The sequence below is a fragment of the Vidua macroura genome, chromosome 4, assembly GCF_024509145.1.
Source record: "Vidua macroura isolate BioBank_ID:100142 chromosome 4, ASM2450914v1, whole genome shotgun sequence".
Lineage (NCBI taxonomy): Eukaryota > Metazoa > Chordata > Aves > Passeriformes > Viduidae > Vidua > Vidua macroura.
This window is the reverse complement of record NC_071574.1, coordinates 810441-862012: the sequence shown is the minus strand read 5'-3', so window position 1 is coordinate 862012 and position 51572 is coordinate 810441. Positions and strand designations below refer to the sequence as shown.

The following is a 51572-nucleotide window of genomic DNA, read 5'->3' as shown; positions in this document are numbered from 1 at the left end:
TGGAGTGCACATATCAAATACCTGGGACACCTCTCCTTTATTTACTACAGTTTTATGCTGCATTGACTTGAACCAGCAGCAATCAGTGTATTCTTGGTGCACTTCATCCTCACACTGCCCTGTGCACAGCATCTATGGGAGAGCGTAAGTGAGGGCATTTCCTCACCCTCACCTTACAGGTGGAGAAACTGCAAAGTGAGCTGAGCACTTATGAATTGTTTGGCTCATGTGAAAGAGGTTTCAGGACTGGGTCTAGCTTCAGCTAAGATACATCAATGTCGTGTGGGCGGCTTAAAAATATGTAATGTCCTTAACTATTTACCTCTGTGCACTGCAGGCTTTGGGAGGGAATAAAAACTGTCACAGAAAGTGCACAGTGAGGAGTTAATAAACAAAAGTAAACAGAATCTCTCATGTTTCATTGTGAGTGCATCTTGCAAAGGGCAGTCCCCAACCTGTTCCTGTGAGCAAACTGGCTGATGAATTTGGTTAATGCACAGACAAATAACAAAGCTAATACAATGACTGAAATGGCACCTACCCTGCATCATAGAATTGCTGATGAAGGATGAGTGACACTCTCGGAAAGGTCAGACTATTAATAGTGTTGCCTTAATTTGCTCTGGAGCACTGGGAGAGTGCTGATTTCCCTGTATGCGCCCATCTGCTCCTCAGGATAACATCACACAGATTTGCACTGTTCTTGTCTCAAACTCAAATAACTCCTGAAACCACAAACCAGACAATTCTGGGGTGCATTTACATGAGCTTGACCAAGAGGCATGAAAAATGTACACTCAAGCCAGTGCATGGTGGCTGCTCAGTTTGTGCTGGTGCCATTTCCAGCTCTGCTGCTACAAGCCTCACCTTCAGCATCACTTAACCCATTTCCTTTACATTCTGACAAATAAATCTCTAAACCTCTTTAGGTCTAAATAAATCTCTTTCAGGTCTGTGTCTAACCAAAACAGAATCAAATTAAAAACAAAAAAAAAAAAAACAAAACCTGACATTTAGTGTTGAAAGCAAAAAGTCCACAAAACTAAGACTCTGCAAATATTAACCAATAACTGAGACATTCTGAAAGTCTTTGTGGCAATTCCATCCAGAAAGAGAATCACAGGACCAATGCCAAACACCAAAACCACATCAGCGCCATCACAAGAGGAAAGGACAGGAAAAGCCTTTTTGCACTATGAAGTGGGTACTTCAGGGCCATGCCAGAAAATCTTCAGGCCATTTAACAACTAAATTATGGTCACTGAAGGGCTGTAACTCTTCAACTGAACAAAAAGCACAGCTCTCCAGATGTATTTATTACACATTAAAAAAAGAAAAGGCTACAGAGATAGAAGTCCTTTTGAAAAAAGGTCTCATCTGAAATTTCATAAAGACATGTGAGTTACAGAAATGTGGCAAAAGGACAGTAGGAGCCTTCATGCATCCCAAGACAGCAGCAATGGTGATGCATGCTTTGAGTATCTCAATTTCTGTCCATACTTCAAAAAGCAGTTGAAGAGATGTGAGCTGGCGATACAGCAAAACAAATCAAGCTTATGACAAAATATATTTTTCCCATACTGAACTGCCTGAAAAGTTCTGGCATCTCTAGAACTGAAATGCAATTCCCTCCTGAAGAGCTTAAAAAGATACTCTTACTCAAAATTCATCAAGTCCACTGAGTTCCTGGCCTCCAAGGAGAACACAGCGAATGTCAGCACATAATTCACTCGATCAGACCCTCAAAAACTGCCCTGTGCCATGAGCCCCCAGTTTCCAGAAACAACCTTTGCCAGCTGGACTTAGCTACTGAAGTGCAACTCAAGTGTCCAGACAGCCAGGGCTGCTCCTGTGAGCAACCACTGCAGACGAACACTCCCTCACCACACTCAGTGATGAGAGGGGGCACAGCGTGGCAGAACATGGTCTCTAATAACTCAGCTGAAAGGAAGGCATCGGTACTTTCTGCTTCACAATAAAGTGAAGTATCAATTGAAGTGGCAGCTGGAATCCAGATCTCTCCCTTGTCTCAGCAGATCTCTTTGGCTGCAGGCATTCATTCCCACTGTCCTAATAAATATTCACATATTTACATAATCTGGGTGCACTCACTGCAAACAGAGCCAAACAACCCTTTGAAAGCCTATCTACCCATTTCTGACAGGGTTTCCCATCTCCAAAGGTGTTAGGAGCAACAGGCTGAGGACAAAAGACACAACTGTGCACCCACAGCCTGACAGAGAGCTCCAACTGTAACCTTTTGAGTTCCAAATATGCCATCGTTACCTGCAGGCAGCAATGTGTCAGCAAAGGCTTGCTTGATTTTCCGTAAGAAAACCCCCAGGCGTTAAAAAAGCTGATTTATGTTCTGGGGCTTGTGACTGTGCAATATTCAGGGTGATTTCACCAACCGATAATCAAACCAGCCCTGGAGGGTCAGTACTTACTGATGATCTCCCAGCTTGCAAATTAATTCCTGAGACAACACAGAGCTGTGAAGAGCAACGGGGCCCTAATGTGGTAGGAGAGGACAGAAAAGATGGGACCAAATCAAACTGATATTGCTTGTATGACACAGAGTGCCTGAAATCCTGCTGCCCAAAGAAATGAACCAGCAAATTCGTAAGTAGAGGAGCTCAGTTAACCAGCCATTTAAAAAGAAATCCAGCTTGATGGACTTAGTGTTGACTTTTCAAGCCAGAGCCCTTTTGTTACTATTATGATTGTAATGATTAATGCAACTCTACCCAGGTTTCCCAGGCCATTTATTACCACGGGGCAGGGATAAAACTGAGCAAGGGGAATGCAAATTACAGAGCTAAGAAAGAACCCTTTACAGCACAAAGCTCTGCAGACAGAGGTCAACTCCCCACCCTTCATGCCACATCTAACAGCAGTGGCAATACACCAGCTCCACTCCCAGCAGCAGCTGAAAAATACAGACACCCCAAAAAATTCCACTGCCTTGAGCTGAGCTACGTGAAACCCAGTTCAAACACCCAGGAGACAAGAAGATCTGAAACTCCAATAGTTTCACTTTGGGATTTAACTCAGCCTGGAAAGATCTGCAGGAATGCCTTGTCACCATCTGCCCCCAGTGATGTGGTACCAGGACACAGCACAAGGACTGGACTGCATTTTCTGCTCTCTTCACGTGGTGCAGGTGCCCAAATGCACAGACTGGATGCACCTTTCCTTCTCTTTAGACACAGGCTTCTTCGCTCACTTTCTTCTCTTCGCTGTTTTCTCCTTTTGCCACCTTTAAGCATTTGAAGACTCAGAGTTTAAACTATAAAATATCTATTATGTGCACATTCAGAATGAAGATGCTTTGGGGCTAGAGAGGCTGGTAACTCTTGAGTAATTCAAGCCATGTTTTTAAGGGGAACACGTCAGGTATGGCAGCAGCCACCAATACCCAGGTGCTCTGCTCCTGCGGGTGTTTTAGCTCCTTCTCATCTCCAGTTACCCTAAACAGGCTTAATTTACCTTACATTCCCTCTCACCTGCTTCATTTGCAGAAGTGTTTCAGAGGAATAAATAATACAGAGGAGGAGGTAAATGCACACAGGCAAAGTTGACAGCTGTCAAGCTTCCACCAGCACCACACATCAATGTTCTACATCTCTTCATCCACCTTTCTAACGTGTTATTGACATTTGCACTGAATGTGTTGAGCACAGATGTGAAAAGGCCAACTCAAGGAAGGCAAAGAAATATTCAAATGCCAGACAACGATGTCAAACCTGCGCATTCTATGTTCTATGTTCAACCTGGGCTTCCAATTCAAAAGAAAAAGAGGAAAAAAATTAAAACTGAGAATCCAAAAACACACTAGCATTTCCTGCTAAGCCCTTAGTTGAAACACTGGCCCAATGCTGTCATTAACAAAAGGAGTGATATTTGTTCAAATAGTGATAAAGCCATTAAACTGCTAAGGAGAGCTTTGGAAACATGTGAGCTGCCTTGAAAAGATCTGGCATTGGATGACAGGGGCTCTCACCACAGGGCTGGAGACGCAGCTGGACACTTTAGAAATCCAGATTTGGATCTGGAGATCACCAATCACACTTTAAACTTATTTAACAAAATAAGAAATAGTCAGAGAGATAGATTAGGCTATTTTAAAAATAGATTTCACACTTCCAGGACTTTGTGTGTGTGCAGATGGACTGTAAGCAATATATTGAGTTTTCTCTGCCTCTCTGCCCATCACAAACACTCCTGTGTGTGTCACACACATCTAAAGGAAACAGCTGAGAGGAACAATTTTGAACGCACCAAGGATCGGGCACACAGGGTACACAGGTACCTTGCAAACACACAGCTCACTGAGGCAGAACTCACAATCATTCTCCTCTCTGGTTTCCCACACCTTCACTGTGCCAAAGTGGCACTGGCACCGCTGGGACAGCTGCTGCTGCCGGAGGCTCAGACCCTGCTGCAGAACTGCATCTGCCAGTGCATTCTACCTCTCTTTCCACTGCCCTTTGAGGAAGAAAAAGAGGAAAATATTGAGGCAAGTGGGTGACTTGCAAAGAGAAATCTAAAATATAGCTGGACAGTCCCACAGGAAGATTTCCTGAACATCTCTCTGTGCACACTACCACACATCAGGCATCATCCTTCCTCAAGGCCCAGGGGAAGCTTTTGCCAATGAAGCTCTTCCTGTTCCGATTGTTCCCAATGTTTATGGCACTCCCACGTGCACTGGACATGACATGATGCCAAGGGAGTTTTGAGAGACCTTTTCCCATGGCTCCAGTCAATTCCCCTGTCCCCTCATGTGGCTTCCCACCCTATGAGTGGGGTGACATCCTGGACGATATCCTAGGTGATATCCCAGACAAAGGGGAGGGAAATCTGGGATTTGTGGTGGCTCCACAGATCCCTGACAGAAGAGGAAACAGGAGGAAACGTGGCAGGAATGAGCAGTGAGCGATATCCACGTTCTGGCACGGCCAGGAAGGGGGAAAGGGCACGTCCACGGGAATCCTGGAGCTGAGCAAACATGAAAGCACAGAGAGCTTTAAACATGGATGAGAGGAGACAACCCGAGAGGAGAAAAAGCAACAGCTCAGACACAGCCCCGAGCAGCCCTGGCTCCAGCAGCACCAGGGTGTGCTCCTGGGGATCAGGGACACGCAACTGCCCTGTCCCACGGCTCAGTGTCACTGAGGCTGTGACAGCACCAGGCACCACTCAAGAGGCCTGCAAAGCTCTGCTCTGGGCCCCTCAGCACAGCAGAGTTCTCTCACGGCAAATACAAACATTTTACCCACTCCCACCAGTTTGCCAAGTGTCTTACAAAATGAGTAAGCCCTGTCTCCCTCTCCAAATTCAGCTTTCAGAAAGTTGAACATCATGTGCCGCGTCAGTGGGGTCCCCATTTCTTAATTTAAAAAACAGAATAAGAAGTATGGGTAGCCAGCATGAGCCTTGGAGGTACTCCTGAGGTTTTCCTGCCATGGCTACCATGCTGAAAGTAGCTACAATTGATGCTTGTTGTTTCCTTATTTAACCTGAGAACTAATTAGCTATCATGTGTCCTTCCATGGACACATCCAGAAGGGAGTCATAATGTAGTCCATAAATAAACACAGCAATAGTTCACCAGCGTGATAGTCTGACATTCCACAAATGAACAAAAAAGGACAAACAACCTAAAAAGGTTGTGTGATTATTTTTAACCTATAATTAATTACATGTATAAATAGATTAGCAACAGCAACAGCTCTGGACAAGCAATTAGACAGTTAATTACAGGGAAAATGCAAATGAAGATTCCAACAGATGGCCACCCCTCTGCTCCCCAGCCCAGGTGCTCAAGAACTCTCAGGTTTGTTTGTTCAGCTTTAAAAAAATCTGTTCATGTAGCTCGGACACAGCCACCAAGTGCAATGCACAGAAGTAAAAGACAAGCTCAGGTCTCCCACAAACAGTTCCCTGTCCTTTGTCCCACCACTGCTGTCAGCCCAAGGAACGGTCCTTGCACCCACCCAAGCAGAGAAACTTACACATGAGTTCTGCTACCCTTCTCCCACTATAAAACAACTTTCCTGTTGGGAAAAAAAACGGCATGACCCCTTACAGGGAACATGCCCGTTTTTCCTGGATTACTGCAGTTCGAGATCTGCTGGTTTTCCTCACTAAGAGGCGGGGATTCCAGGGAAGGGCTGGGAACAGCTGAGGATGAGCAGTGGAGCAGCAGGAAACCTTCAACACAGGCACAGAACCCGAAATGGCCACCTGGCAGCGGTGGGACCGTGCTCTCCCAGCCTCACAGCCCAGAGAGAGCCCAGCGACCATCGCCGTGTGGCTGGCAAAGCCCCGCGCGGTGAGCACCAGACGCCGCCACCCCCCGGCCGCATTTCGCCCCGCGGGCCTCAGAGCTGCAGGCACAGCGACAGCGCCGCCAGGGACAGGTGACAAACCCCGCAGCGACAGCGGCGGAGGCTCGCGCAGCTCCCTCCCGCTGCCCTCGGACACACCCGGCTCCGCGGCAGGCTCGGCACTGAGGAACAGCCTGGCGCCAGCCTGGCTCCAGAGCAGCTCCAGGGAGCTTTCCAAGGCACCCTCGGCTGGCCTGGAGTCAGCCGGGAGGGAATAGCACGGCCGGGATGGTCGGAAGAAGCAGCCCCTGCACGGGTGCAGCATGGCAAAGCTGATAAAAGCCTTTCCAGAATGACCAGGAGTACTCTTCCCTGCCTCTGCTGTGCCAGCTCAGTGCCTCTGCCCAGGGCCCTCCGCCCTCCCTCAGGTTTAGGAACCTTCCCAGCTGCTCCAGGGCCGGGAAACGCCTCACGGAGCCCCTGAGGAACTCCTCGCTCCCCATCCCTTTCTCCCAGCAGCTCCTGCCAGCCCGGGGTCGGAGCAATGCCAGAGCCCAGGACACCGGGGCTCCTGCAGACACTTCCAAACCCGGCTGTGTCCCACGGCTCTGGTAGCAGCACCCAGAACCACGGCCCGAATTTCTCCTTTGCTTTCCTTTTCAGAAAACGCCACAAAGTTCTCTGATCAACAAGTGAAACTGGAATCCTGTAACTAAGAAATCCCATCTCTGCTACTTCACCTTTGTCACAGCTTTACAGACAAACAGAAAAGCATCACTTAGCTGAATACCCCCAAATATCTCTTTTGTAAAGATATGTAATACAAAGTCAAGAAATGCAGCAGCAAAGGAAAATAAAAATGCATTTTTGTTGGTTATTTTCCTTTCAACTGTATTAAAAATCCCACAAAGGTGCTCCTAAGGACACAAAAACACTGACTTTCTCACCTAAAAGATGTGCAGAGTCAGGAATCAGGTGCCTTCCTCCTTTTCAAAGTCCTCCTTGATACTTGGATTCTTTGGCAGGTTTCCAGTTAATTTCAAATGTAACTACTTACCTGTGTTCACCTCTTTTTGCCAACTATTAGCTGGCACTAATACCCTATACACAACCACTGTATATAACCTTAAATCCCAAAGGGTAAGAGTGCACTCTGCGAGTATAAGTTCTTTAGGGAAAAATGATCTCTCCTTTTTTCTACCTTCTGATCATGTTCTCACCTAAATACCAGTCATTTTTGTAAGTGAATAAACTATTTTTCCAGCCTGTGACTCTCGGCTTTGCCAGGAGAGATGGTGGCTCACAGCAGGGACCACTGTTTGCAAAACAGTGACATACTAAGGGCAGAGCAAGAATTTACACAACAAAGCTCAATTTGAAGTCTTCCCTTCTCAAAATAGAAATATTATATGGAAACAGTTGGTTTAAAGATTAACATCAATTCTAGAGGTAATAATAGATCTCCTGATATTTTCAAAAGGAGAACGTTATTTCTTCGTCAGCCTTGTTTAAATTGCATTTTACACTGGCTGTTTGTTGGAAATTTAGGGATGGGACACAATTTGGCAATTAAAGCCTGAGCCGTTTTCTAGCTACCTGAAGTTCACATTCCATGAATTAGAAACAAACCTGGCACTTAGAGGAAGAGTTGCTGAGAGCACCTGACGGCTGCAAGTTACCATCAGCTTCAGCCCCCCTCCAACCCTCCCACACCGAATGGAGACATAATACTGAAACACTTCCATAAAAGCTTTTCTCCTACTGCAAAACAGTCATCTTATAGACCACACAAAAACATCAGAATTATTACAGACCTGAAAAATTCCAACGAACTTTTCAAGTTTGTGCATATTTACAATTGCTTCCTTTCTCAGTTGTTGCCCATCCATAATTACCAGCTATAAAAACAAAGTATCTTTTAAAAACGTAGCACATACCCGGTCGTGCTGTCGCAGTCGCGGCTTCAGCAGAAGGCAGAGGCGGCGGATGAGGAAGGCTGGTGTGGGATGTCATCGGTCCTTCTCACCTTCACCCCTTGTGTCTATCCAAAGCATTTTTATCAGTTTTCCAGTCACGTTTCAGTGACAAATACAAATAAAATAACAAAAACTACAACGTCAGTGGGATTTCAGGAACAGTCCTCGGCCGGGGCTCCTGCCTTCCCCTCACACACACATCGTGTGTCTTTAATGCTTGCTGATAATTCAGGCAGAAATCATTGAGTCCACCCACACTTAATGACTTCTTCAATGGTAGTTTTACCACTTTTCGAGCTATAAACTCAGTTAAACATTTTTTTTCTCCACACGTCACGAGGAAATTCCCGCTCTGGAGCGGGACGGTAACATTCACCGCAGCTGAGGAGGCTGCGGAAATGGCGGCAGTCCTGAGGCACGGGCTCATTGCCGTTTGAACGGCAGCCGGGGTTTTCACAGGATCCTGGCATTCCCCGCATCCACAGAGATAAGGTTTCCAGGGAGGCAGCCCGGAGCAGAGCTGCCAGGGACGGCAGCTCCCACACCTCGATCCCGTTTTCATACGGACACCGGGAGGGGCTCTTGCCCTCGAGGCTGAGGCGGCTCCGGCCCGGCCCCAGGGCTCGGCTCTTTCCAGGCACACCAGCTCCCACTGCCTCAGAATCCAAGCTTTCAGCAACCAGCATTAAAACATGGTGGGGTTTGTAAACTTCCTCCACAGAGACTCCCAAGTTTTAAGTGGAAAACACGAGATTCTGAGCAGTGTCACAGAGCCACCTCTCTGCCTCCTGGGCTGAGCCCTCAGCGCTGCCAATCAGGCCTCAGAGCCACCCAGCCCCTCACACGGCAGGAACTGCTCTTTCTGTGTCCCTGGAACAAGTTTTTATAAGTTGTTTTTCTCCAAAACTTGGCAATTTATGTTCCTGATCATCCTAGAGTCTGAAGTAGAAGGCAGTATGGGTAGGCCTCTCAAATACCAGCATTTGCTCACTGGGTTTGGACTGACACTTTCAGTGTTTTGGTTTGTTTTTTTTTTTCCCTTAAAAAAAAAATCCTAATTGAAAGTCCCACAGAGAAGCTGCCAAGTTAAATTTATGACAAAGGCAGCTGTTTCTGTTGGTCGGATTTCAAATCCATGCCTTGAAATGTAACTGACAGAGTGACACACGGTGACAAGAAAAGAGCTCCTTTGGAAGAACTTTTGAAAATCAGAGTGTTTGTAATTGATCTGAAGTTGAGGAAATGGGAAGACAAAGACGCTTTGCTGGTTTTCCATGCATTTAGAGAAATGCAGAAAATTCGTTCCTCAGGAAAATGTCTTTAAGGGCAGCATTTAAGGATTTGTTTAAGTCACACAGAGATTTCAGTGACACTGAAGGCTGAGTACAGATGTAAATGCTGCTAAAAGGGTTGATTTTTCTAACAGGGTTTCAGAATCACTGTGAAGGGAATATGCTTTTAAAAAGCATAAGCTGTGCCAATGTTGCCAGCAATAATAAAGTGCTGAACCACAGGCATTTCTGAACCACAAAGTTCCAAAATTTCTTCTTAGCTGAGATTTGTTCTTTTTTTTGGTCTGAAATCTTCTTTCCAATACTCACTTTAACTGAAGTTAGTAGATTAGCATATTTTATCAACTGCTGGAGTTCCACCTTTGACTGTAATTAAGTTTAGGTCAGGTCCTGGAAAAAAAGGACAAGCTACTTCAAAATAGGAATTCAAAAAGTCTTAATGTCTTAACAGTAATATGTAACAGCAATTTAAATGTATATTCAAACACCTTTTCATATAATTATTCTAAACAGAAAGTCTGGGTTTCCTTATTTTCAAAAGAAATCACTAAGTGTGAAGAATTTCCTTAAAGAAATAAAAATTGCCTTTAAAACAATATCTTTGTATTTTGGGATTGTTTTATTGTCTTTTTTTTCTTCTGCATTTCTTTAAACACTGATCAAAAACCCACTTCTACTTTCAAAACTTTTATTTTCAAGAGTTTCCTTAACTTTAATTAACACGTATGTTTTCTCCAGAGCCTTTCAGAAAACTCCGTAACAATCAGAACTTAACATCAAAATGAAGAAAACCCAAAACAGGTAGGTAGAAAAGGGAAGGGCAGCCAGAGGAAGAAATAAGCCCTGACAAAATGCAGGTTCTTTCAGCTGTTCCTTTAACATGGCAAACAAGTTTTTCTTTTCCCAGTACCCAGGAAAGGTTTCAGGACTGCTGGATCCTCAAGCACAGCCTGGTGCTGCTGGAGAATTGTTTTTACATCCCAGTCTGTTGCTGGAGGGTCACAGCAGGACCACAGCCTTGCTGAAAGTGTTCAACCCATGTGGCTGTTCCAGATGCAGCAGAGGTGCACACTGCACTCTCTGATGGAGCACCAGAGGGGAAATCCACAGGAATGGTGGCTACAGCAGGCTACATCATTGTACCTGGCACCAGGAGTGTGTCTGAGCCCATGGATCACTGACTGTGGTGACCACCTTGGCCCTGGGGGCAAGAGGACGTGCTCATTTGGGAGCTTTCCCAGTATAAATAATTGCCTCTTTTCTCCAAGACAAAATGCCTTGTTTCATCGACTGGAATGGTGAAAAATTCCAGGTACCTGGACAAGTGTGAAAGAGAAACACAGATTAAGAAGTAGAGCTATTCTAATCCCCAACTATTAACTGTAAACATTTCTGTTTATTATACATAGGATGTATCTCCAGGATATATTTATGGGCCTGTAAATGGTGAACATAACTGAAATCAACAGAGAAATCAATTTATTTATCAGAGCAAAAAACACCTGAAATGTTCCTGTTTCCTTCCTACTGACCCCTGCTCACTGATGAGCTTTATGGGGCCCTGATTTACATCCCACTCAGTTAATGGTACCAGTTCATTGATGGCCCACACCCCGAGGAGCTCATGACTTCACACATGGATGGTGACAGAAGCACTGATAAAATGAGGTGTTCATGGAGCTCAGGTACTAATTATTGGAGACTGGGCTGCCTGAAAGGTGCTTTTGTCTGCACAGTATTGCACACAGACAAGTCTCATCTGTTAAGCTTCAAAACTCGAGCCAGTCTGCTTTTCCCAGACCAAAAAAAAAAGGAAAAAAGGAATACAGGTGGATGAAGGCCTGTTGTTCCTAAGCAGTAAGAAGCACCTTTGGATGCTGCAATGGGCTGCTTTGTTTATTTAAGAATTCCTCCTTCCTGCATGACTTCTGCCAAGAAACTGTTGTTGAGGCAGTTCCTTTGGTTGGAATGCTCAAGCTAATCCCAGGTCCATTTTGTCCTATCTTTGTAATGAAATAGACACCATTGGTATCTGAAACAGAGCCACAAACAGCTGTGCTAATTATACTAAACCAGCACCTTTATTTAAGCATTATTACCTAAATCGTAAATTGAGTATTTACAAACATATTAAAAAATGCAGATTACACATATCTCACCTGTCTGGAAACCATTACAACCTATGAACTGTGTAGATGATAAAAAAATGCAGTTAAGGCAGCCTGCTGGTGTAAGTGCCTGACAAATGTTTTCTCTCAAAATGGACAAGAGTTACATGAAGCCAAAGGGATTTGCAGTGTTCCTGACACAGGCTGCTATCAACTTGTAATCCTCCAAGCCAAGAACACAGAAGGTGGAGGCAGCACATAAACGTGGCCACAAGCCATGTCTTGTATCCATGGATATTAGCAGCCAGGAGGAATGGGTCACTGGGAACCAGCACAGAGCAGCAGCACCTCTTGAAAACAAAAGAAAGGCAAAACAAATCAGCCTCAACAAACAAGGACAAGTTTGTCCTGTTTTTCCTTAAATGTAAGTGTTCTGGCAGTCATGAAAGTAAATCTGTGGTCTGCACAGTCCATCCATGTCCAAGTTCTACCCCTCATTAACATGGACAAGACCTTAAATTTCTCATTTATGTTTTTATCTCATTTACAGGAGTGGAATATTTTAATCTTGGAAGTACTGAATTGGGTGTTGAATATCCTACATTACTCTAAGAGAGGCTTTATCAGAACAGAACTTTTAGAGTAAATTTGGCTTATTCTTATCAAAACATGCACGCCACTGAAGAAATTCCTCCTCCAGTACTCCAAAAAAGGCTGATAACCTTGTATCTCCATGTCTTTGGCACACCTTCTGTAAAAGAGGGTAAAAATGCTTCCCAGGGACTGTTCTGTTACAGCTAATCAGATTCACGAGGCACACTTACATAAGTGGTTTCCAGGATGTGATGATAATAAGGGAAATCATGGATTAGAATGCATTTCATTTCACCATTGGTCATTTTATTGAGCCCCATTTAATGGATTTATTTCTCTTCACAGTGTTATCTCAGTGCTTCACAATACACTATGAACTCTGGATTTAATTAATAATTTAATGAATATTCCCTTTGCCTTTTCACTGGATTGTTCACAAAAATATAAATACAAGATCTAGGAGTTGATCATGAGGTACCAGAATGAGGCCACTTCCTGAGTAAAGTGTTCCTCGTTGCTTTTGTTTCATTCTTTTGCTCACTTAATTGGTTTCATTCCCTTTTGTGCATTGCAACCTACTGTAAAATTACTGTACACTTAGGATATTTTCTAGTGAATAAATTAATATTGCCAAAATCCAAGTGGGAATAAATTAAGTAAGCCCTCGAACTGCTAATATCAGCTATTTCCTAATTTTTGAGGCACTGACTGCTGATATTGGTTTAATTAAATCCATTTGGATAATATGTATATTTCTTGTACATAGATATGCTTTTCTGAATTATCTTAATATGTGTTATACCAACTATGACTATGTCTACAGGGAAAATGTATTACTAAAGTTGTTATTTAATAATTAATCAGATATTAATCACAGGTTTTGTGTTTCCAGCCAGCTCAGGCATTAATGTTTTTTCAATATTTACCAAGAAGTGACATTTTTATACAGAAATAATCATTTCCAGTAGATAGACATGTTGAAAATGTATACAGACAAAAGCCCTCTATTTCTCCCCATTCTACCCAGTAATTCTCTCTTCATTTTTGCATTGCATAAAATCTGTTGGTTTAATTTGGAGCACTTTCAAGGATATATAGATAAATATATATATGGCTTAGAACATACATCTCTCATCAAAATCTGAGGTTTAATTTCAGAGTACAATTGACATTTACCATTTTAAATGACAGCTCCTGTTTTTTAGACCTTCAATTAGCTTTAAATCCCTTTATCCCCACTACCTCAGAACCTCTCATGTGGTTTTGGGTTTTTTTCTCCCTTCTTCTTCCCTTCATCATAACTTTCAGAATTTCTTTGATTTCACCAGACAGAGCTGCAGTGGATGCTGACTTGATTATCCCAGTGCTGTGCCTGGCTGGAAAATGGCAGATTTAGTGAAGTGGAACGGGAGGAGATCAATAAAACACCTCTGTGTTGTTACCCAAGTACCCATATGCTGTGCTTGTGTGCTGCACAAAAAGCAGCACTGTAAACGCTGGAAATAACCTTCCAGTTGTCTCACACAGACATTAACCACTTTGTTTAATGTCATTATTTGTACTTGATACAAGACCACACAAGACCCAGTGCACAGCCAAGAAACAGAGAAAGATGGATGTACACTATAAATATTAACTAACACATTCCAGGCTATAAACTCATTTTGTATCCCTCTCTTCCGAAGGATTTATTCTCCAACTTAACAACTGCATACATCCTGTCCCATCATGGCTCTCCTTTCAGACAGCTGTTTTCCCACCTCATGGCATCTCTTCCCAAGCTTCTCCCTGAATCTCATCCAGAACAATGTGCCCATAATGGCAGCAGTGTTTCAGAATATTTTTCGAAACAGCTAATTCATCTCATAATGTTTTCCCTGAACATTTCAGCAGCATACAGAATTATGTGGTCAACTAGGGAGCACAGTGAAAACAGCTGTCATGTCTGGAGCTGACCTTTTTGGTAAATAAATTACAAGGAAGCAGCCATCCTTCCTTCCAAGGCTGGTGGCATTACCCTGCTGTTCCCATGTGTACTCAGCTTTTTGCACAGTGGAAATGAAAAAGAACAAGGATACATAGGAATATATTTTTTTTTACAACAGAACTTTTCAATACATAGGATTTTCAGCATGAGATTTCATTTTGCTTTGCCTCTTTCTGCTTACTTCTTTCTTTCTGCATTTGGAATTCTCACATTTTAGCTTTTATCTGAATTCTCCAAAGGCTTTCCAGAGGATACCAAGAAAGTTAAACCTAAATTCTCTTTCTCTGAATGACAGAAGGGTCTTAATGATTTCTGTTCCCAAACCTTAGCACCAGTGGAGAACAATTTTGTTCGGAAACAACAGATCCTTTTCTTCCTAAATACGTGGGATCAACCACAACTGTGTTACCTTGTCTACATGTTAACTTCATTGCTGCTTAGTACAACATCAAGTAAATTTTCCTCAATCTTGTAATTAGAGCATTTAATAGAATTTAATAGAATTCTGCACAGGAAAGCTATAAAGGAGCACATTCATTCACAAGTTTCACAGGATTTCCTTCTGTCTCCCTGGATCCCCTGGTACACAAGAAGTATGAACACTATACAAGTATGTATTATACAGTGTATGAACACTACATACAAATATGGACAAGCATGAACCCCAGAAACTGAGAAACAGCCTTCCCTTTACACTTAACAAATGCCACCTCATGCTTTTTAGGTTCCTAAATGAGAAACTTGGTTTGGAGTTTCTCAGCAAGATGGAATACACGTCTCTGCCATGTCCAGACTTCGGGCAGACAGGAGACATTCTCATTAGGATTTTTCTCATCACATTTGGAAGCATATGCTCTGCTGAAAATGAATGAGGTTTAAGATCCCAAGCCAGTTCTAGTTTGAAGGTCACTGCCCACATTCATCACCTCTCAAAGGCCTTCCCAGAATCCATAAAAGAAAAGATTTTCTAGATGTTTTCTGAGAAGAACAGAGTAAATTAAAACTTGGTACAAGTCCGCAGTTTCCCAGATGGCTTGCCATAATATTTAAATCATTGCAGAAAGCTTCTCTTTCCCCTCAGAAAGGAAAACAGTTGAATGGAGTAGGATGAAGAATATAAGCAGCCAATGAAAATGCTTTTTTTTGGGTGAGATTTTACTAAGAAACAAACATTTAACTTGACTCATCACTGGGGAACTTGCTGAAGTGTGCTATTCATCATCTTCTCCTGGTAAGATTGCTTTCCTGAAGTACTGCCTCAGGACCACAAATCCCTTGGACAAAACACTGGAAGTGCAAAGGAACTGTTCCAAATGGATCATTCAAATAAATACCCAGCTTGAGAGCTACATTTGAAAGGTCACTTCTATCCTGTAAATATATGCATTTTCAAATATAACAGAGGAGTCTTTTCAAACAAAGGTGTGTGCATAAAGCAATAACTGCAGAGCACAGCTCTCCAAGATGCTCTGTGAAGCCACAGCTAACAAGTTATTGAGAGACTGAAACTTCCTCTTCTCTACCCCCCGAGCCCAGAGGAATAAATGCATTCAGTCTGCTTTATTGACAAAGGATATTAAACCAATCAATCCAGGAACTAGCACTTCTATGAATCAAAGACAAGCACTGCTCCTGCATGTTGCAACAGCCTGAATGTCCTTTAAATCAACTTTTAAATCACAGAAGTACCCTGTCTTGAATCTGTATGAAACTCCAGAACACAGCTGTATGAAAAACTCTGAAGTAGTTTTTGAGTAAAACTTGCACAAAAGGAAAAATAAATGGTAACCAACTGTGTTTTGACACAGGCCACTTTCTCTCCATCAAGTTTGCTCAGAAGAATCACAGTGGAGCACAAAAGGATGCATCACAAACTCCCAACACATTGACTGATTGGAAACTGCGTATGGAAAGACTGGCCACTGTATCCACTAAACTTTTCTTACTCCTACTTGGGTTCCTTAGGGTTTATTGTAGAAGAATGACAGTCTTCAGAGAGCAGACTACAGAGGTTTGTGAAAGGAGTAGGACTCCAAAAAATCCCGAGGAGAAACTTTCTGTGAAAGAGCACTAAGCAGTAGGATATGAAAGACCAGCAGCTTGTCAGATGCTGCACAAAGCTGGAATTATTTAGACCAGACAAAACACAAAAATGGATTAGATGAGAAGTAAGAAGGTCAGAGATGACACAGATGCAAGAACATGGTTATCAAGCCTCTTTCACTCTGGATCCCTGGCAAAGAACACCTTGTTTGTGTATTCTGGGTTGGACTTCCCTGAGCCACTTCCCATTCATTAATTGAGAAATCCCACAAGTGTTCCCAAGGGCAGGAAATGTGCCTCTCCCTGTGCCAGAGACACCCTGTGACCCAGACAAGCTGTGCTGAGGGGCCCCTCACAGGGGTTGCCCTCCCTGGGAGGCTGGGCCTCTGTGCTGGAGCTCACTGAGCTGTGCTTCTCTGCGTGTCCTGGGCCAGCCGCTCTGAGTTCCTCAGCAGGAGCACTGAACAGAGCTCTGCCAGGGCTCCCCAGTGTAAAAGTCACCAAAGAAATCACCTTCCCCAGGGGATGCATGGCTGGGATGTACCACCCCTCACGCTCCCAGCACTTTTCCAAGGCAGTGCAGTTCTGCACCAACCCACTGGCAGAGCTCATCCGAGCCTCGTGCTGCTGCAGCAAAGCAGCCTTGAGCCACTGATCACAAACCTACCTTAGGAAGGTGCTTCACTATACAAAGTCTTTTTTTAAAAAGAAATCCTATTTCAGTGTGGGGAAAAAAAATCTGTTTAATAAGTTTTAACCTAAATAAAATGGCCAGTTTGAGAAAAATTAAGTAATATGTCTAATAAAATCAGGACATAAAATTTTAAGCTACAGTGAGCTAAGTAAAATGTGGCATGGAGCCTGCATATTTTATTAGAGCTCATTCATCTTGTTAATGACTTTTTGAACATCATTGTAAAAATTGATCCCAGTGGCTACATTGTTGTCTGCTTCAGCAACCTCTTCCAACAGCCACACTGAACTGACAGAGTTTCTCCAGTGCATTCTCTGCAGCTTTGCAGGGAACACTGCAGCAGAGGTACTTTATGGCTGGCCATGGCTTAAAAGGTTTCACATGGTTCTGAACTGAGCAGGAACATCTGTTTTCCCCCTTTACATGGATAAGAGGAGTGTATGTACACCCAGAGAAAGTTACTAGGAATGCAAACCATCAGCTTGGCTTTCTCTAGTTTGCTGTCCTGGGTTGGGCTGAAATTCTGCTTTTAATGTAGAATATTTCAATAAATCTTACATGTAACAAGAGAATTTCTGTCCCAAGCTTACCAAGTGTGAGCACACTCCCTATCTGAGGAAGACATTCCAGCAAGACAGACCCAATGAATGTAATTTTAAATGAAGAAGAAAAAGCTGGCCTAGGACTACTTCCTGGTAATGCTTTTGCTGCCCAATTTGTCACACACCTATTTGTTTCTTTGCAAGAAATTTACTGAATAGCAAAAGTGAACACCCCCCCTCATTTATAATTCCTTGCTTAAATGAAATTTTGACATATTTAGGAACGACCTGGATACACAAACACAAACAAAACTTCATAGTGCACATTAAAATTAACCACAATATGACACCAATTATTTATTTCATAATCAAAGCATAAAAAGATCAAAATCTTGCCAGAAACTGATACTAAAGGGGTTCTAAAGCCTCACATTTAAATAGCTGTATAATAGTTTAACTGCACATATTGGGTAATGCAAATCTAATGGTTTCAGAGGAATTCTCAGATTGTGTAAATTAAGCCAGGATTTAGGAAATCTAATTATAAAGCATTCTTTCCCCCCTTGCACGATTAGGAATTGTGAGGATACTTCTCTGAGCTGGTAGGGACAAAATACAAAAAGAAAACAACACATGCCATCTTCTGCCTCATTTTTATATCATAGCTTACGGACAGCTTCATGGACCATATTCCTGGGCTCTGTTAAAAATCTAAGAGAATGAAGTAATCAACATTCTAAGGATTAACTTAGCCACAGAACATCTGTTTTCACATGTCCCTCTGATGAGATCCAATGTGAGGGCTTCTGTTGGTTGGCTTTGAAGCTGTATTTTATTATCCAAGAGGAGGTTCTGTGTACAGACTTTGACAGGGATTATGGATATCTTAGTAACAGAGGGACCCCTGGGCCCCTTCTAACCACTCTTATTTCCTTTCTTTCCACTTGACTTGTACCCACACAGCATTCTGTATTCCTTGTTGAGAAATCCTCCACTGGGCACACTTACAGCTTATATTCTATTTTAACAACATTGAATGTTCCATCCCTCATCTGCTTTCCCATAAAACAGGACATTTAATTCTTCTTTCCTGTATATTCTGCTACACAGCCAGCCAATTACCTAAAAATCAGACAAGCCCTTACCCATTTCTTTAATTCTTCTGCACTTGCTATTACCTAATTTAACAGCTTGTTTTCTAGTAGCATCTTTCCAATCATGTTCGTATAGGGCCAAATAAGATCCCAGGGTTCTAACAATAAAGAAACCATCTGCAGCAACATAAGAAATATTTTTTAACCTGGATAGTTTCTAAGTCCCCTGCTTGTCCTCCTGATTATAAAAACGAAATATAAACTATTTTAAAATCCAGACAAATGTTTCTGGAGGATCTCTCTGTGGACAAGGCTGAGGGATTTCTATCAAAGAATACCCATGCAGAAATGTAAGTCTTTTAACACAGCAAACCCGATAAACCCACACTGACCGTGGTCATTAAACAATTCAGACTCAGAGATCAGCAGAAATAATTCATGCACACACAGAGCTGTCCTTGTAAATTAAGACTCAGGCAGTTTGGTGGGCTCTCAGCAATGGTGGCACTGATGCTTTTTAACTGCACCCATTCCATGTGGAACAGATTTCTCAGGCTTTCAGCACTGCCTACCCAGACCTCTTTATGAATAAAGAGTTCTTTTCATGAATGAGCTGAACTAATCCCACCACAATTAGCAAGTGGCTCGTTTTCCTATCTGCAGGTAACACAAACTTGCAGGTCATTAACTTCTCTCCCACTGGATGAAGTCCTTAACACATGCAATAATGCTGTTTGCCATTGCCCTGTGTTACTTCACCGAGCATCACAACTACAAGATAAAGCACTAAACTGACAGCAAAGTCATTTCAACTCACCCACCCCCAGCTAAACATTAATCAGTCTCTAACTTGGTCATCACATCAAAATCATTTCCCAGGAAAAAAACGCTCAACTTGCTGACTGCTGAACAAACTGAAGCAGGAAAGAGCCTTTTCTGTTTTTAAAGGAATAATTGATTCTGTGGCTCTGTGGCTGCTGGTCAATACAACAGTAATCGCAATCATCATGACTAATGCACAGACCATTTTACAGGCCTTTCTTATTAGGATGAGCATTCCTCAGCTCCCCTCTGGTGTTCTGGGCCAGGATGTTGCCCCCATTCTTGGGAGAATCAGTTGTTAAGCTACATGTGCAGATCTTATTAGGCACAGCAAAACATCACACGCATGCTTTAGTTTATTAAAAGCATAATTTAACTTGCTATTAAGGTACCGTTCTGAGTGCGTCTGTCTAATTACGTGGGCCCCCATAGTGAAACAAAATCCCTTCTGCTCCATCTTGTGTGTATTATCAGCCTTGATTGCCATTCGTATATCAAAAAGGAAGGATTTTCAAAATACTGACCACCTTCTTCTTACTCCCCTTTTGCAAGTGCCAGTTTGGAGCTCTGGCATCTCACTGCTCACTTTTGGACAACCTGAAAACAGAGGCCAGTGTACTCTGTCCTCGTCAGACACGGACATTTTCCCACCCCCTGCATAAATCCTGTGCTCCTCCTGCATCTTCTGAAAGGTTTTTATATATTTATTAGCAGACAAGTAATCTGTTCCTCAAAGACTTTAATGCATTCCCTTGCCCTCGACTTGTACCTGCAAAGCCATTGTGATTCCAGCTGTGTCACTGTTAAATATGCCATTAATTACTTCAGGAAGGTACGAGACCATACTCAGAACAGACTGTAAACATTTCGTGTCATTAGGTAATGCACTGAGGCTGTTTCTAATGCCACAACAGCTCTATTTATATACTGTGCTGCATAATTAGCTACTAATGAGGCTCTAACTTTCACTGCTGTAAGGCCTAGATAGCTGCTCCTCTTTCAATGAATTCACTTTTGCTGTCTCATTAGCACACTAAAAAACCTGCAAATTGTACTTTAATTAAAAGCTAAACTACCTCTGTCTGGAGACTCTAATGAACAGACACACTCCAAGGGAGATGCAAGAACATTGACAGTCAAGAGGAGAAATACCTTGCCAGAAGAGCAACACAAAAAAGATAACACAGCTCACTCTCTTATTTTCAGGGGCAGGCTCTCCTCTACTTTCTCCCTTTTTTTTCCCCCTTGCTCTTCTCCTTTTGTACCTTCAGCAAGGCTGCCTACCCTCAGATTGACAAATAGCAAGCTAGACCCTAAGAAACAGCAAGACTGCCTTAAAATCATGAGGTCTGTGTATTTTGAGCTTTCCCGATGCTTGCTATTCCCATCACTCTTCTGCATCACATTTCCTGGCTTTTTCCTGTAGCAACAAGGGCTGAAAACACACCAGCAGAAACTCATCTACCTCCATGACTTCACAACCATTGCAATAAAATCAGGAGCACTGACCACCGTGCTTCATTTCCTGACTTCTGAGGGCACTTCATGCAGTTAATCAAGGAACACTGCCAAATACATCAAGTCACCAGGTGGAAACAAGGTTTGAAATACACTGGGGAAGGGAGAGCATCCCACTGATCTCAGCAACACACACACAAAGGCAACTGATTGTACAGTGTTCCAGTGGTAGAAACAGAGACTCAGGTTTTTTAAAAGACCTCTTAAGGCAACATAAAAGTGAAATGGAAAATGACATCCAGAGCTGACGTTCCACACTGCATTAAAGTACTGTGAAAACATCCATCTGCAAGGAAATAACTCATGAGCAGGACAGAATAAATAACAATTAACACAGGAAAGAAGGAAGCAGCACTTGGAAACAATACAGACAGTTCTAGGAATAGTCAGGAAGAAGCTCCCCATAGATCCTACAATTAGTGCCAAAGAAGGGACTGCATTGATCCTACTGGGAATTGCTGACAGGAGCTGTATCAGAGAAACACGGTGGAGGAAGGATCCCCTTGTAAAGGTTTCTGGATTAACTGCCTGTTTCCCCTGCAAACACAGGATCCTGAGCTTGCTGTTCTGCCTCACTTCATGGGATAATTGGGAGCTCATCACTTCTTGGGATGATTGGAAGCTCACTAGTGGATGACACCAGACCCCTGTACACTGCCAGGAGTTCTGTTTTTCAGTTTTAAATTCAGGTACTTCATTCCCATCTCCTTCATGTGAAGAGTTCCTTAATCTCTCATGAAGGGTTTTCCTAATATTCAACTAAGTGGCAGATATTAGGAATGCTTAGCAGCCTGTTCTCCCTAAAGTTGAAAATCCAAAGTGAGCCAACTTAATTAAGAATTAATTCCCTTTAAATCACAGCCCAATTTCTCTTGCTGATCAATTAGTTGTGGCATGAAATGATTTACAGGACACGGGTGCAGATTAATTTAGGTGACAAAAGTGATTTCAATTCTCATCAGAAATTTTCCATCCTGTTAATTCACCTTTGAAAGGTAAGTTTTGGCCTGCTTACAAGGCCCTGTATTTTGACTTTGACATTGCTTCACACAGAGCCCCAGTGCCATTTTCATTCTATTACAATCCCTTCCCTCTTCCTGCTGGAAGGGAAAATTCTGAAAGCTGTGCTTTAAAAGAATCTATCACCTCCTTGGAATCTCTGAAAGTCTTCCAAGGTTGCTGGAAAAGTACTGGCTCCCTCCAAGCACTTCACACCAGGACTCTGAATATCAATAAAGCTGCAATGAATTAACACTGTTATTGCCCTCCACAACCCAAATCTTGGGAATTTTTTCTGGTGAATGACAGATTGTGCTGTTTAAGCAGTGAACACACAAAGATGGCTACACACTTATTAGAGAACATTTGAACTTCTGGATACTACTTTTTAAATCTCTTCATTTGAGCTTCTGGATCCTGCAATCAGAGGTAGTAGCAGCTGCTCATACTTTACTTTTTTAAAAGAAATAAGTCTTTCTGACAAAAAAAGCAAATAATAAAAGCAAAACCTTTTTTCTCATGATCAACTACGAAGGCTGAGCAAATAGTATTAGAGCAGCAAACTGGTTTTTAGCAAAATAACTCCCAAAAGTATTTTAATGTATTCCAGGTATCATTAGAGGATGATATGAGACATCTTCAGCCCAGACTTAGGGAGAAGAAAGAGTCATTTAAGAGAATCTGTAGCTTAACTCCTCGAATATTCTCTTGAATTATGTACCACATTGCACCAACCTGATCTATTAAAAAAGCAACAAGATTGCTTTAGGAAGCATTTCCCTCTCTCTTGTTGATGAGGATTATCTGTTAACAAATTACAGGATGAGGAGCTGACATATTTTATTGAGTGCTTCTCATAAATCCCAAGGAATCCTGTTCAATACACTACCAGAGGACGATTTTTAAGTGCCCAGGAGAGTTCTCATTTCAAACATGTGTGTTTTAATGAGTCACACAAACAGTGATGTAAGCAGGATGCTGTGTGTGAGGAAGAGCAGGTCAAAGAGCAACAGCTGCACGAAAGCACGGCTAGAAAATGGAAATAGAAATATGGGATAAAATAGGCAATAAAGGCTAGGGCTCTGCATCCACACTTAGGTCATCAGTAAGTTTATCCAGTGCTGATAAAGGAATACAAGTGGCTTGAAACCAGCTGCAATGCAGCAGTCAAACCACTCTTTTCCAGTCTGTGTTCCAAAGACCCTCTGATGTCCACGGATTGCTTTGGAGTCCCAGGAAAGGCTTTGCTCATAAAAACAAGCATTATTTGTCAAGAGCCTAAAACTAAACCACACAACTCCTCAAGCAAACCGGTAGGAGATGGTTGGAATTTCCCAATGTCTGCTGTGCAGCACTGAACACTGGAACAGCAAATTGCATGAAAAGAACCATTACCAGCAAATACTTTAACAAAGAATGATGGAATTGGTATTTTTCACATGAGTAATTTTTATATTTGTCCCAATGTCATCTGATTATGCTTGAAAAATGTCACCAATCAATGGGACTTCCTGTGTGAATAAGGGTAACTCTCCTGAGAAGCTGAAGAATTAATTCCCTGATAGCTAATTCTAATATACAATGGGAGCATTTCCAATGGCCTATTTACAGAATTTTAATCTCAATAAAGTAGGAAATGTCACCTCAACGCTAACACAACATTCCTGTAAATTATGCACATTTTTAAAGCTAATGAAGCCATCATTATCTTATTAAAACTTGGCACAGCAGTTATTTTTAAGGTATCATTGTAACTTTTAAAATATTTTGCAATTAAATTACTTTAATTCATTTGTATTACTTGTAGGCTTGTATGAAAACTATGGTTTTTTAATCATGCCTATTGGGATGAATGAGAGTACTATGCTTTATTACACATGTTCAACCCCATTCAAAAACGTGGCTGCCTTCATTTCCCACACCAATATGGGTTCTTTCAATCCTGCTCTCAGTGAGAACAGAAACTAAATTTCAGTTGATTTCACTGGAAGCAGGCCTAAGTAATGAATTTAGTAATAAGGATCAGAAATTACATGTAAAACTGTTTTTCAATAATTCACTATGTGTGGAACAAAAAGATCACGAGTACACTGCTTTTAATTTAATTTAGCTGGGTAAACGTCGGTCAGGCCTTACCTAGTGTAAAGAGACATCTGCTCATTTGAAGACTTGATCTTTCCCGTTACTGCAGAGCACATTGTCTGCAGGTACAATCAGGAGCCCACACACACAGCATCGGTGTGTACTGCTGCTGGGGCCCATGATGAAAGCAGTAAAAAGCAATCACCTGGGAAACTCTGGAAATGATCATTACACTCACTCCCACAATTGCCCTTTTCCCTGCACATCCCTGCAGTGCACTCCTGTTCCTGTGCCCCAGCACAGACACCACCTGCAATGTGCCCAGCCAGGAAGCAGGTGAGCCTCTCCCATGACACAAATATCACCTTCAGATGGCTGAAGGGACACTGATAATGTCCCATTCTGCCCCAGCAAGACCCCAAAGCCACATTCCCATCCTGCTTCCAGCAGGCTACATCAGCACTGACTGCACACTTCAGCCCTGTCAGTGCTGTGAGTCACAACAAAATTCCTCCCACTGAGACTTGACACACAAATTCCTTTTTCAGGAGAAAATTTGGGGAAATATTGTATTCCTCTCCATCACAGGCAATTGATGGATTAGGCAGCCCTAAAGGATGTTGTGGCTCTGTCCTGAGGCTGTTGTGCTGTTTGCTTTCAGATTTGGGCAGCTTCTTAGCAAAGACCTCTGAATGCCATTTGTGCTACCAACACAGAGAGCTGGAAAAGTCCCCTGGATAATGGGGAGCTTTCAGTCCCCAGAAAGACTGAGGCAGCAATTCAAGATTAATGTGCAACTAAGGCAAAAAAAGGCCTGCAATTAATCAGATGCTTCAGTGATCCCTAAACACTTTTCTTTCATTCTGCTTTCCTCAAGAGTATGTAAATGAGACTTTAAAAATACACTTAATATTTTTTTCTTTGTACTGAAGATAAAAACTCTGCTGCTAAAATGGGAGGCACTCTTGTAAGGAAATGAAAATGCAGCTGGAAGGTGTGCTGGCATTTGCTGTCTGCTGTGCCACCATGCATTTATTAGCATGGCAGCTGCCACTCATCAAACTGAGGAAGAAACTGAGTAAAAAACATCTGTTCATTTCATCACTCATTTAATACTTTGATAAGAATTCAGCTAAATCACTGGCCCAGTAACTCTGCTTATAAAACAGGACTTATGGAGAGGCCTATGGGAATAACACTAGATTAGAAAAGCTCTTTGCAGGCTTTGTTAAACTTAAACAAGATACAAGGTAGGGCACTGCACATACAACACATTATTGCACAAGAAGAGAGAGCTGGAGAACTGGACATTTCCTCCAAGGCAGTATAAAAACATAAATGGAAACATGAAGTTGCAAAAAGTAGGACCTGGAACACGCTAGGATGACAGATGTGAATTCAAGCATTCACACAGATGTCACAGATGGTGAAAATGGGGTTTGTTCTCCAGCACCAGCAAAGGTTCTAACGGAGAGAATCCCTGAGACAAAGCCCATGAAGTGACAAATGCCAACTGCTTATTTGCCTTTGAGGGTTTCAAACACGACCTGCCACATCATCTTGAAATGCCCATGGCTTTGTGTTGTGCCCCTGGAAGAGCAGCAAAGCCCCAGGCTCCAGAGCAGTGTGAATAGAAACACTCACCTGAAGCAGCTGCTCTTCTGGCCCCCACCTGAACCAGGTTTTAGTGGCAAAGGCCATTTTAGTCCACAACGAGTCAGAAACAACCTTGCTAAGGATTACAGAGCCAAGGATTTGGCTCTCTGGCAGGCGTGTTTTGCCAGCCAAGCAGTGCATTCCTGCCTGTGGACAAGTGGAGAAGCTTGTACCATCCCCATTGCTCTGGATGGAACTAAACAGCTCTGTCAATAGCTCCATCTATGGATCACTCCCATCAAGGAAGTGCATTTTGTTGTACCAGCAGTGCAAACACCTTGCAGACAGCTCCAGAAAATCACCTGGTGAACACACAGCAGCCTGGACTGGGCATTAAGCAGCTCTCACCAAGGGGAAGTGCTCACTTTAAACCCTCAGGGAGCTGACCAAATGCCCACACCCCAGGAAGGAACTCCTTGAGTAAAGATCTAGGATAAGAAGCACATCTTGTCATTATCTTCCAAGAACTTGGAATAAACTGCTCCTGTTTCCCAGGCTGCCCCTCCCCAAAAAAAACCCTATCCCTCCATGTAGGATGAAATATTTGGATTCTCTAGTGGGACATAAAATGTAAAACATTTCTGTAGATAAACAAGTGAAAGTACTTGACAGGTTAGGGAAAAAAAGAGACACTCATTTCTGCAGGTGATACAGACCCTCGGGTGACAAAGACAATTACTTTTTATGGAGTTTTTCTCTGCAGTTTCAGAACTAGAATAGAAGGAATTTTCAATTGGGGCATGAGCATCTTATCATATCATTATCTCAAGCTTATTTCCTCATTTGGAAAAGTTACTTTCCTATTACAGGCTCATCAGAAATTGAATTAAGATGAGCAAATATATATTATGAAATCAATTACAGCCTTGATGATGTTTTCCAATGTCAGACCAGAGAACAGCATTATTTTATTTAGCTTGTCTGTTCTACTTATACGAACTTATTTGAACACATAAAATACACGGCACACCCAAGAAATAAATAAGATGGATGGGTGGGTGGAATGGAGGGGATGGAGGGAAGGAGTGACGTATTCTCCTTGCTCCCTAAAAAAATTGCCCATCTCTTAGTAAGTATAATCCCTCTTTTCCCAGAGACTTCTGGTGTGATTGTTGCTATTAGTCCTTTTAGGATGAAATCCACAGTAAGTGCTACACACACAAACTGATTTGTAGTTGATATGTAGATACTCAACACCAAAATGACAAGGCCCAGGTAGCTCAGTTCACATGTATCCACTAAAAAACAGTGACTTGGGGGAATTGACCCACACACCCAGGGGGATTTAGCACATGCTCCACCTTTTCAGAACAAAGTGCAATCCCCTAATGCATACCTCCAGTTGATTTTTCTCTGACATGACACAAATTACATTAATGGACTCAATACAGCCCTACTGTATTAGACTGCCCCACATAATTACTCTGAATAACCTTTATTTTACATCCACCAGGTCATTTATGAAAGGTCCTTGTGTATATCCTTCAAGGTATACACGTGCTGCTGAAAGGGGCTTCACTTCTTAAATTATGGGAATATATATTTTTTTTCCTTTTCATAAGATCCTTCTTTTACCACATTAAAACAGACATAAATCTACATTTCTGGCTCATCTCCATGGCTTGTACTAATTCAGATTTCATTTACAGGCATGAGTGGTCATATATTTTTAATGAAGTCTCTTGCAGCAAATACAACCCATGCCAGAAACATTTTAAAAACAAAAATAAAAATTAGAACTGGATTTCTATGTATGATTGGGAATATTAATTCATCAGGTTAGTACCCATTTACTCAGGAGCCTTAAACTAGTTTTCAACTCCTGCCCTGCGTTGTGAGGGGTCATGGTTGGACAGAGAGCTGTGGAATGTTCACTCAAATAAGTTAACCTGTGCTGGGACCTTGGAAAGGTCCAGCTGTAAACATTGATCCAGCTGTAATCACTGATCCAGCTGTAGACACTGCTCAACCTAATCACACACACAGCAGTTTGGCTCCTAATGACTAACATCAAACCTCATCTTCTGCCTCACCAGTGCCTTTGGGAAGGCTCCAAGCAGCTTCCACTTGGCAGGGAAAGCAGTCCATGGTAAGCTCCCTGGCAGAACAGATAATGCTTGCCCAGTGATGTCACATTATAAACAGCAGGGGAAGAAACGCTGACTTTTCCATCACAAACACAATGAAAGGGTCTTCCTCTGAAATACCTCTGTCTGACATCCCAAAACCAAAAACACCATGGCAAATGACTAACTGAAGTGCAAAGAGAGGAATAATCATTTTCCAGAACAGCAGACATGTTTCTTACCCTTTGCTCAATGGTCTCAATAGATGTTGTTCCCTGAGCTGGACTCCCACACTCTTCTGGATCTGTGGTTTCACTGCAGGAGCTAAGTCCCACAGGATGACTCTGTTGATTGAATTGAAAGGTGAGTAGTGATCTGAACTGAATCTGTGTTAAATCAGCTGATGATAGCCTGGGCTTCAAAATAAAGAACAGATAAAATATTGGTGAAGGTAGATTTTCATTAAAACCTTTTTGGAATGAAATGTCAAATTCAAGCTTTGCACAACTTGTAGAACTGATCTATAAATCGAACCTTTAGCACTTGCTTTAAAATAGGCTTGTACTACTTTTTTTTTTTTTTTTCCCAGACTGTAAAATCTTCCAAGAAATCATAAATTATCATTCAGCAAAAGTATTGATAACAAATCTGACCTGTTTGAGAGCCTGAGGACAGGTTGCCATGGCCAGCTCTACAGGGCAGCAAAAAAAAGAGGCAGAAGGAAAATGGTCAAAAAGGAGGAGCTTTCCCTATCCTAGAAAAATCCCAACAGGAGAAGCAGCACCCTGCCATAAACTGAAGGCATACCTGTGGTTTATCCTCCTTCTTTCCAAGGTCTGTTTGGATCTCCATCTGATGCATGGATCTTAAGGAAAGATGGATTTAGCTGCTGCCTTTACAACAGGGGAGATGAATGCAGCAGCTCCACAGAGAGAGATTCTCAGAGTTTTGGAAGTGTCTGGGGCCTGACCAGCTGGAAGGGTTTCCTTGCCCTGTGGCTGGATTTCCATGCAGGAAAACCAGAGAAGAGAATTCACTTAAGAAGAGCTGCTGGTTGGAGAGTCTCCCTTGGAGGTGCACTCAGCAAGGCAGAAGCTGTGATATAAATAAGCTCCTGTGCCTGTGGGCACTCAGCCTCCAGCCTTTACAACCCATCTGTCCCTTCCATAAGCAAGCTCAATTTTAGGAAATTTTTGTGACAAAAGCCTGCAAGGGAACTCCTGTCTCTTTCCAGCTCTCTGTTCCTTCTTCCAGCCCTGCTAGATTTCCCCCACCTAATCTAATACTCTATTAACAAACAACCTTTTGTTGACATTCTCCCCAGAGAATTTAGTTCTCAGCCTCTGAGAGTGGCAGCTGATCCCTAACCTGCCTTCTGTTCCCTGAGAAAAGGCCACTCTGATCCCTCACCCACCTGGTCAGGCTTCCTGCTGTGAAGAGGATCTCCGTGGAGCAGGGAGGAAAGAACATCTGAACCTTTGCACACAGCAGTGAACTTGGGGCTGGGCAGAGTGAACTGACCCAAGAGCAGCCTCAGAGGTGCTCTTCAACTCAGGCAGCTGTGGAAAATGGCCATAAATAAATCAATGAAGCACAAAATGCTTAACCTAGAACTGAGCTGAGGGTCCCAGGACTCAGCAGGTCATTACCCTGTCACTGACTGCTGCGCCTGATCTCCAGCCTGGAAGCAGCTCCCCCATTCCCCAGACAGTCACAAGTCGGGCAGCCCACGCTGCCTGCAGGAAATGCTCTGAGCCAGCCTCCCCTCTGCCACCACCCAAATGTCTAAGCCAAACTCCAGGGCTCATTTGGAACCAGAGCCTGCCTTTGGGGCCAGGCTCTGCAAATCCCATAGCAGGTGTGGGATATTCCTGAGTGATGAAGGGTCCTTGGCAAAGCCAACTTTTGTACCACTGAGTATCAACTGATTTCCCACAAAACTTCATTTGTTTCCGGTCTAATTCTGCCTAGCATGAACAGTTTAAAACACCCTACTGCAACAACTTCTCCACTTGCTTGCCTTTCATTTTCTCCAGAAATTAAATACATTACAGCAGCAGATCTTTGATGTTTATTATAGAATAAATGATTTATTCAGACATAAAAATATTTTGAGCCCTGCTGTTATATGTACAATGGTATAATAGATAACCCAAATTCACACAGTAAATGTGATGCCAGAAAACAGCAATACATATTTTATTGGGAGAAACTTGTGCTCTTCAGATGTAGCTTTGATTTAATATCTCTTTGGGTACCGTAGTTTAGCTGATTTAACTTTTAGTCAAGAAGATGAGTAATAAGGATTCAAACTATATGGTTTTCAAACTGCAAATTAGTTATCTGACTGGTTTTCACTTACAACAATGTAAAACTACTCAAGTATTTAATTTACTGGTATAGCAAACAGTGCCTTCATCAATTTACATTTCTTCTTCTCTTTTAATGCTTTCAGTAGATTAACAGAGCTGTATAAATAGATACAGTTCATACTACTTTGACTGAGCTTTTAGACTGAGGGAAAGGAGGTGACCACTTATAATGTAAATGTGGGGGGAAAATTCTTTCACAAACTAGGATATCTTCACAGATCCTGACCTGATTTGTACTGCTGCTGAAATCAAGCCTTTCTAGACTAAGAACATTGTGACCTCAAGATGAACTTTTGAGAAGAGACCAAAACTAAAGCATGCATATCAAAAAGAATGAATCAGGTATGCCTTTTACTAACGAAGATAATGGATGAAACCAACAGTGACCATTGGGAAACCTCAGTGAAATAAGACTACTTTCATATTGGAGGAACACATTTCTAATTTGCTATTACTTTCTTAGTAACCTTGATTAAGTATTACAGAGTGCAACGTGGACATCCTCCAGTATTTGCCTGTAATACGAAGAACAAACTGTGCCCACTGGAGGAGCTCAATCAGTGCAAGATACTTTTCATCAGAAGCACAGCTGTTCATCTGGCATTCCCCATGGCTGCAAAGCAGATGTTTTAAGGAAATTACTTTAAGTAGGGGTGAGAAGATCCATTCTGGCAATGGGAACCCCTGCCCAAAGGTTGAAGAGTGCTGGTGGGCAGCACTGTGCACACACTGCTCAGCTCTGCACAGCCAGTGCCCTGCCAAACACTGGCAACTACCTGAGGTGAGGGAGCGCCGTGGTCCATCCTGCCCTGGTGATGGATGCATGGACATACAGGGGCAGAGAGGTGAGAGCCAACACCCCAGAGCAGCATTCCTCCAACGTCCAAGCACAATTCCACTCTGCATTCCCTGCCCTTTTACATAACTGAGCTCCTGTGGGTGTAGATCCATAGCCATGGCTGATTCCCCAGTAACTGAAATAAAAGGCTGTTCCTTTCTAGCCCTGCTAGGGCTGCAAAGCCCATGGAGTCCTAGAAAAGGGAGCTGCTTTCAATTTTGGCTTACCAGCACTGGCATCAACTCAGCTCTCCCTGCAAAATCTTCAGGACCAATGAGGCAGAAAGCAGGAAAGGCAGAGCTCTGGCTTTCAGACCACAGGTGAAGCTTCCAAAGATTTCTTCTCTTTCTGAGAATTAAAAATATATTAAAGCAGAGTCACTGTAAGCAGCGTATGTGCAAGCACGTATCATCTTTGTGCTGTACACAGGCAGAATCCCACTCTGAGATGGAGCACTGAGACACAGAGTCCCTCCTCAGAGTCTGTGTGTTTTAGAGATGTGTTTTAGAGAGCTCTCTCCACCCCACTGATGGCATTTCTGACATGGCATCAACTGCCACTGCCTGCTTTCCTGCTGCTCTCCCTCTACTGTGTCTGACAGTATTTTTAGCATTTAACTGACCTAAAAATGGCTTCTGACTGCTCCTGAAAATGCAAAAAAAAAGGTCCCACTAAAAACAGCACTTAGGGAGAAATTAGGATTAAAGAGCAGCCAGCACTTAAACCCTGCAAACCTGAGTGATGCCAAACTGACTGCAGTGACAGAGCTCAAGAGCAATCTAATGGATGTTTTCTGCTGTTTCCAGTGAAGCATTTAAACATTGCAATGTAAGGCTGTTTAAAATGCACATTCTATGCCACTTTAATTCAAGCTACAGCAGTGGATTGATAAATCTCCTACTTCTGATTGGCACACAGCAAAAGATCTCCCACACCTCTGGGTGTTGTGTCCTGTAAATTTAACAGCAATTTTTTAATACTGTGTATCCTGCAACAACTTTGTGTTGTAAAACCTGAACTATAAAATCAGTACTTCTAAAATTTTTGCTGTACCCTGCAGCCAGACCATAACATGAGGCACATCTGAAGGCCTAAAATTTGCAGCTTTAAAATTTCTCTACTGAATAATTAGATACTGCCTTGTATGCCTGCTACAATGTTTTGCACATAAATTACTTATAAACCACTGTGAGATTCAAACAAGAAGTTGACAGGGAAAAACAGGTATTAACTCCTGTAAGTAATTTAGGCTTGTCAAAACTATAAATTGTTGCCTTACTTTTTTCTTTTTATGACTTGTGACACAAGAATGGATTACCTCTGCACTATTTTCTACCTTGGTTATGATTTTTGTCATTCAAATAAAGGCAGAGCAAGAAAGAATGAAAATAAATTATTATGGCTCAGTGTAAACTATTTGCAGGATGGTGTTAAAAAGGAAATTAAGAGAAAAAATATATTCCTACATTTCTATTCTAGTAATGAGAATTGTAGCCTTAATGGAAAAATCACGTAAAATTAACTAATGTACATCTAGTTTTGGTGCAATTATTTAGTTCTCCATGCTGCAACATCTGACAGCAACTCACGTACAACGACCTTGAAGTTCTAAAAATAATGACTAAAATTTTCACCTTTCCTCTCCACTGCTACAGTTCAGTGTCACTACAATTCATCCACCTGGTGCCATTTTCCCAGCTGGCTGTAATTCTTGTCACAGAAATGAAGAATTTGAAACCTTTTCCAGATCATTTGTAACATTCTGCATTTACTTCCATTGCTAATTCTATCTCCACATTCACTTACAGGCACGATCTCTGAATACATATTGTACTGGTCCACTGAGCCAACCAAGTGAAATATGGAATATTAACAAGATGAAACTTCTTTTTCCTTGCTGAATGGTGTGTTACCACATATCACTAGAAGACATCCCAGTTCTTATAAATCACACTGCACCGTGCATAATAAAGGGGAATGACTCAGGAGAAAAGGAAAAATATCATTGGTGTGCTCTTAAAGTTATGTCAGAGTCACTCATAGACACCTACAAGTGAGACCGCATTGTGGCATACAGGTGTATTTCACCAGCTGTGCCAGAGATTCTATCAGTGTACTCTGTTTTAACCACAGAATGATGCACTCCAGATAACTCTGCATCCAGCTCTGAGCCTTACTCAAAATTCCATCACCAAGCCAACGTTCCATGAACTCTGTTGTACAAAGGGTCAGCAAGCTCACCGTGCCCGTCACAGAGCCTGTTAAGATTTCCTGAGTGACCTTTCCTTCAAGTACTGAGATGTTCCAGGAGGAGGGTCACAGTCCTCTGGTTTGCCAATGAATTTGTTCTTCAGCTCAACCTCTCCTTGCAAAGAGGTTTCCTGCAGCACAGAGCTGCCCCGTGCTCCTCCTGGCCTTGCAGAAGGTCCAAGTCTCTCAAGGCCTAAATCTCTCAAGGACAGAATTAACAACAGACTGCCAGGAAGCACTACAGCCCAGTTCCCATCCCTTTTCCCTCCAGCACACCCTATCAAGGTATGAAGCACGCTGCACACTCAATCTGAAACACGGGGAAATGCAAAATGTGGGTAGCCCGTGCTACAAAATACAAATTTAAAATACGAATTTAACTGCCCGGGGCAGAACTCTCTGAGAGGGCTTGTGCTCAGCTCAGCACAGGGAGAGGTCAATGCTGAGATGAATTTCTTTCCAGGCAGCAGCGCTCAGTGCCCTTCTCTGTGTTTAATGGGTGCCCCCAGGCTCCCTTTTCCGATATCCTGCCCTGAAGGCAGAACCGGGAATGATTCACGGCCACTCAACCACCTAAACAAACAAGGAGGTGCATATTGACATCTGGGAAAAAACTCTCACAGGTGCCCCTCATCATTTTAGACCAGGGGTTTTAATATGGGAAGCTGCCCCGAGAATTGAGTTGCTTCAAGAGGTTGTCTCCTATTTTAAGATGTCACCCATCTTTTGTGTGCAAGAAGGACCTTTTTAACCCTGTTCATTTCTGGCTTCGTTGGTAACTCTGCTGTGAGGGATTTGTACAACGGTGCAATACTTGCCCATAGCCCTGTGGGTCCTTAACCCCACACAATTCTGCAATTTCCAAACATCAGATACTCATTTTAGTATTTTCCCACCACCCCTCTTTACAGAGGTGCAAAACACAGAGCATGTTAAGAATTCAATCACACCAGGAGGTGTCATTTGTGTGTCACAAACCAGCCTTCCTAGGTGTTTGGAGAGGTTTCAATATTGTTACTATTCTACTTAAAATGCTTCTGGTTTTATGTCTAACATGAGATGTTGCTTCAGTGCTACCAATAAGCCAGAGAAGCATTTGCAGTATCTCTGCTGCATTATTTGGACTTTTATATGTACACAGATCTGTCCATCCAGTCACCTGCAAACCTGATGTGACAACTCTGTCATTTGCCACTCCATCACAGCTCCACTACTTATTCAAAGCAATGGTACAAAGCTGTTTTCTGCTTTTACTCTTACTAGATGGAGAACTGCAGAAGGTAAACAATATGAATTTAACTTGCTTCTCCTAACAGAAATAACATACACTGTTGTACTACAACCTAAAAAACCAGATTTGCTGATATTAGAGATTCACTTGCAATTCTATTTCTCCTCTTAGCAAGGACAGAACACAGCATCACGAGCTGGGAAGTTTGCCTTTCCTTTACATTCCTGTATATTATCTTTGCAGTTTAAACAACAGTGTATTGTTTAAAAAACTCACCATAGTAGCTGTGCAATATGGTATTGCATCTGGGCACCATCCATTTCCAAGAAATGCCACCTACAGGACTGCATTTGGATCTATTCTGGGGAGGAGCCAGGATTTCCAACACTCAGTTTAAAATTTGGCTATTTTTCTCTTCCTTTGTTTATAAAATCCTGTCAATTTATGGGAAGAAAAAGCTCTTCTGAACATGATGTGCTTATAACCAACAAGATGGTTTAGAGAGATTTGGACTTTCAGACATTTGGGTTGAATTTCAGCTGTGTCTCAGCACAGTAATTGATTATCTCAAAAATAATTCTACCTTCAGCTCCAGTCTATCAGACCAGACAATTCCAAATGTTTTTAAAAGCCAGGCTATTTTAACCACTTTGCAGAATGCCAGTCTACCAGATGGAGAAAGAAAACCCTAGCAAGAAAACAACGGGATTATTACATTACTTTAGACCGTGGAAGTCTCTTCATAGAGAAAAACATCTGCTGTGTCTATGCGTGTGCATGTGTTTAACAAAAAAAGGCTGGCCTGTCTGTGTGTACATGTCTGTACACAGTCTAACAGCTGAAGGCTTTGCATTTGAGAAAGCTACTTCAGAAAAAAACAAATTTCTTTTCATGTTCATGTAGTTTTACATGAAATTCAGAATAGGTGTCAGGAACTCAGTGGAAATGCACCTCTTAAACCGACACTCACATCTGCCCTCTTGCTTTCACAAACCAATTGTTCAAAGGGAAAACCCTTAAATACACATCCCAGGGTCCTGGTCATTTCTCCAACAGACTTCCTAAGAATTTGGATCCATAGAGACTCTGATTTGGCAGCCATATACAACAGCATCAGGTTTCAACTGGAATGGGTTCAAACATCCCCTTTGCAAACAGCAGCCAAAGGAATGGGAGGATGCTTTCAATTAAGAGCTCTACAATTAAGTATCAAACAACTCACCCAAGTCTTAGTCTGATCAGGAAGCGATGCTTGGATCTCTCTTCACATCAGCCCTTCCTTCACCTTCTGCCTCTCTTGTCCTTGTCCTGTGCTCAACCACAATTTCCCTCAGCTAATGCTGCAGTGTGCACAAAGGCAAAATGTGTTCCAAAGGAATTCAATAAAAAAGCTGCTCCCCTGCATTCAGCCACCAGTATTAACCTTCTCTAATTCTTTTAATGCACTGTTCTTTGATTAAGGATTTTTATTGTACTGCAATGTTAAATGCTCCCCATCTGTTCAGGAGGGCAGTGCCATTCTCCAGTGGCATGAATGAACTGGGAGGGATTTGCTCTGGAGGTGACTTTTGGGGCTTTGCTGCTGTTGGCTGATGCTTTCATCACAACCACTGTATAAATATCACCAATTGTTTGTGGCAACTGGCAACAGATAAAGGAAAGGCACTGACTGGCCCCCATGGATAATGTGTGAATATCCTGGAATGAGACAGTCTGGTCTGTGTCCCAGAAAGATCCTTCCATCAGTGATATTGCGATAATTTCCATGATTGTGAGGAGTTCATTGTGCTAAGGCAGTAAAAGCACACCCCCCCCGCCACCCCAGTTTTATTTCTTGTCTGCTCTAATTTTGTTACTTCAGTTTAACACATTTATGTTCCAAGTGTAATAATGGTTTGAATTCATGCCCAGCTTACATCATAAAAATTCAATTGCTAAAAAGGCTTTCTTTTAGTATCTGCTGTCTTCTGAAAGGACAAATATAGCTCTAGCATTTTCCTTCTCTCATCATGTCACTAAAATATATAAAAAAGCCCTTTAGAGATTAATGTGATCTGGTTGTGCAGATATGATAGAGTTCTTACCACCTAGAACCTTCATGTAAAAATCCACATAGTGAAGGAGAACAAATGTTCTCCAAAAATCTAGTTTGATATCTGAAACTTCCATTTAAAAAAAAGCATCTCTAATTAAGAGGGCAACAAGAAAAAAACATTTTCACAGTATCTCAGATATTGATTTCAAATATAAAAACCTGTTTAATACAGAAATATTGGTATGTCATCCTAGCTACTCCCTTCAATGTTCATCATTAAATGCATTTACTATATTCATAACACATAAAATGTGTGTCCATGGATTAAAGGACCCAACAATTTAAAAGCCTCAAGCTCTTCCTCTAAAATAACCAAATTCTGTGCATCACCTTCCCTTAAGGGCGGAAGTGCAGCTGACAATGGCAGTGTCTCCCTGACACCAAAGCCAACTGGTGAATTTAGCCCAGCTCTGCATTCCCCAGTCACATTTTGTAACCTGGCTGTGGAGTCCTTGCTCTCTTTGGGCTGGAACTGAATGTGCAGATGAGCTGGTACAGCAGAATCAGCTTTTCTCCTCCAGCCTGCACCCCCCCTTGCTGCCCCTGTGTGATTTCCCTGGCCTGTCTGGATGCAGGGACTGGTGCCCCAGGCTCCACCCTCGGCAGGGACTAAATATCCCAAATATCTCCCTTGTCCCTCTCACCTGGAAGCTCACTGCTCACAGAACAATGCCTGCCCGAGGCCCCTTCCCCTCCACAGCAGCCCAAACCCAGCTGTTAACAGAAATTCCTCTTGGCAGTCTGCAGGGACCTTCTCCTTTCCAGACTCTGATCCATCACTAGATTTCCACACTCTCTGACCCACCAGTCACCCTTAACATTTTCCTACCTTATTTATACTTCTTTTCATTCTGCTGCTAGCCTGGCTTCTCTCAGCTCACCATTGCTTCTTATTCTGTCTGTGGCCTGGCTGCTCTTTTAACTCCTCCTTGCAGAGCCTGTCTCATTCCCTCTCCAGTTTTCACTGAGGTGCCTCATTAGGCTCAGCCTGCCACTGAGCACCTTCTCCCTCTTCACACCAACAGCACCTGCAATCCCTTTGTCCAAAGTTTTGCACAAGGATGTCAATTCTGACAATTCTAATCCAGGGAGTTAATTTTTGATGCTCTAAATGAATCTCTAAAGCTGAAATTTGGAAACCAAGCTGTTGGTTCAGAGGAAAGCTGTTACTGCTTCCGAGCAGAGCAAACAACAAACTTAATACAAAAAACCAGATTTTTCTCCCAGAGATTATGTTATCTGTGATTCTGAGGAAGACCTTTGAAATGTTAATAAACTGTATGAGATTAAGGTGCCTTGAAGACACCACCGTCCTGATGAATTCCTGCAGTAAACATTGACAGAATAAGGAAATGAATAAAAAAGTCCAGCCTCAAAGGGATCAGAGATGAGATACAAAGGTGCCCATTTAAAAGGGAAGCTGAAACATTCAGCTTATCTAGCTAAACATATTACGGCTATTTTAGCATTATTTTTATAATAGCAGAACCATATATTAATGCTCCATAAATGGAACTAATTAAGCTGTATTCAAAGTATTTTATTTATAATTGATAATGTTCTCTTTCCAGGAGATCAGATTAATGAGGCAAGTACTTTATTTTTGAAGTTATTTTTTTAAGAATTTGCATAAACGGGCATGGCTACAGAAACTTAGTACTTACTTGGAAGACCTAGACTGCTCTGTGTTGATAATAAGTTAGAAAGGAGATATGGTAGGTGAGGGGGGCAAGCAAGCCTTTACCACACATTGCTGATATAACATTGCTGGTAAAAAAAAGTTTTATTTTTACAGTTTCAGGGCTACAATCCATCCAAAGTCTCCCAGACAAAAAGCTAAGTAAACTTGCAGAGAGCAATGGAAACCCGATTTTTCCTTTTACCTTACTTATTTACATGACTGCTCTTCATCTCTTGAATCTGGTGGGATTTTTTTAATCACAGCACACGTGCCATTGCTCACTTACTAAACCAAACTCTAACCTGGAGTCTTAATATTACAAATAGAACAAAAAGTACTAGCTGAAACTAATGAACTCAGAGCATTTCTTGGGGGAAAAAAAGGTTATAGAGAAGAGAGAAAACCTTCAAGACACTGGTTCTCCCATGACCCAAGTCTCACACTGACACCTGCTCAGAACATGCAGCTGAATCAGCTCTGCTGCACAGAGGGGCTCTGGGCAATGCCCTGCTCCGTGCTGCTCCCACACTTCTGGGGCAAAGCCTTGTGATTAATGCGTGTGGTTACATGAGCGAGTGACCGAGTTACAAGGAGCACAAAGTCTGGGCAAAACCCCTTCTGCCGTTTCTGATATTCCAGGCCAGTACCTCCCTTCCCACTTTTCAAGGAAAGAAATGGTTTTTTTTTTTCCAAAACTGCTTTCCCTGTCCATAAACATAGGGGAAGCAGGAAAGGCTCAGAGAAGGCATTTGAGCCATTCCAACTCCCTGTCAGCACACACCTGATGTTCAAAGCTGCCTCCAGCCCACAGCAGCTGCTCACAGAGCTGTGTTTCTGGTCTGGTTGTTAAAGCCTGCACAAACCTCGGAGAAGATTAACAATATGCCAAAAGATACATGAAGCAAAATTAATTAAGTCTGATTAACCCAGCCTGCTAAGTCTGGTTAGCACTGAAATGTCTGGCTGGTATTAGAAGTCATATTTGTAAATTACAAATTTACAATTTGTATACAATTACCAATATACTCTTCCTTGCTAATGACTACTTCAAAGAACTCCAATTCTTTTTAAACTAAAATTCAGTAAAACCAAGCACACCAATTTAAAGCTTGTCAATACCATCCCTCCTTTCAGGCAGCACAGTGTTAGACAACACAGATACATCAGGAGTCCTCAGACAGAAACCTCAAATCAAGGTAAAAGATCACAAACATTTATTTAGAGGCCCTTATTTAATCACAGAGCAGTTTCAGCAGTTATAAAGCATTTGCTAAGTTCTAAACTGCACTAAAACACCTTTAAAGAAACACGGCTTACTAAAATTAAGTTTCACCAAACACTCTTGCAGCAGAAATGGAACAGAAACACTCATGTGGTGAGACAGAATTATATATATGTATTTTTAGTATTATTTTTTAATAGTTGCAAAGTCCAATTCACTGAAATCAGGACTGATCTTTCCCTAAAAATCAGTGACTGCCATATTGCCTATTATGGAGGATCTGGAATTTCTGCTGAACTGCTTTCACACACCAGTGCACATTCATCACTGAGTCTCTGCTGGTAAAAAACTTACCAAAATAAAGCCATTTTGAGGAAAAAACAGCTCCCCACTCATCCAGTCATATCTTTTGCTACACTTGCAGCAATTTTTGCCAACCCGTATTGCTCATCTCAAGAGCGAACATTTTGATTAATTTTAACTACAGCTTGTACAGAGCAAAGCGGTGCAGAATCCCCACACACTGGTTTTGGAAAGCTTTTACATGTTTTCTGTTTTAAACATACCTCTGTAAAACTGTCATAAAACCCCTGCAAGATCACAGATAACAGAAATTACAGCTGGTATGCCTAGATCTAAACACAGGGAGGCTGTTAATTTTGTAAGAATTACATCATTTCATTGCATTATTTTCTAATTCTCCAGCAAAGCTTTCCTACAATGTTCAGTCTAAGAAAGAAGTTTAATCTACTCGAGTGCCTGACAATCTGCCAGAACCCTTCTGCTAAAGCTTTCATTCAGAACTATATTGAAAAGAGAAGCTGAGTAAAAGAGAACAGAACTGTGAGTGCTCTGAGGCATTTCCCTGTATTTCTGTGTTTATCCACATCTTCCATGAGACATAAATCAATGGTAAAAGTGCAGCTACCTGGTGCTACTGTCCAAATGAGCAGGCTCTAACTTTTGATATTACCAGTAAGAAATCTTTCTCTCATCCTTTTCTGTTTTGTTGCTGAAAAAAAAAAAAAATTCAAGGAGTCATTAAAACTTGTCAGGCTGGCAAGGTATCACAAGAGGAGAGAGCAAACATGCTGTGAACAGCACAGTCTGTTCCTCACAGTCAGAAACGAGGGTCAGCTGGAGGGAAAAGAACTGTAAGCTCCAAGGAAAGATCTAGATGGAACTAAGTCAGGCATTTTATCATTTTTACCCTTTTCTCTGCATGCTTTGAGCTTTGGGGGAATGGAGGGGACAGGCAGAAGTGTCTGAAGATGCTGGTTCAGAGTCAATGTAATCAACTTCACAGTTCCTGAGACTCAAAGCACTCACACGTACCAATTTCAGCTGCATGAGCCCACACTGATAAAAGACCTGGCGCTAGAACAAGCAGGTCACATCATTTCACCCTCAGTGAGATACCAAATGTCAGCCCCGTCACTGGAGGCCAGAAGAAGCCTGTGACCACACAGCACACACGAAATTGCCCTTTCCTGCCCTCCAGGAGTCAGTTCAGCCCCCCTGGCTGCAGTCCCAGACACCAGAGGCAGAGCCGACCTGCACAGCCCCGAGCTCCAGAGCCACTGCCGAGACCCCGGCGCCTTGCTGAGCCCCGCCCGCCCTTCTCTCCTCGCTTCCCTGCCCTCCAGCAGCTTCTGTTATTTTCCCCAGAAGCTGGAGATTCCTTGCACCTTCCAAGCCCAGACTCTCCTCCACTGCAGCCTGACATTCACCCCTTTTAAGGAAAGGCAAAGAAAAGGAACCACTTTTCCTCTCCCACCTTTCTGGCTTAGACCTTTCCTTAGATCAAAGAGAGGTGGAAATCCTCGTGTAGAGCAGCATTATCACCCTGATGAGTGAGAGTTGTTCGGGCAGCTTATTTCACAGCTTGTTTAACCATGGATAGATCTGAGTCATTCCGCTAAGGCAACACAACAACCCGGAGCCTGAAAAAAGCCTGGAGCAACCAGAGCAACGACACAAACCCCGAGCAGGGAGTACAGCCCAGATGCTGCCCACTGGAGGTGTGAGGGCCTGAGAAGCTCCCTGACCTGGAAAGCCATTCCAGGAGCCACTCCAGCTCCAGCTGCAGCGTGTGGCAAAGCACCTCACACTGTGGAGGGCCTGAAAACAGCAGGGGCAGACACATGGGGAAACATGGGCTTTTTGGTAACTCTGCTTTATAGACAGAAGAAATAATAATGCTGCTTCCTTCCAGCTGTCCACTAAGACAGCTGAGTTCATAAACAAAAGGTTCATCATCTAAGTGTAATAGATTTTGCTTCCTCAGGCAACGCAGGGCTATGAAAATGTGTGAAATGGACTTTTCTCTGTGTAATCAATAAAGCTTCCACAGAGATTGGTTCTGTTCCAAAGGCTTTTTCAGCTGCTTGCTCAGGACTCCCAAACACCAAATAAGCCTTTTATCAATTTCTATTTTATAACCTTCTCCTATTTCTTTATAATCCCTCCTCAAAGTACACAGAATGTCATGATGAAAGATTTATTTAAATCACAATCTAAAAAAAAAAAAAATAAAAATTCATAATTTGTAACTCAAACTGTCACTATGTGCAACTTCAGTTACAGTGACAGAAAAAGTGTTTGTATTTTATAGTCTATTCCATGATATCTGCATCATCCATCAGTTCAGATGGAAATGCATTAGCCCTTCTCCCACAGCTGTGTTTACCCTCTCGTAATTGACCACAGGCTCTGGCACGTGGCTCTGACATTCAGTGGCTGGGCATTTGCAATAAATAATGAGAACTTTTCTGCATATATTTCAGAATAGTTCATCTGACTTTCCATGACTTCTCCAGGCTTCTCTTGTGGTTGCAGAGGTCAAAACTCCACCGAGCTGCAGGTCTGAGTACAACAGGACCAACACCAGCTCTCAAGTCACCCATCCTTGCCCATTTTCCCAGTCCACATGGACTTTCTTCCCCACTGGAACCAAGCTGAACACACTGCTAGGAAGAGCTTTTGTTCTCAAGGATTCTCTTCCTCTGCCCAAATCATCAACTTGAATTTCACCCAGAGAAAATGGTCCTGTGGAGAACTTGAGTGGATGCCTCACCCTTCATCCCACAATGCTGAAAACTGCCATGCAAAGCTGCCTTCACCACTTCTGCAGTGAAAAGCAAGGGAAGCTGGGTAGCGCTAGGACTGCTGAATGTGTTTGTGTAACATTTGGCTTCCCTCACTTCCCAGCCACTTTCCTTAAGGGAACTACAGCAACACGAACCCTGAGCATCCATTTTTCAAGAACTGAAGATTTCCTGCAGGTGCTAAGTGCTCCCAACTCTCAGAGAAATCACCCACATTCTGAGATTTTAACCTGCTCTCATTCTTCTCTTGACTTCCCTTGCAGGAGTTTGCACAAATGAGCCATGAGGAACGAGACCAGATTGTCTGCAGATGGAAGCCACGGTGGGATAAATCAGGGAGGGAATTTCAAGTCTAGTGGTTGCTCTCCACACCCCCATGTGCGGCCACATTTAGTCCCCACAAAAATATTCCTGGTGTGGAAATTACTGTGCCCACAGTGGCACTACTGCAGAATTGCCACACAGTGGGAACTGGGGCTGCTCGACATATCTTACAGCTGGACCCATGTACTAATTCCATTTTATTCTAGATAACCTGTTTCTTTAACATGATGCATATCTCCAAGTAAACATTAGGGTTTTTTCATTAGTAGCAGTCAATGAGTGGTTACCTCGTGGTGGTGTCAGTACAGTGAGGTACAAAACCATAACACTCATATTTCTGATCTCATCTTTTTATCTGAGCACTGACTATCTTATTACCTTCCCCTGCCAAGCACAAACTCTTGATCTACCACTTTGAACTCTGAGGGTCTCAGAAAAAATCCATTTTTTTTCCTCTGATCTGCAGAGAAACTACTAAAATTGTATATAATCTGCTCTGAGAGGTGCCAGGGACTTAAGAGCTTGAGTATTTTTTTCTCCCCTGTGAGAAGATGTGGTCTATGTGGTCACAGGAGAGAAAACAGGAGTTGGACCATGGCATCTGTAGAACTTATATTAAAAAGGCAGAATATTTGGCAGTGAAAAAGTAAAGTGACCTAGAGTAGCAGTTTCCATTTATTTCAGCTACTGATTTCCACATCCATTTCAACACTCAGGAGGTGCTATCTGAAGCTGTGACATCTTGGTAGCACATTTCTGTCCTCTACCATAAAGTACCCACTGTCCCTCCTGTTTCAAATGTCAGCATCACTGTGCTCCTCTCCCCTGAATTAACAGCAAAGGCCCTGAGCCCTGTGCAGTCTGTCAGGGTGAATAAAATGCAGCACTCAGGGCTGGCTCTATTCCCCATGACAATCCAGTTACTTCAGATCCATTAAACAACCATGAAAAAATACCTTTGGATTGCTGGGCTGCCACAAAAAAGCCCTGTGATTCTGTGATATTCTCTGTGCCATTCCCTGAATATTCTCTGCCACAGAGACCCATTTTGTCTTAGTCTTCCATTGCCTAATTCATTTTATATGAACTCTTTAAAATAGATTTTTTTTTTTTTTTACAGTCCAGAAGATTGCAGCAATGCCAGTGACTACTGAACCCAAAGCCAGTATTTACGAGAAATGTGGGCCAAGGAACACTCCTACCAAGACACAGTTATTAGAAGTTAAATCATAAACTGCTTGCAATTCACATCTAAGATGCTTACACAGAAAAGGAAAATGCCACACATGATTACATCAACAATAACAGTTTGTCTCAAACCAGCACAATAATCCTTCTGCTCTGCTCAGCAATGCTCAGGCTTCAGCAGCAGCACTGATGTGACTCAGTTTGGGCCATGACATTTTAAAAAGACAAATTGAAATCCAAGCAGATGAGAACAACAGAGATGACAAAATGGCTTAGAAAACATCATTCAGAGGGCTTTATGCATTCTTTCCACATGTATAAAGAAACCGGGACTTGAGAAATATCCCTCAGAGAAAGATGGAGTAAGAAAAAATGGCAGTTTCCCTGAATGCTGAAATTGTTCTGTTTATCACCTTCTGTTAAATAATTTGGGTGAAGACAGGAAAAATGAATGGGCAGAAAAGTGAGGTTATCTTCCCATTTGCTATGGCACAACATCATATAAAGGTGTCACAGCTGTGCAATGTGAAGAGGTGCATACTGAAGGTGCTCTGACTGCAGGAGTATTTTCATGTCTATGCCCTGTGGTGCTCAGCAAGCACTTATTCACTATTTAATAACCTGCCCTCACCCTGTGGCTAGACACAGGGCTGAACAAAAGGCCTTGTGCTCCCTTGAAAGGGCACCATTTCTTTCCTACTCATTCCAAGCTTTTCTATAATGTTCAACACTACGATGGAAACGGTAGACAAAATAAATTCCCTTAAAAAATAAACGAAAAAACTAAGAGTCAGAACAGACTTGTTCTCGTCCTTCCTTTCCCTAGAAACGTTTTGCAGAACTAAAACAAAAAAGAAAGGCATCCAGCACTACCCAAACTAGACCCTGAACGTTTCATCTTGTAGTCAAGAACTGGTGGCAGCAGGAACAGCCACGGTCGGTCACAGTCCCCATGGTCCCAATCCCTGCAGGAAAACAGCTGCAGTGGGGAGGAGGGATAACAGCAGCAGCTCACTCAGAAGCTGCTTTTCTGGAGAAGGTTTAGAAATGCCCGGAGCATTTTCAGAGACTTCACCCACCAAAATCCACATGTTTCTAGTAAATGTCTGTAAAATGGGATTTTTAGAGACTGCTGACTTGATAAGCAAATTTCACAGAGACACAAAGAACTCATCCCAGCAGAAGATTGTTCCTCTGACCTCAAGCCTCTGCTCCACCATGCAGAGGATGTGAGATCATGTGGATTAAATGCTCACGTGATTTTATTAGCCTGGCTAGCAGGAATTTTTCCTCAGCTCAGTTTTAGAAAATGGCTATTTTAGCTGCAATAGCAGGAAGAAGTTATCTGAAAGGAGCCAGTGGCAGGGGAAGGAGGGAAGGTCACGTGCAGTGGAAGCTACAAATGTACCTGAAAATAAGGTCTTCCAGTAAAATGTGATGGGGCGTGGTGACAATAAGCAGCACTAACAAGCCCACCTTCCCTATCTATGGAATACCAATTACCTCATGTAAATGTACAACCCCTCACAGTCTTTTCAAACTCAAAGGCTGAAAGGAAACAGCCTAAACTGAGTGGAAAACTGACTGCAGTTTAGGAAGCGTGGACCCCAAGGCAGCAATATTCACTCCTGGTTTATTGGGAGGGTTGCTTGGGGTTTTTTCAGAAATACACTTATGCAAAACTGCATTTCGAAGCAATTTTTTAAATATTAGACTGTTTTTAAATTCTAGTTTTCGTATTATTTATACGTGAACTCCCATGGAAAAGATGTTTTCAGGAAAAGAATTCAGACCTAATTCTGTGGTCACACATGGTCCCCCTCCACAATGACACTCGAGTGATGTTCCCTTATTTCCCTTCGGCTGCCAGAGGGGACAAGAGCATTACGGGCTGCAAATGCTCCGAGTAACAGCAGCAACAGATGTTTACTGCTTCGGAGGAGTCTGATCGCCCAGCACTAAATTAAGTGTCAAAACAAACAGATAATAAACCAGGAATACCTGGATCCTGGTTCAGGATACCATAGATCTGTCATACCTAAATCACTGTAGCCACCTGGTAGTTCCTGCATGTTTATTCAGGGCTGACACTGTAAGACAGCCCGATGGTGAACGTTTGTATTCACGGTATCCAAGAGCAGACAAGTAGCTCTGATGCAGCAGAGTTTAATGAATAAACGTCTGACTGCAGGGCCTGAAAACGAGTCTCGCAAGATGAAAAGCTTAATTTCTGAGTCACTACTCATAAAAGGTTAAATATATGTAGTGAGAGAAGCCAAACCAAGAAATTAACAATTACTTAGCAAAATGTAAAACCTTTCAGTTGCTGCCAACTGCAGACTTGGACAATTTCTGCAATTATTTCACTGCTCTTTTTTGAAGCTGCAAACTTTGCCACATTTAATGATCAGAAACCCACTCCTAATTTTCAGAGTCGATTTACACATAATTAGTTGAAAAACTCTTGTTTGTTCCTATTTGTTGAAAAACTAGGTGTTTGTTCTTCTGCCTCTAGTACCCACGCTTCTGATGCAGTTTTAGTACGTACATATAATACTGTCTGCCTGTCTCCCCTGTGTCTAACCCATCAAACACTGTTCTGCTCCTCATTTTCCATTCCCTCCTAGGCCCTCTGCATCTCTCCAGCCCCATCCTTCCTGTGTGGGGGACTCAGACTGGACACAGCTTCCCAAGTGAGATCCCACTATTCTTTCCCAATGGTATGAATATTTTATATGTTGGAATTACCTTGCTGGGCGTGCTCTAAAACCACATCTGCCTTTTCCTCACTGTTTTGGTGTGTACCTTCTGGTATTTATAGCTGGTCCTTCTCCATCTCTATTTCCTTCAGTTCATGTCTTCAGTTCATGATGTAAATCTTGTTACCTGTCATCAAGAAAATATTGCCTCGTTTTATAAATCCCAGTATTTTAGTTTTGAAGATAATCAGTTCTCTCTGAATTACTTGCTAATTTTCTCTTTGATAATGTCCCAGATTTTATTATCTTTTTACTTTATATAAATTAAAATATATTCATGTCTCAGTTTTGAAACAAACTTAACAGAGGACACTCTGCAATGAGTACTCTTCTCTTTTCTAAAGAGTTCAACAATTCTCCTCCACAGACAGAAAATTAATACTAATAAAATAAGGGAAAAAACGCCAAAACCAAAACCAATGGTTTATTAACAACAGAATGTCCACAAGGCAAGGAAGAAAAGCAAACAATTTCTGAAGAGCAAATCCCCAGAACTCAGCCCCTGGCCCACACACGCAGAAGGACAAAGACCCAAAAATGCCGGAGAACGCAGCAGATGTTGAAGAAATCTCCCTACCTGACACGTGGTGCGCCAGCTTTCACTGAGGGAAGCGGAGCTCCCACGGAGCTTCTCCCTTCACCCTGAGGGAAATGGAGCTTCCACAGAGTTTCCCTTGTCACCCTGAGGGAAATGGAGCTTCCACTGAGCTTCCCTTTTCCCTGTGAGGGAAATGGAGATCCCACAGAGCTTCCCTTTTCCCTCTGAGGGAAGCGGAGCTCCCACGGAGCTTCCCTTGTCACCCTGAGGGAAATGGAACTTCCACAGAGCTTCCCTTGTTACCCTGAGGGAAATGGAGCTCCCACGGAGCTTCCCTTTTCCCTCTGAGGGAAATGGGGCTTCCACAGAGCTTCCCTCTTCTTCACCCTGAGGGAAATGGAGCTCCCACAGAGCTTCCCTTTTCCCTCTGAGGGAAATGGAGCTTCCACTGAGCTTCCCTTGTCACCCTGAGGGAAATGGAGCGCCTATGGAGCTTCCCTTGACACCCTGAAGGAAATGGAGCTCCCACAAAGCTTCCCTTTCCCCTCTGAGGGAAATGGAGCTCCCCCAGAGCTTCCCTTTTCCCTCTGAGGGAAATGGCGCTCCCCCAGAGCTTCCCTTTTCCCTCTGAGGGAAATGGAGCTCCCACAAAGCTTCCCTTTTCCCTCTGAGGGAAATGGCGCTCCCCCAGAGCTTCCCTTTTCCCTCTGAGGGAAGCGGCGCTTCCCCGGCAGAGCTCCAGCCCGAGGCCAGCACCTGGCCGGGCTCTCTGGCGTCGATCTCCTCTCCGCGGCAGCCAGGGCGGGCGGAGCAGCGAGGCTGGAGCCTCTCCCCCTGTGCTTTCCCTCCCGGTTCGGCCTCCCGAGGCTTGGGACCGGAGCGGGCTGCGCTCCCCGCGGTGCCGCTGCTCCGGCCTCAGCTCCCGCGGAGGCAGCTGGAGAATCGCTACTGCAGCTCCTCCGAGCCAGGGAAGGGAAGAGCTTTTTGCCTGGGTCAAGAAAACCGAGCTGGCCGAGCCAAACCGAACGGCGCCACCGGGCCCTGAGGCTTCCAAAATTCCCGCCCAAAGGGCCCGGGCCTTGAAGGTCCGGCAACCATTTGGGGCAGAAAGCTGAGGATCGTGGAGTAGGCTGACATCAGAATCACTCCAAGACAACTTGAAAACGTGTTTTAATCATCCTTGTAAAATCCGACTTGGTTTAACTTTTGTCAAATCTGGTTTTAGCCCTGTGTTTCTTGATCTCTAAAACATGACTGTTTTCTACACCAATACATTCATTCGAGTCTTTGGGGGTTCTTATTCAATCCTGCACTTTTCTGGAAATAATCTTCTCATTATTTTTAGAGTTCTTTATACACTTTCCCTCCCCTTTCCCACACTTCTTACATACATTTGTGATACATTTCCCTCTTTTAACTCAAAGTCTTTCCCTGTTTATACCCATGCAATTCACTTCACACTAAGAGCTCCTGTGAACCAAAATATGTCCTCTTAAAAGTGACAACTTCAGTCACAGATATGTTCTTGCCTATAGCTGTCACATATAATGAACCAACTCATACTTCATCTGGATTCTATAGACTTTTCTGACTGCCATTTTCCTTCCCTGTACCATGCAAAACCTTCAAGACATGTTGTGGATGTTATTCCACCGTGTTTCTTTTTGCAGTAGTACAAATAAATAAATCATTTTCATCAATTTACCAAGTGCCTCCATTCTGCTCCCTGAATTAAAAAGCAGCCTCTTTTTCCTGGTGACCCTGCTGGGACTATTTACCAAGTACCCTTCTCACCACGAGCAGGTTATTCTGGCTCCATGCTGCTCTTTCTGCCACCCAGGACTGTTTCATTTCCCATTGCCATAAACAAGCACAAAAATCAGTAACAGCTTTTCCTCTCCGACCAGGGCACACACCCCTCAGCCCCTGCAAGGCCAGGGCCTTTCCCACAGCTGACATCCAGTCACACAAACAGGGACCTGGGGCACTGCAGGAGCACAGAGCTGGAGGCTCAGCAGTGCATTGATCGGGCCCAAGTCACAGCTCAAAGTAGCATTTACAAATAAACCAACAAACTTCAGGCTATTTCATCGAGAAAAAAAATCCTGCTTTCGCCTACAGCTGAAAAATAATTTTATCTGAGAAAGAAAAAAGATCATTTTTCACTAGAATTTAGAAAGCCAGTGAGAAGAGCAGAGGAAAAGATACCAGCAACAAAGCAAAATTTTACTGCAGTAAGAGAATGTTAATGGCCTTGCCTGTGAACACACTGATCTCTTTGCACATTTTTTCTGTTACCAGAGAAACAGCACTGTAAGGTTCCGTTACCACTAAATTCAGCTTCAACTGATTCCTTTCTTAGCAATGTTGACAATAGAGTCTGGTCTGATTACTAGTAACGCCTAACTTTTTCCCTTTGAAGAAAACAAACATACTCTTTAAAAATTGGTACAAGACAATCCAGATAAAATACTATTTTTTTTACACAAATGTGTAACACAAGCAAAGGAGATTTCTGCCAGCGCTAGATACTCTATTTTCATTCACACACTGGGTGAAGAGAATTAAATTAAATTAGACCAGCAACAGCTGGAAAATATCCATGGATTTGCTTTCCTCCTTGATGTCCCCATGGTTTGGACTGCGTGCTGGTATTTTTCTCTGGTACTTTTTATTTCTCTCCTCATCATTACTCAGCTCCTTATTCATTCCTGTGTGCTGTCTCTTACCACCTGCCTGCTGTGATGATCATCTTTGCAGTATCCATCCATTTCCATCTTGAGATTATTGCAGCAAAATATGCAACAAAATATACAAAACTGACCAAAGCAGCAAACAGGAGTGCAACTGATCCTAGAACCGCAGACTCATGAAAGAACAGGCATGATTTGGTGGAAATCTGTTTTCTCTGACTCACAGAAAGCTACAAAAATGTGGTCACTTCTGTTTTCCCTGTCCTTTGGGAGAGATGTGAATTGATTTAACACAACAACCTCCTGATTTCTGGACCTGGCATATCACCAGCCCGCCCTGCACTCCAGTCTGATTCCAGTTCTGTTCCTTGCTCATTTCCCATCTCCCGTTGCCCTCAATGTCAGTACAAGTCCCTTCACATAGACACACATCCGTGTCCTACATACAAAGGAGAAACTCTTCCCTACTTCTGATGCACTTCTTGAGATAAAGAAACTGGAACTGCACACATGGTTCTAGATGTGGACATGCATTTTCATAATCTCTGTTCCTTCCCAAATGACCTTTAGTGATTGATTTGCATTTTTACCTTTAATCGAGGAAGGTGATCAAAGGAAACGAAAATCAAATTGCATTGAAGGCTTTTGGAATGGAACACTGCAGAGAAGTGGGAAGCAGTCATTTCAAAATTGAATGCCTTAATGAAAATTCAAGACTCCAGAGCTATCAGCAGCCACAAATGTTTTTGCAATGGATGACAAGATGGTATACTATCAACAGATACTCTCCTATATTGCAAAAACAAGTGTCATTTATTTCAGAGTGGCACAGCCAGCAGACTGAGGAAAGCTATTATATACTCAAGGCAAAAGAAGCCAAGTGTGCTTTCCTTGCTTGCTTTAAGTTTGGCAGATTTTAAATTCTTTTGACAACAGAAGAGAGGCTGAGAATAGAACTCAACTTGTGGAGCTGATTCTAGCATTATTTACAAGCAAAGAAATAACGACTGATTATCTGTATATTGTCCCATAAAATTTTCAGCCCAGTTGGGATACTGAAAGAGGGCAGAGCTTCTTTGTTTTAGCTTTAAAATCTTCACTATCCCAGGGATAATGACCAATGCGGTTTCCATGGAGAATAGTCTAGGACTTTGTCCAGCTCTAATTTCCTGTATAATGTTAAATTTTAAGGCAGCAGTACAATTTTAGGGATTTAGACTGAATATTGCTTCATTGGTTAAGTAAGAAAACAGTGTGACTTTCTGTTATTCAAATGGATGTGAATAGGCAATGTCTTCATATATATCCAGGTAAATTTTCTGGCAGATTAGATTACTTTGGCTGCAAAAATCCTTAAAATTAACCTACAGTTACTTCTGCACTAATGAAAGAACTTCTTCTGCAGGGAAAGAGATTTTAATGAAATTCTTATCTCATGTAAATGAAGAAACACATTTTCCAATACAGAA

The 51572-nt window shown here is 42.6% G+C and overlaps 2 long non-coding RNA genes across 6 annotated transcripts; both read right to left on the bottom strand.

Annotated features, from left to right (window-relative positions):
* Window positions 1-10248: 10248 nt before the first annotated feature.
* On the bottom strand, window positions 10249-28728 carry LOC128806301 (uncharacterized). 5 transcript variants are annotated; one of them, XR_008436770.1, is made up of 6 exons: window positions 28613-28728; window positions 28459-28496; window positions 28048-28221; window positions 13545-13678; window positions 11760-12058; window positions 10249-10916 (listed from the first exon to the last, which is right to left on the bottom strand). It is a non-coding gene; the product is annotated as an uncharacterized LOC128806301 (long non-coding RNA). The 5 variants fall into 5 exon arrangements; XR_008436769.1 differs by having other exon boundaries at window positions 11760-13678; XR_008436772.1 differs by having other exon boundaries at window positions 11760-13674.
* A 5-nt stretch (window positions 28729-28733) lies between these two features.
* LOC128806302 (uncharacterized) lies at window positions 28734-35807 on the bottom strand. The gene is made up of 5 exons (XR_008436774.1): window positions 35719-35807; window positions 33257-33458; window positions 31243-31363; window positions 29220-29364; window positions 28734-28797 (listed from the first exon to the last, which is right to left on the bottom strand). It is a non-coding gene; the product is annotated as an uncharacterized LOC128806302 (long non-coding RNA).
* Between the last annotated feature and the right edge of the window lie 15765 nt (window positions 35808-51572).